Raw genomic sequence first — 71,002 nt, 5'->3', positions numbered from 1 at the left:
GGGAACCTAGGCCATTTCAGACAGCTGTCTAGCTTTTTCTTAAAGACCTACAGCGATGGAGCGCCCAAGATTTCTGGAAGCAAGGATTTCCACTGGTTAATTGTCCTCACTGTCAAGAAATTCCTCCTTAATTCCAGGTTGCTTCTCTCTTTGGTCAGTTTCCAACCATTGTTTCCTTAATTCCAGAAGTCCAACTGTTCATAAAGCTGGCAAAGTTTCCTACTTGACTGTTCATGCACCACTGTTTGTGCTTTGAGTTGTCCACATGGCAGGGTCTGATCAGCACATCTGCAACCATCTCTTTGGAAGGCCCATCCTGGGTCCCACCAATCTCTCCAATCCTCTCCCTTCTAGCACTGATTATTCCCTAGTTTGGGTAATGAAACGTCTGCAAGAAAACAACCAAACTCAGCACCAAGGACCCCACGGTCTTCCTCCTCCTTCTCCTCCTCCTCCTCCTCCTTCTCCTCCTCCTCCTCCTCCTCCTCCTCCTCCTCCCTTCCAAGCACTGATGATGTTACCTAATTTGGGTCATGAAATGTCTTCAAGAAAACCACCAAGCTCAGAGAGCACCAAGGACCCCACAATTCTCCTCCTCCTCCCTTCTAGCACTGATGATATTCCCCAGTTGGGTCATGAAACGTGTGCATTGGGAAGAATAAAGCGCATAGGTATTTCCAGAACCATGCTTTAAGAAATGCACCTCTCTTTGAATGAAAAAAAATAAAAGAAAAAATTTATATTAAGATACCTGAATGGCTTTCAACAATGGAAGCTTTTGCTTACCCAAACTTGATTAACTATGATAAACTTCTAACATATAAAGACTTACTGGACAGTGAAAGAAGATTGAAATATATTTATTTATTTTATTACATTTATATACCGCCCTTTCCCGAACGACTCCGGGCGGTTTACAGGGTGATTAAAAACAAAAATACAAAAGTTAAAAACAATTTTAAAAAATTATATCCGTCCCTGAACAAATAAAACCCCAGTTAAAATTAAAATTAAAATTCTCAGCCTGGGCCAGAGAGCTCGAAGAGCCAGGTCTTCAGGTCCCGGCGGAATGAACGGAGGTCGGGGGCAGTCCTCAGCTCCACGGGCAGCTGGTTCCAAAGGGCAGGCGCCCCCACTGAGAAGGCCCTATCCCTGGGTGTTACCCACTGGCAGTCTTTAACCGGTGGCACCCTGAGAAGACCCTCCCTGTGCGAGCGCACTGGACGAAGGGAGCTTGATGCCGGCAGCAGGTGTTCCCTCAGATATCCCGGACCCAAGCCATTTAGGGCTTTATAGGTCATCACCAGCACCTTGAATCTCACCTGGAGGGCAACCGGGAGCCAATGCAACTCACGGAGTAGAGGTGTTACATGGGAGTATCAGGAGACTCCCATCACAACTCGCGCGGCCGTATTCTGCACCAGCTGAAGCCTCCGAGTGGTCCTCAAGGGCAGCCCCATGTAGAGAGCGTTGCAGTAGTCTAAACGGGAGGTCATAAGCGCGTGAGTAACTGTGCATAGGGCATCTCGGTCCAGGTAGGGGCGCAACTGGCGCACCAGGCGAACCTGGGCAAAAGCCCCCCTGGTCACGGCCCCTATGTGGTCTTCAAAATTGAGCCGTGAATCCAGGAGGACGCCCAAGTTGCGAGCCCTATCAACAGGGGGTAACACCTCACCCCCTATTGTTAATGATGGAGAAGGCTGGTCAGCCCGAGATGCCGGTATGCACAGCCACTCAGTCTTGGCGGGATTGAGACGGAGCCTGTTTCTCCCCATCCAGACCCGGACCGCCTCCAGGCAACAGGACATCACGGCGAGGGCATCGCTGGGTTGGTTCGGGGTGGAAAGAAAAAGTTGGGTATCATCAGCGTACTGATGATACCCCACCCCGAAACCAACCAAATCTAGACAAGACTTACAACAACAAGGTATTGACCTAACATGGTGGCCATACCTGCAAATCCAATCAAGATATGAAATAGATGTGAAAACAACGGGGCTCTATAAGGAACAGACAGAACCTGATCTTATATCGTTAAAAACAGATGAAAAGCTGATTAAAAAAACTCTATAGATTTCTGCTTAACTTAAAGATGGAGGAGGAACAAGTTAAAGAAACAATGATAATATGGGCAAAAAATAGAGCTTGAAGAACGGGAAAAGTTATGGGACAGAAATATTAGATTAACCAAAGCTGTACCGTATAAAGAAAACTTGTATAAAATGTTTTATGGATGGCACGTGACATCAGTGAGACTTGCCAAAATGTTTAAAAATACTTCAAATGTGTATTGGAAATGTAACCAAAGACCAGGTACTTATTACCATATCTGGTGGCCATGTCCTAAAGCAAAAAGGCTTTGGCTTAAGATACACTTATGGTTGGAGAAGATGATTAAAAAACAAACAGAATTTAAACCAGAATTGTTTCTGTTAGGAATGATAGGCCCCAACTATGACAAGGAGAGCAGATACTTAACATTACATGTATTGACAGCAGCGAGAATCCTGTACGCCCAATACTGGAAAAATGAAAAGCTACCGACGGAAGAAGTAATAATTAAGAAAATATTGGATTGTGCAGAAATGGATGGATTAACTTTAGAGATTAAGGAGAAAGGGCGTTCGGTTTACTATAGAACTTGGAATAAATGGCTAGATAAGCGAGTTAGAGAGAAAGGGATGTGATATGCAATTTTGAATTTATTTGAGTAAGAAAAACACTATACGTTGAAAACTTAGTATTGTATGATAATCTATTATAGCTATCATTGTTATCAATTATTAGCCTTATTACTTTTATTTATATATATTTACCCAGACAATATGCTGTTTGCCAAATATTGAATGTTATTGGGGGTAACCCTCACCCCCAACCTTTCCTGTATCCTAACCCTAATTCCCATCCCCTTACCCCACTCCTTAACCCTATAAAATCTAATATATTTTTTTCAAAAAAAACCCCCAACCCATTCTCTGCTATTATGGCATTTCGTACTGCCCAGAGGGAGGTCCAGGGGTCTTCCCAAAGGGAACTCAGGAGCTCTGCTTCACCCCCTCTGATCCCAGTCAAGAACATTGGAAGCCAGCCTGCGAGTCCCGAGGAAGAGGTCATGCAAACGCTCAGAGTTCTCTGGAATTTCGGTTGCTTATTTGTGTGGTTTACCGAGCGCCTCAATCCAAACAGGACTTTGGAGTGTTGCGGATGCTGACGTTAACCCAAACCAGTTGGAGTACACAATGCAAAAATGGTCTTCTAGGGTCTCCTGCTTGAGGGAATAGAAGGGGAACTCGTCAAATTTGCAGATGACACCAAACTGGCAGGAGTAGCCAAGAGCCCAGAAGACAAACTCAGGATCCAAAAAGATCTTGACAGACTTGAATAATGGGCCCCGTCCAACAAAATGAGTTTCAATGTGGAGAAAAGCAAAGTTTTACATTTAGGCAGGAAAAATCAAAGATATAAGTACAGACTGGGTGAGACCCAGCTCAAAACCAGCGACTATGAGAGGGACCTTGGAGTCCTTGTGGACGATCACTTGACCATGAGCCAGCAGTGTGCAGCGGCAGCCAAAAGAGCTAATACAATCCTGGGTTGCGTAAACAGAGACAAAGAATCAAAATCACATTACGTTTGAGTACGGCTTTGTAAAGGCTTAGCAAGGCCACACCTGGAATCCTGCATCCAGTTTTGGTTACCACATTACAAAAAAAGATGCTGTGACTTTGGAAAAAGTGCAAAGAAGAGAAACTAGGATGATGAAAAGCCTGGAGACAAAAAAAAAACATATGAAGAACGGCTGCAGGATTTGGGAATGGCCAGTCTAGAGAAAAGGAGGACTGGGGGGGCATGATAGCAGTCTTCCAATATTTGAGGGGCTACCACAAAGAGGAGGGGGGGCTAACCTATTGTCCAAAGCGCCTGAAGGCAGGACAAGAAGGAACAGATGGACACTAACCAAGGAGAGAAGCAACCTGGAACTAAGGAGAAACTTCCTGACGGTGAGGACGATTAACCAGTGGAACAGCCTCCCCAACGTCAGATTTAAACAGTTCAAGCTTTGAATAATTCATTCTTCAGCGTCGTCCTCTCTCCCCACCAACGTCGTCCAGGTTGGGCAGGCTGAGGGAAGCAGAAGGAGAGCAAGTCACGATGAAGAAATGGGAGATGCCTACGCTGGCTGCAGCTCTGAGCTGAGGCTGGTTACCTCCAGAGGACTCTCCTCAGATGTTCGTCTTTGGTCTTCCTGAGACTTGCAGAAGCTTCTCAGCCCTCACCCCCCCTCCACCCCAGTTGAATTTTCAGCTTCTTCCCCCATGAAAGGCATATTCAGAGTTTGCTGTTTGGGTAGGGCAGGCTGACATGTCCCGTCCATAAAAAGCTCTCTGTTCTTCTCTTGCCCTCCGGTTCTTCCCTCCCACCCCTCCCCTCTGCGGTCCAGCATTTTTGCTTGGTGACTTGATGTCCAGAGACACAGCTGAAGACACAAGGGAGATCAGAAGGCTGGGCCAGGGTGACCTTGAAGAGAGAGAGAGAGAGAGAAAGAAAGAGAGAGAGAGAGAGAGAGAGAGAGAGAGAGAGAGAGAGAGAGAGAGAGAGACAGAAGAGAAAGAATGAGAGAGAAAGAAAAAGAGAGACAGAGAAAGAGAGAGATGAGAGAGACAGAAAAGAGAAAGAATGAGAGAGAGAAAGAAGAAGAGTGAAAGAAAAAGAAAGAGAGAGACAGAAAGAGAGAGAGAGAGAAAGAGAAAGAAAGAGAGAGAAAGAAAGAAAAAGAGAGAGAAAGAAAAAGTGAAAGAAAGAGACAGAAGAGAAAGAAGAGAGAAAGATAAAGAGAGACAGAGAAAGAGAGAGATGAGAGAGACAGAAAAGAGAAAGAATGAGAGAGAGAAAGAAAAAGACAGAGTGAAAGAAAAAGAGAAAAAGAAAGAGAGACAGAAAGAGGAGAAAGAAAAAGAGAAAGAGAGAGAAAGAAAAAAAAGATAGACTGAATGGAGGGGCTGTGACTTCTCGGAAAGCAGAGAAGCCAGAAATGGTTGGAGAGAGTATTTTGGGGGGGGGTGTTAGAGGAGGGGGGCGAAGTGGAAGAGAGGGTTATGTGAGAGAAAGACCTTCTCATTTCCGAGCTGGGCAGTCCATGAAGATAGTCTCTCTCTCTCTCTCTCTCTCTCTCTCTCTCTCTCTCTCTCTGTGTGTGTGTGTGTGTGTGTGTGTGTGTGTGTGTGTGTGTGTGTGTCTGTGTCTGTGTCTGTGTCTGTGTCTGTGTTGCTGTACCCCACATTTCTGCTTCAAGGGGGACGGCAAACTTGCATCCTTGACTGTTACCAAAAGGCCGTTGGGAACCTGTTGTAGCAACCTGGCCAAATCCTGCCAGGGGACACTGAGCAGGAGCGGTACAAATCCTGGGCGGGGGGAACGAGGCTCACCCAGGCAGGACCTATCCTGGGATCTCCATCTGAACTGGGAACTGCCAATCACCCCAAACTGAAGGCTTTCCAGATCTCAGGACAGGAGCCGAGTTAGAGGCACGGCTACCGGAGCCATCCACAGGCACACAGAGATCAAGCGCAGCTACACGCCATTCAAAAAGGGAAAAGACCCGGAACGGCCTCCTCACCAGCAGTCAGCACCCTGAGAAGCAGAGATTAACGCCAAGATTAACAATAGGCCAGCCATCAAGGATTAAACAATACCCCAATCAAGGAACTCAGACAAACAACAGTAAATAACAGCCTATTCATGGAACCACTAAGAACACTGGCATGGCAGGCCGTGTATGTAAACAGCAAAACCCCCCTCCCTTCTAGCCCTGATGATGTACCCTAGTTGGGTCATGAAACATCTGCAAGAAAACCACAAAAACTCAGAAAGCATCAAGGACCCCACAGTCCTCCTCCTCCTCCTCCTCCTCCTCACCCCTCCTCACCCCTCTCTTCTAGCACTGATGATGTCCCCTAGTTTGGGTCAGGAAGGGTCTGCAAGAAAACAAACCAGCACAGAAAGCAGTTGTTCTCCTCGTCGTCCTCCTCCTCCCTTCTAACACTCATGATGTCCCCTAGTTTCAGTCAGAAAGGGTCTGCAAGAAAACCACCCAGCTCAGAGAGCACCCAGGACCCCACAGTCCTCCTCCTCCTTCTCCTTCTCCTCCTCCTCCTCCTCCTCCTCCTCCTCCTCCTCCTCCTCCTCCTCCTCCTCCTCCTCCTCCTCCTCCTCCTCCTCCTCCTCCTCCCTTCTAGCCCTGATGATGTTCCCTAGTTGGGTCATGAAATGTCTGCAAGAAACCCACCCAGCTCAGAGAGCACCAAGGACCCCACAGTTATCATCCTTCTCCTCCTCCTCCTCCTCCTCCTCCTCCCTCCCTCCCTTTTTTGGAGTCCATCATATCTCCAAACAGTTGTTAAATGAACATTCATAAATCAAGGACTTCCTGTATTTCAGGAGAGCATTGAATTAGTAAACAGGCATCCCAATGAACGAATGCAGTTCCTGCCATTTCTGCGCGCTTGCAATCAATTCGTATCCAAGTGACGGTGCTTGCGGCATCGGGTCCAAAACAACCCGGCCACTGACCAAGTTTTTGGACCATTCTCTGAAGGCACCCTGCATCCAAGACCCAGCCAGACCGCAAAAACAGATTGCAGAAAGGGAAATTTATGGAGAGAAAAAGACAAAGGGGAAAAAAAAAACAATGGTTGGCAAACAGATTTTATTCGTTTCTGCACCGTTCAGCCAGAAGGCTTTGGCCAAAGGTTTCCAACGCATTTCCTGATAATCGTTTTATTGTACATTTTTCTGAAAGCATCATGAGACAGGGCGGCAAAAGAAATGAATCTAACTGTTGTTACTCATTGCCGGACAGACCCTTTGGAGAACTGCTTATTTGGCATTTTTCTCAGGATCACGGGCATTTAAAATGTGGGGATTTTAGCTCGGCTGAAGAATTAACCCAAGAAGCGAAGAATCCCACCAGTTGGGGGGATTTAATTAAAATCAGCTTCTCTTTTTTGGTTTCATACACAAAGTATTTCCTCTTACATTGGCCCAGACGCCTTGGTGGTGAGAAATTCTAAATATAGAGGTTTGAAGTGTTGCATCTGTCTTTCAAATTACACATTTATTCAATGTATACTTTCCAGGTGGGTGTTGTCCTTTGCTTTTCAGTAATTTTTTTTACCATATGTTTTGGGTTTCACTCCCTTCTGGTATTCTTAAATTTTAGAAAAATACAGGCCCATCCACACACAAAGTATGTTTAGATGGCCTTTTCCTCTCCTCCCCTCTTTGTACCCTTTCTAGAGTCTCAAGATCTTTTTTACATCGTGGTGACCAAAACTGGCCTTACCAAGGCATTGTAAAGTGGTATTAGTACTTCACTTGATCTTGATTCTATCCCTCTGTTGATGCAGCCTAGCACTGTGTTGGCTTTTTTGGCAGCTGCCGCACACGGCTGGCTCATATTGAAGTGAATGTCCACTGGGACTCCGAGATCCCTCTCACAGTTACTACTATTGAGCAAGGTACCCCCTATACTATACCTGTACATTTGGTTTTTCTTGCCAACATGTAGAGCCTTATTTTTTTTCACCATTGAATTTCATCTTGTTAGATAGCGCCCAGTGTTCGAGTCTGTCCAGATCCTCCTGTATCTTAAGCCTATCTTCTGGAGTATTGGCTTTTCCTGCCAGCTTGGTGTCGTCTGGAAATTTGATGAGTTCCCCATTTATCCCTTCATCCAAATCATTGATGAAGATGTTGAAGAGCATTGGGCCCAGAACAGAGCCCTGGGGCACCCCACTACACACTTCCCTCCATGTAGATGCGGTTCCATTGAGGACCACATGCTGAGTACGGCCGGTCAGCCAGCTACGAATCCATCTGGCGGTGATGCTGTCTAACCCACATTTTTCTATCTTATCAAGTAGTAGGTTGTGATCTACTTTATCAAATGCCTTACTGAAGTCCAAGTAAATTATATACACAGCATTCCTCTGCTCCATTAATTTTGTCACCTGGTCAAAGAATGCGATAAGATTTGTCTGGCGTGATCTGTTTTTGATAAACTCATGTTGGCTTTTGGTAATGAATAGAATAGAATAGAATAGAATAGAATAGAATAGAATAGAATAGAATAGAATAGAATAGAATAGAATAGAATAGAAGCTGGAAGGGACCTTGGAGGTCTTCTAGTCCAGCCCACTGCTCAAGCAGGAGGACCTATACCATTGTTTGCCTCTAGGTGTTTACTGATTCGTTGCTTGATTATCTTTTCCATCTGCCACCTATTAGCAATGAAGAGGAGATGGAGTCCACTCTTCCTCCTGATCCAAGGACACAAAGAGCAGAGAGGAGGCAGGCACAACGCCGGTCAGCAAGGCTACACACGAGCTGCATCGGCATCGCCTATCCCGCCACGAGGACCTGAGCATCACTTGAGCAACCTGCCCAGTTCCATGTCTTGTGTGCTGGTGCTGTTGTGTCCTGAGCCGTTTCAGACTGCTTTCCTGGACTTCGTGCGTGCCCATTGGACTTGGTTACCCAGCAACTCTTGCGGTGCTGTATTTGCAATCTGCACCTGTGCCGTGGGGATGCTTTCTGAGGACCTGTTTGGGGGAATAAACACCTGTAGAACTCTTGCTGTGTTTGTGTGTGTGTGTGAGGGGGGGGGGAGCAGGGCCCTCTGTTAGCCTTCTTTTGACTTTTTTTGACCACATCCTACAGACTCCCCAGATGCACCAAATCTTAATGTTCTTGCCTTTCTAAGTGAGACAAACTTCTCCAGCTGTTTCCACCGCTGAAGACTTCCTGTGGCTCTGGAGGTATTAATTTACCTGGCTCTTAGACGGAGCTTGTGTTTCCAGCAAGGACCACCGACATTTATCATGCAATCACAGCTAGGCACTTACCTGGAAGTGAGTCACCTGGATTGTGTTTTGAGCAGATACACATTGACTGGAGCTAATTGTATATATTTCGCCTTTCATGGCCATTTCGTCTCCGGCTTCTACAATTATCCTCTCCCTCCCTCCCCATCCCTCTCCCTTGTTCACTTATGTTAGATTAGGGTTAATTCAGTTGGAGATGCTTTTAATTATGGCTTGGGGGAATGATTACTTTTAGCGCCTTTTGGCTATATGAACAGACAAGGCAGCAGAGCAATCAAAGGAATGGCTTGCTTTTATCCCATCAATTAAACCACGGTTCCCCAGGACTAGACCAGGACTCTCCCCCCCCAAATGTCATGGTCATTGGGCTGACACACCTGATGGGCACCATGATGGTAAAAAGGTAAAAAGGTACTGCTTTATAAAGCCTTCGGATCCTGCATCCAATTTTGACCACCGTGTTAGAAAAAAGAGGTGGAGACTTTGGGAAAAGTGCAAAGAAGAGCAACGAAGAGGATTAAAGGCCCGGAGACTGAAACATATGAAGAACGGTTGCAGGAATTGGGTATGGCCAGTCTAGAGAAAAGAAGGATTGGTGGTGGTGGTGGGGACATGATAGCAGTCTTCCAGTATCTCAGGGGCTGCCCCGAAGAAGAGGGAGTCAAGCTCTTCTCCAAAGCACCTGAAGGCAGGACAAGAAGCAACGGAGGGAAACCGACCAAGGAGAGAAGCGAGCTAAAATTAAGGAGAGACTTCCTAACAGAGCAATCAACCAATGGGACAGAAGTTGCCTCCAGAAGTTGTGGGTGCTCCATTGCTGGAGGTTTTGAAGAAGGGACTGGACAGTCACTTGTCTGGAATGGTCTAGGGTCTCCTGCTTGAGCAGGGCGTTGAGCTAGAAGACCTCCAAGGTCCCTTCCAATCCTGTTACTCTGGTCTTCTGTAAAAGAAGGACCTCTCCGTGGTCATGTGGCCGGCCTGACTAGACGCCAAAGGCGCACGGAACGCTGTTACCTTCCCACCGTGGCGGTCCCTATTTTTCTACTTGCATTTTTTATGTGCTTTCGAACTGCTAGGTTGGCAGAAGCTGGGATGCGTAACAGGCGCTCACTCTGCTACGCGGCGCTCGGGATTCGACCCGCCAAACTGCTAGACCTTCTGATCGACAAGCTCAGCATCCCAACCCACTGAGCCACCGCGTCCCTATGAGTGGGGATAGAGAAGAACAAAATCTCTATCAAGTCTCTCTCTCTGTCTGTCTCTCCTGTCTCCCTCTTTTTGTCTCTCTCTGTTTGTCTCTCTCTCTCTCTGTGTCTCTCCTGTCTCCCTCTTTCTGTCTGTCTGTCTGTCTCTCTCATTTTCTTGCAGATGTTTCATGACCCAACCAGGTAGCGTCAGTGCTAGGAGGAGGAGGAGGAGCTGTGGGGTCCTTGGTGGTCTCTGCACTTGGTTGTTTTCTTGTAGTCATTTCACCACCCAACTAGGGAACGTCATCAGTGCTAGAAGGGAGGAGGAGGAGGAGGAAGAGGAGGAAGAGGAGGAAGAGGAGGGGGAGGGGAGGACTGTGGGGTCTTTGGTGGTCTCTGCGCTTGGTTGTTTTCTTGTAGACATTTCACTACCCAACTACATAACATCATCAGTGCTAGAAGGCTGTGGAGATTGCAGAGAGGAGGAGGAGGAGGACAGTGACTATGGAGTCCTTGCTTCTCTCTGAGCTTGATGGCTTTCTTGCAGACGTTTCATGACTCAACTAGGTAGCAGCATCAGTGCTACAATGGAGTGGGGGTTGTGGAGTGGAGGAGGACTCTCTGAGCTGGGTGGTTTTCTTGCAGATGTTTCATGACCCAACTAGGGACCATCATCAGTGCAAGAAGGGTTTGTGGAGTGGAGGAGGAGGAGGACTGTGGGTCCCACATTGAACAGCATTAATGATGTTCCCTACTTTGGTAATGTCTGCAAGAAAACAATCAAGCTCAGAGAGCACCAAGGATTTCCCAGTCCTCCTCCTCCTCCTCCACCTCCTCCTCCTCCTCCTGCCCCCAAGAGCTACAAATATTCTCTTCTATCTTAGAGTAGTAAAACATCTCCCCAAGGTTCCCATTGAGGAATGACCCAAAAGACAAGGCCCAGTCAACCCTGAGCTCAGGCTGAAGACCAAGAAAAGACACACACACACACACACACACACACACACCCTTGCAGGAGGATGCTGGGAAGTGCCTGGACCTCTCCGCTCCTGTCCCAATAAAACGTCTTCGCTGGCAGGCTTGGGACCCCACCGCCCCACTCTCTGCAAACGTGGCTCCTGCCCGATCCCCCTCCTGCTCCTCCTCGGCTCTGCACAGCACAGACTCGGGAAAAACTCAACCCTTCTCCTCCCCCCACCCCGGAAAAGCATTTTTCTCTTAGCAAGAAGGGTTTCCACTCCCCACTCTGGGGAAAAGACGTTCACAGCTTTGGATCTCCTGAGCCGGTTTCTTTGCAAAAAGCGGTCTCTTCAGCTGGCCACGGAAGCGCAGGCAGCCCTTGCTGAGATGCGCAGACAAGGTTTTAACCAGGATTGCCACAGGAGCCTCTGCCAAGCTACAGACAGAGTAGGAATGGCAATGCCAGTTTCCCCCCCCTCTGCCCTGCTGCAGCTGTGTCTGGCGCCACCTGCTGGAGACAGGAGGGGGTGAAGCACATTTCATTATTTTAATAATGATAACATAATAATAATAGTAATAATAACAAAACAACAAAACAACAATAATAACAATAACAATAACAACAATAACAACAACAACAACAACAACAACAACAACAACAACAACAACAACAACAACAATAATAATAATAATAATAATAATAATAATAATAATAATAATAATAATAATGTTGGAAGGGACCCTGGAGGTCATCCAGTCCAAACCCCCCCCCCGCTCAGGCAGGAAACCCTATACCATTTCAGACAAATGGCTGTCCAGTCTCTTCTTGAAAACTTCCAGAGTTGGAGCATTCACCACTTCAGGTGGCAGATTGTTCCACTGGTTAATAATTACGATTTATGTACAGGCAGTCCCCAACTTTATCACCACAAGTGAGCCCAAAATTTCTGCGGCTAAGCGAGGGGTGTGTGAAGTGAGTTTTGCCCCATGTTACGACCTTCCTTGCCCCAGTTGTTAAGTGAGTCACTGCAGACCTCAAGTGAGTCTGGCTTCCCCTCCCTCCGTTGACTTTGCTTGTCGGGAGGTAGCCAAGGGGGATCACGTGACCCCGGTGTTGAAAGAAAAATCTTCATCACGGTCCCGTCCAAGCCGGGAATAAACGACATGGCGACTGCTTTAGAAAGAAGGTTGCAGTTTATTGAAGAGCAGAGCCAGACAGGAAGGTGGCCCTGGAAGAAAGAGAGGGGGTGAGCACTTGTAGGGAGTGGGTTTTTATACCCTCTGGAGCCTTTTGTTTGGAGTTGTTTCCTGTTCCTGTTTGAGGCTTTGTATTTCCTGTGTCATGTATTCTGACCCGTGACCCTTTGGCATCTGTGGGTTAATCCTATTATTTATTTATTTATTTATTGATGGGATTTATATCCCGCCCTATCTCCCGAAGGACTCAGGGCGGCTAACAATAAAACATATAATAAGTACATAAATCAAGATAAAATGAAATTGAGAACATCAGTGCAATAAAAAATTAGGTCCTGTCTTAGAATTTGGGTGGGGTATGTGGATTTTAGGGGTCTTCTAAATCTTCTAGCTGGGGCCTCCAACCTTCCTGAATGGATGATCACATCTGCATTTCTACAGAGCTGGTTTCCGCTTGGGTGGAAGGGAGACCTGTGGCTATTAAGAAAAAAACTGGGGATGCTTTTCTGCCTCTTTAAGATCCTTTGAGGAAATATATTTTTTCTGCCCTTTTAATATTTCCTTCTCTGGGGGGGGGGCTGACTTCCCACAGTGCCCCTTTGGCATTGGTGGGTTAATCCTATTATGTCCTGTCTTAGACTTTGCGTGGGGTATGTAGATTTTAGGGGTCTTCGTCTTCCTAAGCTTCTAGCTGGAAGCCTCCAACCTTCCTGAATGGATGATCACATCTGCATTTCTACAGAGCTGGTTTCTGCTGAGTTGTCTGGCTGGGGGGTGAGGGGAGAAGTTTCTGCCTTGAAGATCCTTTGGGGAAATATAATATTCTGCCTTTTAATATTCCCCAAAATATATTTTTTCCCCAGGGGGTGGGGGGTGGGGCTGACTTCCCACACCGGGACACTGCGACTGTCATAAATAGGAGTCCATTGCCAAGCATTCAAATTGTGATCCCAGGACACGGGGATGCCGCAACGATCGTCGGTGTAAATGTCGGCCGTGAGTCACTATTTTCAGCACCCTTGTAACTTTGAACAGTCACTAAGCGAGTCGGCGGGCTCGGAAACGGGTGCGAAAAGAGAGACATTCTACCAGTCATATTGTTTTGGGTTCTGCTCTGTGGAATTGGGGGACGGGGGACGGATCTGTAGAGAAGATAAAGGAATATTTTTCTCAAACAGGGCTCTTCAAACTGGGCCCTTTGATGACTTGTGGACTTCAACTCCCAGCATTCCTCAGCCAGCATTCCTGTGTTATTTTACCCTGCAGTTTTTCCAAAGCTTTCTTCTCCAGCAAAAGAGGCTTCTGTTTCCTATCTTATTGTCTTCTCTCTCTCTCTCTCTCTCTCTCTCTCTCTCTCTCTCTCTCTCTCTCTCTCTGTGTGTGTGTGTGTGTGTGTGTTTGTGTGTGTGTGTGTGTGTGTGTGTGTTCATTCCTTTGCAGCCGAACTTCAACGCTGGACAAACATTGCTCCAGGCAGGATCTTCCCTTCTATCCTTTTGCAGCCTTGGAAAATCTTTCCGCTCTTCTTCCCCTCCCAATCTGCCAGAGCCCCACTGTTTCACACACACACACACACACACACACACTGCCTTCCCTTGGGGTGGATTGGAGGCCTGGGAAGCGGGGAGGCTGCAGGACCCTGGAGACATGACAGTGTAGCAGGAGGCAGAACCTCCCAGCCCAGAGCCCTGGGTCGACCCAAGAGGAGATTCCTGCAAGGGTCACACTTCCTTGTCCTGCTCTCTGGAAAAGAGACACTGTGCAAGGACACTCGGGAAGGGCAGACAAACCCACCCTGGGCTGCTCTTTGGCCTGAGGGGAAAGGAGAGCGGGTTCCCTCACTGACACCCCCACTTTGACATGCAGCCCCCTTGCACAAGTGAGTTTTCTCCAGCCCTCGTCCCTCTGCTGGCTGATTGTGGGTGGTGTTGTACATGGTGGGTGTTGTAGTCCAGCCGGACTCTAGAGGGTACCTGGCTGGGGGAAGGAAACGAGCAGGCAATGCTGGACAACCTGTGAACTGTGGGGTCCTTGGTGCTCTCTGAGCCTGGCTGTTTTCTGGCAGTTTTCCCATTAGGGAGCATCCTCAGTGCTTGAAGGAAATGGATTTGGCATGGAGGAGGAGGAGGAGGAAGAGGAGGAGGAGGAAGAGATCTGTGGGGTCCTTGTTGCTCTCTGAGCTGGGTGGTTTTCTTGGAGATGTTTCATGACCCAACTAGGCAACATCATCAGTGCTGGAAGGGAGGAGGGTTTGGGAGAGGAGGAGGAGGAGGAGGAGGAGGAGGAGGAGGAGGAGGAGGAGGAAGCCTGTGGGATCCTTGGTTCTCTCTGAGCTTGGGTGTTTCCTTCCAGTCCTTTCATGATCCAACTAGATAACATTATCAATGCTAGAAGGGAGGGGGGTTTGCAGGGAGGAGGGAGGAGGAGGAGGAGGACTGTGGGGTCCTTGGTGCTCTCTGAGTTTGGTGGTTTTCTTGGAGACGTTTCATGACCCAACTAGGCAACATCATCAGTGCTAGAAGACAGTGGGAGGAGGAGGAGGAGGAAGAAGAAGAGGAGGAGGAGGGAGAGAGGAAGAGGAGAAGAAGAAGTGGAGGGGGAGGAGGACAACTGTGGGGTCCTTGTTGCTCTCTGAGCTGGGTGGTTTTCTTGGAGACGTTTCATGACCAAACTAGGCAACATCATCAGTGCTGGAAGGGAGGAGGGTTTGCAGAGAGAACAAGGAAAAGGAGAGGAGGAGGAGGAGGAGGAGGAGGAGGGGAAGGACTATGTGGCCCTTGGTGCTTTCTAAGCTTGCTGTTATCCTGCAGACATTTCATGACCCTTCAGTGCTAACAGGAGTGGGGTTTGCTCTCTGTTTATATACCAGTGGCTTGCACCGTCAGTTTTGGTGAGAGCGCTGGTTTTTTCCTTGATAATTCCTTGATTAGATTATTATTTATAAACGGAGAGCAAACCCCAGTCCCTTTTAGTATTCAAGATGTTGTCTAGTTAGGTCACGAAAGATCTGCAAGAAAACTACCAAGCTCAGAGAACATCGAGGACCGCAGACTAACAGAACAACAGAGTTTGTTGGAAGGGACATTGGGGGTCATCTAGTCCAACCCCCTGCTCAGGCAGGAAACCCTACACCCATTTCGGGCAAATGGCTGTCCAGTCTCTTCTTAAAAACTTCCAGTGTGGGAGCATTCACAGCTTCTGGAGGCAAGGAGTTCCACTGGTTAATTGTTCTCACTGTCAGGAAGTTTCTTCTTAATTCCAGGTTGCTTCTCTCCTTGATGAGTTTCCATCCGTTGTTGCTTCTTGTCCTTGTCTTCTGGTGCTTTTGGAGAAGAGCTTGACTCCCTCTTCTTTGGGGCAGCCCCTGAGATACTGGAAGGCTGCTATCATGTCACTCCTAGTCTGAACTTCCTGGATAGGTTGGTCCTCTGCTCCTCTTCTGCTCTTTGCCAGCTTTGCCAGTTGGAGTCCCCATGAATGGTCCACCTTCTCCTCTTCCCTCTCCAGAACTTTTCAGAGTTCCTCCAGAGTGGAAGTTTTTCCCTCTGCTTTGTCTCACAAACTTTGGCCATTAATAATGGATTTGCTGAGAGCGTTTTTCCCTCCGGCTGTAAACAAACCATCTATTTCTTTTCTGCCGCCCATTAAAAGGCCAAAAGCTTCGCTGGTTATTTATTGTTTAGTCCAAAAGCAGATTAACTATGCCCCAGACAGCTTCCAGACTTTATTTTTATACGGTTTGATCACAGATGGAGATTGGTGGGGGCCAGAAGAGGGAAGCCGCTCAATCAATTTCTCATATTAAACTTTGGAAGCTCTTTGTGGAGGGAGCCTGTTAAGCCACCTGGCCTTTACGCTACGGGGATTTTATTTTATTATTTTATTTTATTTTATTTTATTTTATTTTATTTTATTTTATTTTATTTTATTATTTTATTTTATTATTTTATTATTTTATTTTATTTTATTATTTTATTTTATTATTTTATTATTTTATTTTATTTTATTTTATTTTATTTTATTTTATTTTATTTATTTTTTATTTTATTATTTTATTTTATTTACAAAACTAAGATGTAGTAGGACATCAAATCATCTAAATTATGGATCCATTCTCCATATTCCAGGCACAGCAGCAGTCATGGGAATACATGAGGCTTATTCAGAAGCAAAATAGGAGGGAAGCAGGCTCAATTTTTGACATTGAAATGGCTGAATGGGGATGGATACTTTTTCCTTCCTTCCTCCCTCCCTCCTCTTATTTCTTTCCTTCCTTCCTTCTTCCTCCTTCCTCCTTCTCTTATCCCTACCCTTCCTTCTTCCTTCTTTCCTTCCTTCCACCTCACTCCTCTTATTTCCTTCCTCCCTCCTCCCTCCTTCTCTCATTTCCTTTCTCCCTTCCTTCTTTCTTATTTCCTTCCTCCCTCCTCCCTCCTTCTCTCATTTCCTTCTTCCTCTGTGAAGATCTGACCTGGAAAGTTAACACAACCCAGGTGGACAGAAAGGCCCAACAGAGGCTTCACTTCCTCAGGGTCTTGCGGAAGAACAGGGTAGAACAACAGCTAATTACCAGCTTTTACCAACAGCTTTTACCAGTCTACCATAGAGAGTGTCCTCTCGTATGGTATCGTGGTTTGGTATGCTGGTCTGACAACCGCGGATAGGAAAGCATTACAGAGGGTAGTGAGCACAGCACAAGACATTGTGGGCTGTTCCCTGACACCACTGGATGACCTCGCCAGGCCCCGCTGCCTTGGAAGAGTGAGGAAAATTCTCAGGGATGACTCACGCCCTGGACGGTATCTCTTTACTCTCCCACCATCCGGTAGGAGATATAGGAACGTAGCCAGCCGTACCAACAGGCTGAAAAATAGCTTTTATCCGTGGGCTGTTAGGCTTTTGAATGGGACATCATCTTATGCAGAATTGACTTGGGAGGCCGGTGTGTGGTGTAGTGGGTTCACATAGTGTGGTGGGATGGAGGGTTTGTTGTCACTGTGTGTTGGGGGGAGAGAGCACGGGGGGGGGAGGAGGCTCAGCTAATCTCAGTGTACACATGTTGTACTTTGACAATAAAGGTTTATTATTATTCCTTCCTTCTGTCCTTCCTTCCTCCCTCCTCCCTCCTTATTTCCTTCCTTCCTCCCTTCCTCCTCCTTCCTTAGTTCCTTCCTTCCTCCTCCCTTCTTCTCATTTCCTTCTTCCTTCCTCCCTCCCTCCTCCCTCCTTCTCTTATTTCCTTCCTCCCTTCCTCCTCCTTCCTTATTTCCTTCCTTCCTCCTCCTTTCTTCTTGTTTCACTTCCTTCCTCCTTCCTTCCTTCCTCCTTCCTCCTACTTATTTCCTTCCTTCCTTCCTCCTCCTTGTCTTATTTCCTTCCTTCCTTTTCCTCTTTCCCCTCCTCTTCTCCTCCTTCCCTCCCTAGATGTAGGTGATCCAGATCTACAATTCTGTGATAAATATAATTTCCTTAAATCAAACAATCTCAACAACAAAAGAAACCCCAAAATGTCTACCGCCCATTGTTCCTTCTCTTTAGTTCACCCCGAGAAACCAAATAGGGGACTGGGAGCTCAGAAGCTTCGCTGCAAATATTCTTCTGCCTCACGCAGGATCCAAAAGTAGAGTCATCTCTGGATTTTTAACATGCCCATGATGCAAATACTGGGCCCAGGACGCACAAGACCTTTTCCAGATGACCCTGAACCAAGGCATAATATTCAGCCTTCTTCTGCGTCTGTTCAGGGCAGCTGTGTTTGTCTTCTGAAGACCATGAGTCAGGGTGGGCAACCTTGGCTCTTTTATGACTGGTGGACTTCAACTCCCAGAATTCCTGAGCCAGCTTGGGGGAACTATGGCCCCCTCATGACTCGTGGACTTCAACTCCCAGAATTCCTCAGCCAGCATGGGGGAACTGTGGCCCCTTCATGACTTGCAGACTTCAACTCCCAGAATTCCTGAGCCAGCATGGGGGAACTATGGCCTCCTCAGGACTTGTGCACTTCAACTCCCAGAATTCCTGAGCATGCATTGGGGAACTGTGGCCCCTTCGTGACTCGTGGACTTCAACTCCCAGAATTCCTGAGCCAGCATGGGGGAACTATGGCCCCTTCGTGACTCATGGACTTCAACTCCCAGAATTCCTCAGCCAGCATGGGGGAACTATGGCCCCTTCATGACTGGTGGACTTCAACTCCCAGAATTCCTCAGCCAGCATGGAGGAAACCTTGGCCCCTTCATGATTGGTGGACTTCAACTCCCAGAATTCCTGAGCCAGCATGGGGGAACTATGGCCCCTTCATGGCTTGTGGACTTCAACTCCCAGAATTCCTGCGCCAGTGTGGGGGAACTATGGCCCCATTTATGACTTGTGGACTTCAACTCCCAGAATTCCTGAGCCAGCATGGCTCAGCTTGGAAACTCCCTTTCCCCTCAGCATGGCTGGCTCCAGGAATTCTGGGAGTTGAAGTCCACAAGTCATAAAAGAGCTAAGGTTGCCTATCCCTGCCCTGGGCGAATGTTCTTTCCTGCCATCCAGCTCCAGCTGCCTCATTCCTCTCCCATGGCAATGGGGAAAAGGATGTTGCTCCAACTTCCATGGTCCATAATGATGGATGCTCAGAAGGGCAGCCTTCTCATCCATGCCTGCCGTGACCTGCTCAATGTTCTGATTGTGATTCCGTGAACCTGGAACAGCGCATCGAGTTTTGGTCACCACATTACAAAAAAAATAAAGATGTTGAGACTTTAGAAAAAATGCAGACAGGTGCAACTCATGACAATTAAAGGCCTGGAGACAAAAACACAAAGAATGGTGTTGGCCAGTCTAGAGAAATGGACGAGGGGGGACAGGATAGCAGTCTTCCAGTATCTCAGGGGCTGCCCCAAAGAAGAGGGAGTCAAGCTGTCCTCCAAAGCGCCTGAAGACAGGACAAGAAGCAACGGATGGAAACTCACCAAGGAGAGAAGCAACCTGGAACTAAGGAGAAATTTCCTGACAGTGATGACAATTAACCAGTGGAACAACCTGCCTCCAGAAGCTGTGAATGCTACAACAATGGAAGCTTTTAAGAAGAGACTGGACAGCCATTTGCCTGAAATGAGTATAGGGCTTCCTCCTTGAGTAGGGGGCTGGACTAGAAGATCTTTGAGGTCCCTTCCAGCTCAATTCTGATTGATTGATTGATACCATCTCTTCTTCCAGTGAAGCTGGAAGACCTTCCCAGCCTTAGCCACCCTCTCTGATGGGCTTTGCTCCTTCCTGCATCTCCTGGGTCCTTGCGTGTACCAAGAATTCCTCTGTGTTTGAGGAATGTGTTGAATAGGACGCCAAACGCCTCTGGCAGGTTCACGACATGCCACAAGGCTTGGTTTCCAATCAGTCCTTCATCCATCTGGAGGCAACCCTGATCAGTGTTTAACATGCTGCTGGAATATCCTTCCCAAAACGACAGGTGTAACCGGGTGACTTATCTGGAGGAATAACGCCGCCAACTGCAGAAATACATCTTTTTAGGAAGTTAGACACGATTCGAGCTTTGGTTTGAAAGCCGTCCAGCAGAGAGCTTACAAATTACAGGTTCTGTGCAAGCCAGCAGCGTTTGTTGTTGCTGTTGTTCTGGTCCCTGAAGTCCAAATGCCTGGCGGCCATCACAGTGACGGGATGCTCAACCTCGAGCGAGCAGAAATGAGGAGCTTGACGTTAAAAGGGATGCCTAGATGAAAAGAGGGAAGCAGGAGCCCTTTAACAAATGAAACAAAATCAGCCCAGTCCTTGGCAGGGACTCCAGACTGTGCAGGAAACACCCATCTGTTAATGTTTGGCAAGTAGATTCAATTAGTCTGAAGAGAATGGCTGGCTGAGAGACGCACTGACTAATTGGCACAACGCTCAAGGAAGCAATAAAAGAGAATCAGGGCTGAACCGGGAGACCCTCTGTGGGCTTGGCAGTTTTCCTGCAGACATTTCATTATTCAATTATTTTATTTATTTTTATTTTATTTTAATTCCATTTATATTCCGCCCTTCTCCGAAGACTCAGGGCGGCTTACAAGCTTAGCAGTAGCCTTCATTCTATGTATATGCCTGCTTATTAGGGCTTTCACACACCCACCCCAAGCGGCATTATTACAAAGTCAGCTTAATTTTTATTTTATTTATTTTATTTTTAATTCCATTTATATCCCGCCCTTCTCTGAAGACTCAAGGCGGCTTACAAGCTTACAAGCCTTCATTCTATGTATATGCCTGCTTATTAGGGCTTTCACACACCCACCCCAAGCGGCATTATTACAAAGTCAGCTTAATTGCCCCCAACAATCTGGGTCCTCGTTTTACCTACCTCGGAAGGATGGAAGGCTGAGTCAACCTTGAGCCTGGTGGGATGAGAACCTGCACTCATTGCAGGCAGCTGGTGTTACTTAAGGAGGCATTAGGGTTAGGGTTAGGGTTAGGGAACATCATCAATGTTTGAAGGGAGTATGGCTTGTGAGGAGGAGGAGGAGGAGGAGGAGGAGTGTGGAGTCGTTGGCGTTCTCTGAACTGGGTTGTTTTCTAGGAAACGTTTCATGACCCAAACTAGGTAACATCATCAGTGAATTTATGGAGAGGAGGAGGGAGAGGAGGAATAGCAGCATGACAGAGTTGGAAGGGACCTTGGACATCTTCCAGCCCAACCCCCTGCTCAACCCGGAGACCCTATGCCATTTCAGACAAGCAGCTATGCAGCCTCTTCTTAAAAACCTCCAGTGACGAAGCACCCACAACTTCTGGAGGCAAGCCATTCCACCAAATTTTTCTCTCAGGAAATTCCTCCTTAGTTCTAGGTTGCTTCTCTTTTTGATTAGTTTCCATCCATTACTCTGCCTTCAGATGCTTTGGAGAATAGCTTGACTCCCTCTTCTTTGGGGAAGCCCCTGAGATATTGGAAGACTGCTATCATGTCCCCCCTCGTCCTTCTCTTCATTAAACGAGACATGCCCAATTCCAGCAGCCGTTCCTTATATGGTTTAGCCTCCGGTCCCCTGATCATCTTGGTTGCTCTTCTCTGCCCTCTTTCTAGAGTCTCAACATCTTTTTTACATCGTGGTGACCAAAGCTGGATGCTGTATTCCACGTGTGGCCTTACCAAGGCCTTGTAAAGTGGTATTAAGTGATCTTGATTCTGTCCCTCTGTTAATGCAGCCTAATAGTGTGTTGGCCTTTTTTGGCAGGTGCCGCACACGGCTGGCTCCTATTTAAGTGATTGTCCACTAGGACTCCCAGGTCCCTCTCACAGTTGCTACTATTGGGCCAGATGCCATGATTGTAACTGTGGGTGAAACTATGGTCATAAGTTAAGGACTGTTTTGTTCTGCATCATATCTAAGAAATTAAAACTATCTAATTAATCCTCCAGAAAATGTACTCGACCTGGTTACAGAGTCAACCTGTTTTCTAGATTCGTAAAATCCAGCAACCCCCAATTGGGGTGGATCCCTTCTGCCCTGATTCAGTACTACCCTAGGGGCACTTCAAATAAATAAATGCACTGTGCGACACACTCTGTTTGTTCTGTATCAATCCTGGTTTGTCCTTTCTAGTTTTGCAAACCAGTCTCTTTGGTTGCAAAGATGCTGCACTAGGAGTAAGACCCCACTTGGAATACTGCACCCAGTTTTGATCACCACGATAAAAAAAAGATGTTGAGTCTCTGGAAAGAGTAGAGAAAAGAGCAACAAAGATGATCGGGGGACTGGAGGCTGAACCATATGAAGAATGGTTGCTGGAATTGGGTATGTATAGTTTAATGAAGAGAAGAGTGAGGGGTGACATGATAGCAGTGTTCCAATATCTCAGGGGCTGCCACAAAGAAGAGGGAGTCAAGCTATTCTCCAAAGCACCTGAAAGCAGGACAAGAAGCAACGGATGGAAACTCATCAAGGAGAGAAGGCAAAATTTCCTGATACTGAGAACAATTAATCAGTGGAACAGCTTGCCTCCGGAAGTTGTGGGTGCTTCATCACTGGAGGTTTTTGAGAAGACAGTGGACCAACGTTTGTCTGAAATGGCATATGGCTTCCTGTGTGAACAGCGGCTTGGACTGGAAGACCTGAAGGTCGCTTCCAACTCTGTGATTCTGTTATTATTCAATTATAAATGTGCTTCCCTGCACTGCACCATCGCAGAAGAGGAGCTATCACACAGGTTAAGCTAGTGAAAATGGCAGGCAGCCTCTCCTGGCAGACACCTGACCTGGTTACTTTATTTGTCTTGGGACAAATGAATGGCATCGAATGGCCCCAGGTAGTATTCCTTGGTAAATGAGCATTCACCCCCATTCACCTGGACCTTTTAATGTGGTTTAAAGCCACTGTATGAACACAGAACTTGGTGCAGAAAGAAAAATCTTCATCAGGGTCCAGTCCCAAGCTGGGAATAAACAAAATGGAGACTGCTTTAGAAAAAAGGTGGTAGTTTATTGAAGAGCAGAGCCAGACAAAAATGAGGCACTGGCAAAGCTGACCACATGTTGCAGGGAGTGGTGAGTTTTTATATCTTCTTGGCCTCTTTGTGTTTGGAGTTGTTCTTGTGGCATGAACTTTGACCTGAGTCTGAGCGTGCCTTTCTGGTATTCTAATGGTGGTGGGTTAATCCTATTACCAAAGGTCATCTCTTTAGAGTTTGGGGGGCAGGTGGTATGTAGATTTTAGCGGTCTTTGTCTTTCTAATCTCATCAGCTTCTGGCTTCCTGCCTCCAACCTTTCTGAATAGGGTTATCACATCTGCATTTCTACAGAGCTGGTTTCTGCTTGGGGCAGAGAGACCTGGAAGCAGGTGTGTGTGTGTGTGTGTGTGTGTGTGTTTCTGCCTTTTAAGATATTCTCCATTATTCCTTTAGGGAAATATAATATTCTGCCTTTCAATATTCCCAAAATATTTCTTTCTCAAGTGTGCTGTCCTCCCACACTGGGTTAATCCAGCATCCAGGTTAATGATATTGTGTAGTGCGTGTGTGTGTGTACAACCGGACAGTGTTTTCAAGCTCAGCCCCTTTTAAGATGGCTGGACTTCAACTCCCAGAATCTGAAGCTGGGGAAAATACTGGATCTACCTCCCCCGGCTTACCGACTGAGGAATTCTGGGAGTTGAAGTCCATGCGTCCATCCCAAAGAGGCTGAGCGTGAAAATCACTTCTCCAGTCCTCCTGCTTTCTGACTGGGGTCTTCTGGGGGTTGAAGCCCACCCCTCTTAAAGCTTCCAAGGTTGAGAAAGAGTGAAAGAAAGGGAAGCAGGGCGGAACGTTAGAGCCCGGAACGTCGCGCCGCGGAAAACGTTTCCGGTGGGGAACGTTTTGGGCGGAGCACCCGCCGCCCTAGAGGCGCCCACGTGATCAGAGGCTGAGCCGCGCTGCTGTATGCGGAGTCGGCTCCCCCCTCCACCGGAAGTCCCTCTTCACTTCCTGTGTCCGTCACTGAAAAGGCGCCTCCGAGCGTCCCCGGCCGTCCCGGGGGTCGTGGGTTGGGGCGGGGGTCTCTCCGGCCTCTGGTGTGGGGCGCTGCTCTCTCGGAGGTGGGGCGGTAAGAGCCGCCCGTCTTCCGCCCCTTGGAGGGCTACCGGGGAGAGTGGGGGAGGGGCCGTCAGCGGTCTTCTGGGCCTGAAAAGGTGGGATAAAATGAATAATAGCAGTAACAATAGTGAAGGAAGGAAGGAAGAACAGGAAGCTGGGTGGGGGTCCATGCCAGTACCTTTCAGGCAGCCTACCTCACAAGGTTGTTGTGGGGAAAAGAGCCAAGAGGATTAGATAGATGATAGTGTATATATTTAACTATATATATCTTCTTGGTCTATATCATATATCATCTGTCTATACTATTCATCTATGTCAGTCTATTATCTGTCTGTATCCATCCATCATCTATCTCTCTCCCCCATCTGTCTGTATCTCCATCCATCCATTATCTCATCTATCTATCTATCTATCTATCTATCTATCTATCTATCTATCTATCTCTTTTATATCTGTACGTCTTATCTATCATCTATGTCTATATCGTATCGGTCTGTCTATCCTATCTTTTATATCTGTCTAATCTGTATGTATCTATCTTTCATATGTCTGTCCATCTAATTTATCATCTATCTATCTATCTATCTATCTATCTATCTACGTACCTACCTACCTACCTACCTTATTTCTCTGTATATATCTATCCATCCATTCCTATCTATCTATCTATCTATCTATCTATCTATCTATACTATATCTGTCTATCGATCTATCTCTGTTATCTATTTGCCTGTCTGCCAACCTAGCTAACTTTATTTCAACCTTTTAGGTAAAGAACATGGGATAAAGCATTTATTCCGTATTTTAGGTACAAAACATCCTCTTTTCCCCACAACAACCCTGAGAGGTGGGTTAGGTTGAGAGACAGACTGGCTCATCCGTTCATAACGCTTTTTGAAATGATTTGTCGTCCCCCCCCCATTTTGTTTGAAGGGCACCTAGCAAGAGTTGACTGATACTTCTAATCTGTTGCTTGCTTTAGGGAACAGAAGGGCCTCGTGCCAAGATGCTGGCTTTGCGCAGCGCCCTGGTCTGCCCGAGGCCTCTGTGTTGGTCCGTGCGCTCGGGATGCCAAGCCTGGCTTTCGACCTGCAGTCCGGATCCAAAGCCCCACCTCAAAAAACAAAGAGATGAAGGAAGCCTCCAAGATTTCCGCTCCAAACTGGTTGGGGGTCCGTCTCTGCAGCACTTCCTACAGTCGGCTGCTCCTACACAAGATGCCCACCGCTTGCCAGCGGAAGTCCCGGAAGACCCTGCCCCTTACCTTGGACCCCTCACCCTGGCAGATTCCCCAAAGAAAGGTGAGTATGGCCGCTCCACCATACCTTTCCGGCTACACAAGGGCTGATATGATTTTCTTTAGAGACATTTGGGGGGGGGGAGAGACTCCATGTGTCCTGCTGGGCAACCAAAGTGAGTTTGCCCACTTACGGCGTCAAAATAGTTCCCTCACGATGAAGGAGCAGTCTGGCTCCTAGCAGGGTTGAACCTGTATTTGTATTTGGATGGATGGGAGACCACCAGGAAATCCTGAGCTTTCCAGATTAGGCTGGGGAGTCTCAAAAGGAGTGTGTCAAATCACTTCCATGTGGCTGCTAAAAAACCTATCCTGACAGTTACGAAGAATCGAGTTGGATTTGAACTTTCATCCTAGGTGGGCTTAGTTGCAGATGAGGGGGAGGGTTCTCTTTGTGGGAAATGGCCATTTGTCCAGGGGTATTGAGGGGCTGCTTGGCCCAGAGGGGCTGCTTACAATTCTACAGGTAGCCCTCAACTGACCACCACAACTGAGCCCAAAATTTCCATCACTAAGGGAGACCGTTGTTAAGTGGGTTTTGACCCATGTTACAACCTTTCTTGCCACGGATGTTCAGGGAATCAATGCAGCTGATAAGTTAGTTGCACGGTTCTGAAGTGAATCCGGCTTCCCCATTGACTTGGCGTGTCAGAAGGTCACAAAAAGCGATCACATGACCCTCCGGGACGCTGCAACCGTCGTAAGTATGAGTCAGTTGCCAAGTGTCTGAATTTTGATCATGTGACCCTGGGGAATGCTGCGACGGAATGCTGTAGGTGTGAAAAATGGCCGTCGCTTTCTTCAATGCTGTTGTCGCTTTGAACAACGTTCAGTGAGAATGCAGCCACCTCCAAAATGAAGGGCACAACTACTCAGCGACCCCTCCCTTAAGGAATCTCTCCTCCTCTTCCCCTCCTCCTTTCTTTGCCTCGTAGTCTATCTGGAGACCTTCGGCTGCCAGATGAACGTCAGCGACACGGAGACAGCCTGGGCCATCCTCCAGCGCAGTGGCTACCAGAGGACTAGAAACCTGGCAGAGGTATTTGAGGTCCAGGCCGGCCGCTTCTTGGCAGGAGCCTCCTTATTCAGCGGCTGGGTTAATGGGAGTGCCAGTTCATTCATTCGTTCGTTCGTTCGTTGCCCTGTCCCAGACAGACCCAATACACAATCTAGGGGGGGGGGTTTGAGGGGTCCTTGGCGTTCTCTGTGCTAGTTTTTGTTTGTTTTTTCCTTGCAGACATTTCATGACCCGACTAGGTGACGTCATTGGGGCTAGAAGGGCTTTTTTTTCTGTTTAGATACCAGTGGCTCGTCAGCATTGGTGGGAATGTTCTTGATTCGATTATTGTTTACTCTTAGCTTGTTTGCCTGTTAGTAGAGTCCTTACCCGCCATGGTTCCACCAATGATAAATGATGGTCAACAAGGTAGCTGGCTAGGCAGGAACGTTCTGACCAGTGTTTATTGATGGCCATTAATAACAGCAATTAACAGCAAATAAAGTCAGCACTGGGAGTGGCTTGCTCCCGGTGCCTTATATATAGGCAATCCCCTTAGCTCCACCCCCCATCCAACCAGCCAGCATCCGGCCTCCATCCCTAAAACCGGCATAGCTGGCCTCCACCTCCCCCCCCCCTCCAGCCTTGTCTCCAGCAGTCCAGCATGCAGCCAGGAGCCTCAGCTGCCCAGAGGTCAGGCAGAGGGATTCCTCGGGCAAAGGGGAATTCCCCTCCCTTTCCCTTCCCTGAAATGGCGAGCCCACAGGGCTTGACAGGCGGCCTCTCCACCAGGGCTCCAACTGGAAAATAAGGAGACACATATGGTTAATCACCCGCTGTGGCAGATAGTTAAGCTAATGCCCCCCCCTACCCCCGGCTTCCTGGGATGCTGTCGCTGGAACCTCCTCACCAGTCGAGCTTGAACATCTGCTACCCCCACCCATGAGGCCTCTGTGACAGGGTATCCCTTCCACCGCACCAGCTACTGCAACCGGCCTTGCCGGAGCCGGGAGTCCAGTATCTCCTGCACCTCATAATGGTCCCCGTAACGGGCCCCGGGGGCTTTTGTTACAGGCCTCAAGGGGGTCCCCTCTGCCGAATTCAGCAGGCTGGAACGGAAGACCGGATGTATCTTCCCCAGGAACCGGGGTAGCTGTAGCCGAACGGCTACCGGGAACGGCTACCGGGTTGATGATCTTTGTGATCCGGAATGGCCCTAGGTATTTCGGTCCCAGCTTTTTGCATGGCACCCTCAAGCGGAGGTACTTGGTTGATAAATATACCATGTCCCCCACCCAAAAGGGTTTTTGGGCTGTCCTTTTCTTGTCTTCCTGCACCTTTGCGGCCTCCTTTGCTCGTACTAAGGCCGTCTTCACGTCCCCCCAAACCCCCCTAATGTGGGCTATCCAGTCCTGGGGTTGACGGGGAAGGGTCCCGCTGCGAACAATCGGGGATCGGGACGAAGTCCAGACCATGTACCACCCAGAAGGGGGTAAAACCGGTACTGCTATGCACTGCATTATTGTATGCCACTTCTGCGAATGGTAAAATGTCAGCCCAGTCGTTCTGCTGATAGGAGACGTAGCACCGTAGATATCGCTCCACCATCGCGTTGGCCCGTTCTGCTGCCCTGTTGGTACTGGGGTGGTATGCTGAGCTGAGTCCCTGAGATGACCCGATGGAACGGATGAACTCACGCCAGAAGCGGGCTGTAAATTGCACCCCCCGATCCGAGATTATCCGCCGGGGCACCCCGTGCAGGTGGTATACCTGCGTGATGAACATCTTAGCGAGTTTCCGCGCAGACGGTAACCCCTTACATGGTACAAAATGGGCCTGCTTGGAGAAAAGGTTGACTACCGTCCAGATCACCATGTAACCATGTCTCTCCGGCAGTTCCACGACAAAGTCCATTGCTATCTCCTCCCATGGTCCTGTTGGATCCGTCACTTTCTGCAGCAGCCCTGGTGGCCTCCCGGTACAAGGCTTTGCAGTGGCACACACAGGGCAGCCCCGTACGTAGGCTTCAATATCCATCTTCATCTGGGGCCACCAGAATTGGCATCTCGCTAGGTGCAGGGTCTTGAGGAATCTGAAGTGTCCTGCCTGCTTTACATCATGGCATTTTTGCAATGCCCTTATCCTCACCGCCTGTGGGACATATAACTTATCGCCCTTCCACGCCAGTCCATCCCTTTTCGTTAGCAGGGCCTGGTCGTCCCACAGCCAGGGATCGTCCTGGGTGGCCTTCTGCAGTTCCTGGACCAGGTCGCTGGCCGGATGGTGTGCAACCACTTGCGCCACCGCTTGCCTGAAGGGAGGCATAATGGCATGTACTACCTCCTCCCACTCGCTCTTATATTGGGGCATGTGTGACAGTGCATCTGCCAGAAAGTTTTTGCCCCCTGGTACATACAGTAACCGAAAGCGGAAGCACTGAAAGTATTGCGCCCACCGTATGTGTTTTGGGGACAGGCGCCGTGGTGTCTGCAAAGCCTCCAGATTTTTGTGATCCGTCCACACCTCGAACGGTTCCTTTGCGCCCTCCAGGAAATGTCGCCATGTCGTCAGTGCCCAGTGTACGGCGAATGCCTCCTTCTCCCATATTGCCCATGCTCGTTCTGTATCTGTTAGTTTACAGGAGGTGTAGGCACAGGGCTGTAACGTTCCTTGGCTGTTCCTCTGGAGTAACTGCTCCCACCGCGACGTCGCTCCCACCGCGACGTCGCGACGTCGGCTTGGACAATGAACGGCAAGTCAGGATTCGGATGCAGTAGAACTGGCTCCTTAGCAAAGAGGGCCTTCAGGTCCTCAAAGGACTTTTGGCAGGCCAACGACCACGCCAGAGGTTGACTGGGGCGTGGCTTGGCCACTGCTTGTCGGTTACAGAGCAGGTCCGTTAGGGGTAAGGCGATGGCAGCAAAGGAGGGGATGAACTGCCGGTAAAAATTGGCAAACCCCAAGAAGCTTTGCAACTGACGGCGGGTTCTTGGGGCCTGCCAATCCAACACAGCCCTGACTTTACCTGGGTCCATCTCTACCCCCTCCCCCGATATTCAGTACCCTAGGTAATCCAACTGGGTTTGGTGGAACTCACATTTGGACAGCTTCACATATAGTTGGGCCCTCAGCAGTTTTTCCAACACCTGTCTTACGAGTCGGAGGTGGTCTGCCATTTTGGAGGAGTAGATCAGGATGTCGGCCAAATACACAAGCACCCCGCGGTACAGGTGTTCATGCAAAACCTCATCAGTGAGACGCATGAACACCGCAGGGGCTCCCTACAAATGGCATGACTCGAAACTGGTAGCTGTCTAACGGACAGTTGAACGCCGTCTTCCACTCGTCTCCTTTTTTGATCCGGACCCTGTAATACGCTTCCCTAAGGTCGAGGTTTGTAAACGCCTTTCCCTTGGCCAAGTAGGCTTTTGATTTGGAGAAAAACTCACCACCAGCAATCAACAACCAGATGAGCAGAGGTTAACACCAAGATTAGCACTAGGCCAACTATCAAGAAATAACATCAAGGAACTTGCAACCTTGTTGATATTACCTAGTTGGGTCATGAAACGTCTGCAGAGAAACAACCAAACTCAGCACCAATGACCTCACAATCCTCCTCCTCCTCCTCCTCCTCGCAAACTCGTCTCCCTTCTAGCACTGACTATTCCCTAGTTTGGGTAATGAAATGTCTGCAAGAAAGCAGCCAAACCCAGCACCAAGGACCCCGCTATTCTGCCCGACATCCTGACATAGTCAAATTGTGTCTTGTGACAATAATCCTGGCTGCTCCATGCTGTCATAAGGTTCTGTTATTATTATTATGGATCATCACGCAGTCAGCCAGATGTTCAGACGATTTGGCATTTTTGTCTACCTATCGAGTCCTTCCCAAGGACCTGGGATAGGCAGATGTGGATGTTTGATGGTATTACAGATCTCGTCGCAAGATGGAAGCAGTTCCTAGTAAGGCCGCCTTTTGCAATTGACTAATGGTGAATTTGTTATTTATTTTATTTATTTATTTATTTATTTTATTTATTTATTTATTTATTTATTTATTTATTTATTTATTTTATTTATTTATTAATTATGTCGTAAGGTTGGGACTTTTGGAGAAACAGATTCTGGTTACCGTTTTCCGAGCCCCACGTTATCACCCGTGTTCTTTCTCGCTTGAATGCTGGAGGCTGCTTTTTCCTGCTTAAATGGAGCTTTTTAAAGGCTTCTATTAGGCAAGAGGCCCATTTTGTGCAGATGTGGCAGGTTTGACCCCACAGAAGGCAAAATGTTTCTTCCTACCCCTGTTTATGTTTAATAATGCCAGCTCTCTCTCTCTCCCCCCACTCTCTCTTTTAGGCTGACGTGGTTCTGCTTGTCACATGTTCCATCAGGTAAGACGAGAGAGATTAATAGTTTGCTTGGATTTAGAAATAACTGTAACGTGCAGCACCATTTACCCCCTCTAAACTTGATGCCTTGCTTACCAACAACTTTCAAATTGCTAGCTGGTGTGGTAGCTGATGCAGTCCAACAGCATCTAGTTGAAAACTGCCCCAATAGCAGAGGAACAAAAGATCAACTCCTAATAGACAAGATGCCCTACGTGCAGTCACTCATGGGCTCATGACCTCTCGAATAGACTACTGCAATGCTCTCTACATGGGGCTGCCCTTGAGGACCACTCGGAGGCTTCAGCTGGTGCAGAATGCAGCCGCGTGAGTTGCGATGGGAGTTTCCCGATACTCCCGTGTAACACCTCTTCTCTGTGAGCTGCATTGGCTCCCAGTTGCCCTCCGGGTGAGATTCAAGGTGCTGGTGATGACCTATAAAGCCCTACATGGCATGGGTCCGGATTATCTGAGGGAGCACCTGCTGCCAGCGTCAATTTCCCATCGTCCCTTGCACTCCCACAGAGAGGGTCTCCTCAGGGTGCCGTCGGTCAGGGAGTGCCGGCTGGCTGCCCCCAGGGGGAGAACATTCTCTGTGGGCGCGCCTGCCCTGTGGAATCAGCTGCCTGTGGAGCTCCGGATGGCTCCCGACCTTCGCTCTTTTTGCCGTGAGCTGAAAACCTGGTTATTCGAGCTTGCCGGCCTGGACTGAGGGATTGGGGTTTTAAATTTCATAATTTAATTTATTTTGTTTGGGGCTAAATTTAATTTTAATCTATTTTTAACTTTTGTATGTCATATTTTAATTGCCCTGTACACCGCCCTGAGTCCCTCGGGAGAAGGGCGGTATATCAATCTAATAAATAAATAAATAAATAAAATGATCTTGGAAAACTGCAAGAGAAGGAAGACCAACCTGAAAAAGTCCAACCTGACTACCAAAAGGCATTGGACTCTCTGCCACATGACTGGATAATCAAAGTGCCCAGAAATAACAGGAGTCAGTAGAAACATCAGAATCTTTGTGCAAAGATCGATGGCGCAATGGAAGACACAGTTGCAGGTCAATGGTGAAAGACTGGGATAGTTTACTATCAAGAGAGGAATATTTCAAGGAGATTCACTATCGCCACTATTTGTCATTGCGCTGTTTCCTCTGTCAACAATACTGAATAACTCAGGGCCTGGTTGTCAAACATCAAAAATATCTGCCAGGTTGTTCCACCTCCTTTACATGGATGATCTGAAGCTGTATGAAAAAACTCCGTCTGATATACAATCACTGCTCAACGCTATCTGTATATACAGCCAAGATATTGCACTGGAGTTTGGACTGGACAAATGCATTTATTTTATTTATTTTATTTTAATCCCATTTATATCCCGCCCTTCTCCAAAGACTCAGGGCGGCTTACAATCTAAAGCACAATGTGCTTAGCAGTAGCCTTCATTCTATGTATATACCTGCTTATTAGGGCTCCCCCCCCCCCAAGCGGCATTATTACAAAGTCAGCTTATTGCCCCCAACAATCTGAGTCAACCTTGAGCCTGGTGGGACTTGAACCTGCACTAATTGCAGGCAGCTGGTGTTACTTAAGGAGGCATTAGCCCACTGCTCCACCAAGGCTCTAAACATGCATCATGTTTACCATCATCAGGGAAAATAACATTAAGAGTCTGGATGAAGATGATTACCAGAAATACCTGGGCATCCTTCAAGCTGGCAACATCAAGCACACTGAGGTCAAGAAATTGCTCAGAAGTAAATATATCAAGAGAATGAAGAAACTCTTAAAAAGTCCAAACTCGGCACAGGTAAATACCATCCAGGCAATTAATACGTAGGAATTTCCAGTCATTAGATACTCAGCTGGAATAGTGGCCTGGACTCAAGCAGGACTAAAAGCAATGGATAGGAAGAGCACAAAAATAATGACAATGAATCAATCATCCTTCATCCTTAGTAGCGACGCTGACAGACTCTACTTACCAAGGCAAATAGGTGGGCGTGAAACGTTGCAAGTACATCAGATGGTTGAAGAAAGAAAAAAAAGGCTTTGGAAGAATATTTGAAGGACAACGAAGAAGATGCACTGAACTTAACAACCGTGGCAAAAACAGTCATGAAATTGGGCACAATTCAGCTAACTGCGCGGCGTAGCAATGGAAATTCTGGTCCCAGTTTTGTTGTAAGGCAGGGGTTTTCAAACTCAGCAACTTTAAGACTTGTGGACTTCAATTCCTAGAACTCCTCAGCCAGACCTGCGCTGGTTGAGGAATTCTGGGAGTTGAAGTCCACAAGTCTTAAAGTTGCCAAGTTTGAAGACCCCTGTTGTAAGGCGAGGACTACCTCTATTTCAAACTGTTAGGCAGAAGGAAGCCAAACCCCCATCCCATTGCTTTCTAGCCATCTGGGAAGGAATTGTGCTTGGCGTGGCACCCTAGTAGGTGTCGGCATCCAGCTCAAAAATCCAGATAAAAATCCAGGTTCATTCCATTTCTGAAAATCTCACTGTTTATTGAAGACACAGCATGGTAATGTTGAAGCAAAACTTAACTCCGAGGTTCCCAGATGCCAGTTCATAGAATTAAACCATAATTTCTCCAGCCAACCCCCCACCCTCTCACGTAGTCCTTGTAAACAATTTCACTTTGTTATAGGAACCGTCTGCTTCCTCTCAGCACCTGCTGTGGTATCCTTGGAAGGGTTTCAGGCTCTCACAGTCTTCAGCGGAATCGTAGCGGTTTCGCTTCTCCATCTAACCCATTGTAAAGCAACATCCCTCTTTCCCCTTTTACTCTAATGGCAAGTTAGAATGTTAAAATAGAATAGAGCTGGAAGGGACCTTGGAGGTCTTCTAGTCCAGCCCCCTGCTCAAGCAGGACCACCTATGCCATCGCAGACAAGTGACTGTCTAGCCTCTTCATAAAAACCTCCAGTCATGGAGCACCCACGATTTCTGAAGGCAACTTCTGTTCCACTGGCTAATTGTCCTCACTGTCAGGAAGTTTCTCCTTAATTCCAGGTTGAAAGGAAGAGGCATGCAGCTGCCAAAGTTTCATTCTTGACAAACTGTCATTCTTATAAAAGAAGATCCATTTGCTGTCACCCAAACCCAAGTTAGTGGGCACTTCCAGATGTTATTGAACTGTTCTTCCCACCAGCACCAGAGATGGTGAGACGTGCAATCTAGCTATATCTGGCTATAGCTTGGGGTGACACGATAGCAGCTTTCCAGTATTTGAGGGGCTGCCACAAAGAAGAGGAAGGGGTCATGTTATTCTCCAAAGGACCTGAAGGCAGAAGAAAAAGGAATAGAGGAAAACTAATCAAGGAGACAATTGAGGAGTTAAGGAGAAATTTCCTGACAGTTAGAACAATTAATCAGTGGAACAGCTTGGCTCCAGAAGTTGTGAATGCTCCAACACTGGAAGTATTTCAGAAGAGGCTGGACAGCCATTTGTCTGAGATGGTATAAGAGTGTTCAAACTTGGGAACTTCAGACTTGTGGACTTCAACTCCCCAAATTCTGGGAGTTGAAGTCCACAAGTCTTAAAACTCCAAGGTTGGACACACCTGGCATATAGTCTCCTGCTTGAGCATGGGGTTGGACTAGAAGACCTCCAAGGTCCCTTCCAGCTCTGTGATTCTGTTCTGGATTCCCCACTTCCCAGAAGGGGTAGGGAAGGACTGGGGAGCAGACTTTCTAGTGACTCCTCAGGCCAAAGGCCAAAGGTTCATCCACGGTTGATGGTTTCACAGGGAGAAAGCCGAGCAGACGGTCTGGAATCGCCTGGCTGTGTTCAAAACGCTCAAGACCAAACGGCAACGCTCCCGGGGGTCTCTGCGGATTGGGATCTTAGGTAATGTAAACCCTCAGAGCAGATGGTCTTGAAGGACGGGAGGCCACCTGCAGCTGGACTGGGACTATCGGAAGAACCTGGGGCTGGGATAAACGGTTAGGCAAGGTTTTTCAAAAGCTGGGGCTTCCCATAGTTAGTCGCCCCAATATCCCAGTTTAGTGGTGGAAGCAGCAGGCTCGGAACCGGGAGACGGTGAGTTCTAGTCCCGCCTTAGGCACGAAAGCTGGCTGGGTGATTTTGGGCCAATCACCAGGAGACGGTGAGTTCTAGTCCCGCCTTAGGCACGAAAGCTGATTGGGTGACTGGTGCCCATCATCAGGAGACTGGGAGTTCTAGTCCCACCTTAGGCATGAAAGCTGGCTGGGTGATTTTGGGCCAATCACCAGGAGATGGTGAGTTCTAGTCCCACCTTAGGCACGAAAGCCAATTGGGTGACTGGTGCCCATCATCAGGAGACTGGGAGTTCTAGTCCCACCTTAGGCATGAAAGCTGGCTGGGTGATTTTGGGCCAATCACCAGGAGATGGTGAGTTCTAGTCCCACCTTAGGCACGAAAGCCAATTGGGTGACTGGTGCCCATCATCAGGAGACTGGGAGTTCTAGTCTCACCTTAGGCACGAAAGCTGATTGGGTGACTGGCGCCCATCATCAGGAGACTGGGAGTTCTAGTCCCACCTTAGGGACGAACACCAAATAGATGGCTTTAGGCCAATCACCAGGAGACGGTGAATTCTAGCCCCACCTTGGGCACGAAAGCTGCTGGGGTACTTTGGGCCAGTCACACTCTCAGCCCAACCCACCTCACTGGGTTGTTGTGGGCAAAATACGAGGGAAAAGGAGGATTAGGCATGCTCAGCCCCTCGAGTCTTTTATCATAAACCTGGGATAAAATCTGAATAATCCAGCTACGTTTCCAAGGAGGCAAGCGTGCGGCTGCAAAGGCATCAGAAACGGACGAATAAAAGTCTAGCTGATGATAATAAAAAAAAACAAAATTAAGTCAACACTTCTTGAAAAGAGGGTCGCAATGTTTTGAATCCGCCCCCCTCTCCGTAAATAGGAAATTTTCCAGCTGTGGGTGCTTCCTTGCTTGTTACTTTTCCTCTGTGGGGGCATTAAAAAGTGATTCTCCCCCCCCCCACCCCCTTGCTAGATCAAAAGGGGTTCCTGTCTCTCCTGCAGCTCATAATTTTGAATCTGTAAATCTGGTTCGAAGCAAGATGGAATCTCCCGATTCAGATCCCCTGCGTTTTTTGTTTGCTTCTCTTCGGCTCACGCTTCCGCCTCTTCTCGCAGGCTGCATGGCCGAGAGGCTGAAGGAGAAAATTTTGGATGAGGAGAAGCTGGTCGATATTGTGGCCGGGCCAGATGCTTACCGGGACCTGCCCCGGCTCTTGGCGGTGGCTGAATCCGGCCAGCAGGCAGCCAACGTCCTGCTCTCTCTGGACGAGACCTACGCAGACATTCTGCCCGTCCACCTCAGCCCCGGCGCAACCACAGCCTTTGTGTAAGGGGAAACCCGGTTTCTTCGCTGCTTTGATCCGGCCTGGGAGCCTGGAAGATAGAAAATGCCCAAGATTGATTGATTAATTTATATATAGAGAGAGTTCGTGTTTCTTAACCGCCCATCTCCCTTGGGGAGGGGCTCTGGGTGGTGAAGATTGATTGACTGATACGTAATTCATATTTCTAAACTCTCCCTTGGAGAATCAGACAGACAGACAGGCAGCTAGACGGGCTAACTAGGTTCATTATAACTAGATAGCTAGCTATGATAGACATAAGTGCGTTAGGGATTAGATTAGAATGGAATGGAATTTAGAATAGAATAGAAATAGAATTAGAATAGAATAGAAAATATGGAACGGAATAGAATAGAAATAGGAATAGAATAGAAAATATGGAATGGAATGGAATAGAATAGAAAATATGGAATAGAATTAATAGAAATAGAATAGAATAGAATAGAATAGAATAGAATAGAATAGAATAGAATAGAATAGAATAGAATAAGATGATAGCTAGATGATAACCAGATAGTTGGCCTGCTAGATAATGATAGATCTAGATAGTTAGATTGATGTAGATAGAAAGAGATGAGAGAGAGAGAGAGGAAGACATTTCACTTCTCATCCAAGAAGCTTCTTCAGGTCTGACTGGTGGGGGATGGAAAGATTTATATTCCTTAGCAGTCATCTGGTCATTAGTACTCTTTCTGAGAGTCAAGGAGGCCACTTGGGGGTTCGTCTGTGCCCTCGGAGTCACCTGGATAGTGCAAATGGGTGCGGACTATTGCACACTATTGCACAAATGGATATGGACTATTGCGCTACCCAGGAGACTCTGAGGGCCCAGATAAACCTCCAAGTGGCCTCAATGACTCTTAGAGAGAGGATGCTAACACCCCGCTGTCTACAAGGAGTATAAGTCCTTCTACACCATTCACTTAGAACTGAAGAAGCTTCTTGGATGAGAAGCGAAACGTCTTCAAGGAAAACCCCCCAAGAAAGTCCAGTTGTCCTTTGGGCGGGGCGGGGCGGAGGGGGAGGGAAACACCTTTGGGGCAGTTCTGCATCTTCTTACCCACTTCCAAAGCATCCCATGTGCTCAGCGTTGTGTTAGCAGCAGACCCCGATTTTGACCAGCGTAGGGTGTGAAGACAGGGCCATCTGTTGTTCGTGGGTGAAGAGGAGGGGAGGGAAGCAAGATCCCAGTTTGACACCCTCTCCCACCAGTTGTCTCCATAACGTTCTCCGGGGAACGACTTTCTCCCTCCCAGGTCCATCATGCGCGGCTGTGACAACATGTGCAGCTACTGCATCGTCCCCTTCACTCGGGGGCGCGAACGCAGCCGGCCCGTGGCGTCCATTCTCCAGGAAGTGCAGATGCTGTCGGAGCAGGTAGGTGGCCTTTGAACCTGAACCTCTGACCAAGCCTGGAGGGTCACTAAAAACTCTGCTCAAGGTGGAGATACATCCTGTGCTCTTCCCAGCCCCTTTTGGGAAGCGGGGAATCCAGAATAGAAGAACAGAAGAGCTGGAAGGGACCTTGGAGGTCATCTAGTCCAACCCCATGCTCGAACAGGAGATCCTATTCCAGGGGTGTCCAACCTTGGACTTTTTTATATATATAAAATATGTTTTATTGATTTTTAACGTATACCTTAATATTTGGTAAACATGGTGATGTCTGGGTTAGTGTTTAAAAAAAGAATAACAATTAATTTCTATAATTCTATAGTCCATATAATGACTTGACTTGATTTCCTCTTCTTCCGACAATATTCTCTTTAGCCAACCTTAAATTAATACAGTTCTTATTTAAATAATTGACAATTAAACGTAAAGATTTTTCTCACATTTCTGCAAATAATAGCCACATCAGTATAAAGTTTCTTTTCGTCGATCATCTTGATTGCCTCATCGTAAATCCTGTTTACATTCTTATTTACATTTGTTTTCCCCCACAGTATTCAAAACATTCTTACTGGTTAAGATTTTCTCAAAATTTGTTACACTTAAGTATTTAAATCCTTTTTTTTCATACAAGCTGTCACATTTTTTACATTTCTCATATCTTAAGGAAAAAAAGAAAAAAAGAAAACATTTAAGACTTGAGGACCTCTGGAGGTCTTCTAGTCGAACCCCATGCTCGAACAGGGGACCCTCTGCTAGGGGTTTCCAACCTTGGAACTTGAAGACTTGAAGACCTTGGAGGTCATCTAGTCCAACCCCCTGCTCAGGCAGGAAACCCTATCCCATTTCAGACAGTAGTTCAATCAGAATAGAGCTGGGAGGGACCTTGGAGGTCATCTAGTCCAACCCCCTGCTCAGGCAGGAAACCCTATCCCATTTCAGACAGTAGTTCAATCAGAATAGAGCTGGGAGGGACCTTGGAGGTCTTCTAGTCCAACCCCCCCACTCAGGCAGGAAACCCTATCCCATTTCAGACAAATGGCTGGCCAGTCTCTTCTTAAAGACTTCCAGTGTTGGAGTATTCACAGCTTCTGGAGGGAGGTTGTTCCACTGGTTAATTGTTCTCACTGTCAGGAAGTTTCTCCTTAGTTCCAGGTTGCTTCTCTCCTTGACTAGTTTCCATCCGTTGCTTCTTGTCCTGCCTTCGGGCGCTTTGGAGAAGAGGTCGACCCCCCTCTTCTTTGTGACCCCCTAGACCTCCTTACTGATTCATTATAGGATTTAGCTTCTTGCCCCCTAATCACCTTTGTTGCTCTTCTCTGCACTTTGGATGGGTGTGGCGAGAACTCTTCCTTCTGGTAAACCTGATCCCCGGCACCTTTCCTTCCGTGGCTGTTGCCCCTGGGCCGTTCACTTCCTCCAAAAAGAGAAGTGGGGAGTCCTGGGTGCCCTCTGAGCTTGGCGGTTTTCTTGCAGACGTTTCATGACCCAAACTAGGTAGCATCATCGTTGCTAGATGCCGTTACTGATGGAGTGAGGATGTTACCTAGTTGGGTATTAAAACATCTGCAAGAAAACCACCAAGCTCAGTGCACCCAGGACCCCCTCATTTCAACATATTTTCTTTTATTGGGAAAAAGAGAGGTTTCTGGTGCAGGAGTTCCAACACAAGAAGGTTCAGAGTGGTCTCTCGAACATCGTCTGTCTCAGTTGCATCCTTCTTCACCAGGACTGTCTGTCCCTCTCCTCTCCTCCTTTCTTCTCCTCCTCCTCCTCCTCTCTCCTGCTTTCCTCTCCTGCTCTCCTTTCCTCTTCTTCCGTCCCCTCCGCTCCTTCTCCTCCCTCCTCCTCTCCTCTCCTCTCTCCTCTCCTCCCCTCTCCCCTCTCCTCTCCTCTCCTCTCTCCTCTCTCCTCTCTTCCCCTCTCTCCTCCCCTCTCCTCCCATCTCCCCTCTCTCCTCTCCCCTCTCTCCTCTCCTCCCCTCTCTCCTCTCCTCTCCTCTCCCCTCTCCTCTCCTCCCCTCTCCTCCTCTCCTCCCATCTCCCCTCTCTCCTCTCCCCTCTCTCCTCTCCTCCCCTCTCTCCTCTCCTCTCCTCTCCCCTCTCCTCTCCTCCCCTCTCCTCCTCTCCTCCCATCTCCCCTCTCTCCTCTCCTCTCCTCCCCTCTCTCCTCTCCTCTCCTCTCCTCTCCCCTCTCCCCTCTCTCCTCTCCTCCCCTCCCCCTCCCCTCTCTCCCCCTCTCTCCTCCCCTCCTCCCATCTCCCCTCTCTCCTCTCCCCTCTCCTCCCCTCTCTCCTCTCCTCTCCTCCCCTCTTCTCTCCTCTCCCCCTCTCCTCTCCTCCCCTCTCTCCTCTCCTCTCCTCTCCTCTCCTCTCCTCCCCTCTCCCCTCTCCCCTCTCTCCTCTCCTTGTAGGGTGTGAAGGAAGTGACCCTTTTGGGCCAGAATGTCAACAGTTACCGGGACACCTCTGAGGTCCAGTTCCTCTCCCTGGCGTCACCTGAGCTCAGACCAGGATTCCGGACCGTCTACAAAGCCAAAAAGGGCGGGTTGCGTTTTGCGGAGCTGCTGGACCGAGTGGCTGCCGTGGACCCAGAGATGAGGATCCGCTTCACTTCTCCCCACCCCAAAGACTTCCCGGACGAGGTGGGTCGCGCCCCACTGAGCTCTTCCGGTCCTAAAGCTGGCAGCCGTGCGCCAATAACAACCTCTCTGCGCTCCGCAGGTCTTCCAAGTCATGCGGGAAAGACACAATATCTGCAAACAGGTGCACCTTCCCGCCCAAAGCGGCAGCTCCCGTGTCCTGGAGGCCATGAGGAGGGGGTAAGGTGTGTGCTTGTGTGTATGTGAGTGTCTGTAGCGGTTGTTACGCCCCGGTCTAGCCAGCTGGCATCCCCTTTCAGCAGCCCATTGGGGAAGTCCGCTTAGATCAGGGGTGTCAAATTGCTGGCCTACGGGCCAGATGCATCATGCCAAAACTGCACCTGCCCCAGCTCCGGCAGTGGGGGAAAAAGTCACCATACGTCACCACACATCACGTGATGTTGCGAGTTTGACACCGCTGGCTTAGATTCTAGTTTGCAACACAAAGCAGAACACGTGTCCCATTTCGGCACATGTACCTGTTGTGTGTTTGAAGGGGATTTGAGGCTGCCTGATTTTGCCATCTGGACGGAATCTGGTGAGGAACTGGATCCCCCAGGAGGGAGAAGTGGCTTTCCAGAGGCGCAAGAGGCAACTCAGCCCAGATATTATGTGTCAGAGAAAGAGAGTGAAGACAGCCTCTCCCTAATAGATCCCAGAGTCTTATAGAGCAGGACCTGGAAAGCTTTAAGACTCGTAGACTTCAACTCCCAGAATTCCCCAGCATGGTAGAGTCTTCAAGTTGCCAAGTTTGGAGAGCCTTGTTGTAGACGCAGAGTGTAGAGTCCTCAGTTTGGCAAGATTCTGTCTGTAGGTGTAGAACAATAAAGAATTCAGCTTGGAAGAATCACCGTATGTCAAGATCCCGGAGTCTTGTAGAGCAGGGGTCTCCGGCATGGCTGGGGAATTCTGTGAGTTGAAGTCTACGATGCAGAGCTTTATTGTAGATGGAGAAAATAGAGTCCTCAGTTTGGCAAGATTCTGTCTATAGATGTGGAACAATAAAGAATTCAGCTTGGAAGAATCGCCATATGTCATTCTTAGTTTGGGGCCTCACATGTGGCGGCTGAGGGATTCTGGGAGTTGAAGTCCACATACGATGTGATGGGATGTGGTGAGGAAGTGGGTCCCCGGGAGGGAGGGAGGCATCCCAGAGGAGTAAGAGACAACTCAAACCTGATATGTGTGAGAGAAAGAGGGTGAAGACAGCCCCTCCTCAATAATTTCCAGAGAATATTGTAGATTCAGAGAATCGAATCCTTGAGTCTGGCAAGATTCGGTCTCTAGGTGTGGAACAATAAAGACCTCAGCATGGAAGAATTTCCACCTGTCGTTCTTGGATTTTGGCCTGACACTGAAGGATTCTGGGAGTTGAAGTCCACACCTGGTAGCTGAGGGATACCAGGAGTTGAAGTCCATGCCTGATGTGATGGACTGTAGTGAGGAGGGGGATCCCAAGAGGAGGGGGACATTGCGGAGGAGTAAGAGACAACCCAGCCTGAAAATCCCAAGTGAGAGAAAGAGGGTGAAGACAGCCTCTCCCCAGTAGATCCCAGAATCTATTCTAGATGCAGAGTCAAGTCTTCACTCTGGCAAAATTCTGTCTATAGGTGTTGAACAACATAGAACTCAGCTTGGACGAATCACCATATGTCATTCTTAGTAAGGGGCCTCACACACACTGGCTGAGGGATTCTGGGAGTTGTGGTCCACACAGGATGTGATGGAATGTGGTGAGAAAGTGGACCCCCAGGAGATAAACCTGATATCATATGTGAGAGAAAGAGGGTGAAGACAGCCTCTCCCTAATAATTCCCAGAGTATATTACGGATTCCCTTTAGTCTGGCAAGGTTCTGTCTGTAGGTGTGAAACAATACTCAGCTTAGGGCAATCACCACGTGCCATTCTTGGTTTGGGGCCTGAGACAGGGTGACTGAGGAATTCTGGGAGCTGAAGTCCACAGGTGGTGGCTGAGGGATTCTGGAGTCTACACATGATGTGATGGAATATAGTTAGGAGGGGGGATCACAATAGGGAGGGGTGCATTGCAGAGTGTTACGGTATAACAGATATGCTGTGTGAGGGAAAGAGGGTGAAGACAGCCTCTCCTCAATAGTTCCCAGAGAATATTATGGATTCAGATCGTAGAGTCCTTAGAATGGCAAGATTTTATCTATAGGTGGGAAACAATAGTCAGCTTGGAAGAATCACCGTGTGGTCATTCTTGGTTTGGGGCCTGACGTCCACATTCTTATTCTTCCAGATACACGCGGGAATCATACCTGGAGCTTGTACACCAACTCCGTGATTATTTACCAGGTGGGTCCCTCAGTTACGCTTCACGTTGACCGCCAGAATCAAATGACTTATTTATGGACTTCGAAGATAACATACAGGTGATTTGGGGGTGGGGGGGTGGGGGGCGGAGCCATGTGGCAGCTCTTATGACATCATTGCCTTAATTGCATGATTACATATCACCCTTCTGCTAGCACGTTGAATGTCATGGCGTGGCCTCTATCGCTGGCCTTTTTTAAAAATTAGGAGCCGTGAAGATGGGGGCATTCCATCTTGGAGATGGTGAGTGAACTAGGACAGGAGTAGGCAACCTTGGCTCTTTGATGACTTGTGGACTTCAACTCCCAGAATTCCTGAGCCAGCATGGCTCAGCTTGGAAACCTCTCCCTTTGCCCTCAGTGTGGCTGGCTGAGGAATTCTGGGAGTTGAAGTCCACGAGTCATAAAGCGGCCTAAGCCAGGGGCAGGCAACCTTGGCTCTTTTATGACTTGTGGACTTCCTCCCATAATTCCTGATCCAGCATGGGGGAACTATGGCCCCTTCATGACTTGTGGACTTCAACTCCCAGAATTCCTGATCCAGCATGGGGGAACTATGGCCCCTTCATGACTTGTGGACTTCAACTCCCAGAATTCCTGATCCAGCATGGGGGAACTATGGCCCCTTCATGACTGGTGGACTTCAACTCCCAGAATTCCTCAGCCAGCATGGGGGAACTGTGGCCCCTTCATGACTGGTGGACTTCAACTCCCAGAATTCCTGAGCCAGCATGGGGGAACTATGGCCCTTTCACAGCTCGTGGACTTCAACTCCCAGAATTCCTGAGCCGGCATGGGGGAACTATGGCTCCTTCATGACTCGTGGACTTCAACTCCCAGAATTCCTGAGCCAGCATGGGGGAACTATGGCCCCCTCATGACTGGTGGACTTCAACTCCCAGAATTCCTGAGCCAGCATGGTTCAGCTTGGAAACCTCTCCCTTTCCCCTCAGCAGGGCTGGCTCGGGAATTCTGGGAGTTGAAGTCCACAAGTCATAAAAGAGCCAAGGTTGCCTAGCCCTGGACTAGGAGGAAGATCCCACCTCTCCCCCTAGTATTCTGGCTTTTTCAACTTACTTCTTACGTTGTAGTGCTCTACTTAACAACTGTTCATTTAGTAACTCTACAAAGTTAAAACAAGTGGCTTAGAACCATTTTTTCACACTTAACGCCCTCTACAGCATCTCCATGGTCACATGATTAAAATTCGGACGCTTGGCAAGAAATAGAGCGAAAATTCACTGAGCAATTGTCTCACTTAGCCACATAAATTTTGGGTTCCATTTTGGTCACAGGCCGAGGACTGCCTGCAATATGTTTTTTACAATTGGTACCTTGGTTTTTATGAGGTTTTTAGGATGTGTCCTCCCACTTGGCGGTGAGCTTGGGCAGCATATAAATTGAATAATAAAAAGAATGGAATGTACCTTTAGCATCCGGATTAAAAATTAAATACCCCAGAAAGAAATTTTGGGACAGAAGACATTAAGGCAGAAATAAACAAATTAATATTTATATTGATCTATATCATTGTTTAGAGATTTCCTGTCAGCTTTTCAGGAATCTTGCTCAAAGGGTGGCTACTTATGATTTATTGATTTAGATCGGCATTTTACAAAGTGGGCAACTTTCAAGGTGGGTGGACTTCAACTCCCAGAATCCCCCAGCCAACTTTGCCCAATGTATTGATCCATTGGCAGTAGCTGTTAAGCAAACACTGCATCTCTCAAGCAAAAATGACAGTAAACAAGTTATTAAGCAAACAACAGGGACTTTAAGAAAATCCGTATTATGTGGGGGGGTTTTCCCCCAGAAATGGTGGAAACTGGCAAAAAAAAATTATTGAAAAGTTTCCAAAATACGACCGTGTGATCATTTTGAGTGGCGGGGGGGATGTGGCTGAGTGATCTTGGAAATTGGGTCGTAAGTACCTTTGGGGGACTGGTCGTAACTTCCAACGGTCGCTAAACGAGGACTCTCTGTAAATGACATTCCTGCGGCAGGCGCAACCCTCACCAGTGACTTCATCGCTGGGTTTTCTGGGGAGACGGAGGCCGATCACTTGCAGACGCTGTCGCTCCTCCATGAGGTCGGCTACGACTTCGCCTATATCTTTGCCTACAGCCAGCGGCAGGTGAGGCCTGGCTGGGACTGGGTGGCACCTCGGGGGTGTGGGGTGTGGTGTGGCTGATTCACATCTGTGGCAGATGTGCCCCAATATTTCAAGGCGGGGGATATATCCCCTTTCTTAGTCTGGCCTACCCTGCAGGGCTGTCCAGCGCAGGGGCCATCCTGGGCTGGTCAGGATCGGTATGGTCAGCTGCTAGGTCAGCCCTCGGCTGGACGCTCCTGGCCTGGCCCCGCTTCCTGACCACCCTCTCTCGGTTGCTCTGCGCCCCCCCCCAGAAAACCCAGGCCTTTCACCGCCTGCCGGATGACGTCCCCCGCGAAGTGAAGCATCGTCGGCTGGAGGAGCTCAACGCGGCCTTTCGGGAGGGGGCTTCCCGCCTGCACGCGGCTGCCCTGGGCCAGACCCAAGTGGTCCTGGTGGAAGGGGTGAGCAGGCCACAGGGCGGGCTCTGGTCGGTCCAGGAAGGCTTCCTGGGGTCCTCGGGTGTCGGGCGGGCGAGAGGGCAACGCTGGGAATCCCACGACCCTGAGTCCCTGGGGAGAGGGGAATGAATGGATGGCACGGGAATTGGGGGGGAGGAGAGAGAGAGGTGATAAGGATAAGGATAGGGTTGGAGGGGGACTAACCTGATGCCCAAGGCAGGAAACCTTATACCGTCCTGACAAATGCTTGGCCAATGTTTTCCTTTGATAGTAGGTAGATAGGTAGGTAGGTGGGTGGGTGGGTGGATAGATACATAGGGATGGATAGATAGGGATGAATGAATGGATAGATAGGGATGGATAGATGGATAGATAGGGATGGATAGATGGATAGATAGGGATGGATGGATGGATAGATAGGGATAGATAGATAGCATGATAGAATGATAGTGTGATAGCTGATAGTTGATAGTGGTAGATAAATAGATGATACATATAGAGTGATAGTGTGATAGATGATAGAATGAATAGCTAGCTAGCTAGATAACAGGGATAGTGATAGTGTGATAGATATAGTTGATAGAGCGATAGTGATGGATGATAGAGCGATAGATAGAGAGTTGAGGAGACAGACAGACTGACAGACAGATCTCCAGGTAGGACTCGGCCACACGAGGCTTCCACTTGTACAATCTGACTCGGACTTTGCCAGGAAGGTTTGGCACTGCCCAGTTTCGGATTTATCCTTCCAAAAAGAAAAGTGCGCCAGGTCCAACTTGTTCATTGCCTTCCGCCCGTCCCTAGGGGCGCCCTGGGAGCGGCGGGGCAGGAGGCGCTGAGTGCCCCAGAGCAGGCAATGCCCCCCCAGCCTCCTGACCTCCCTTCCCCCCACCCCCCTTGGCCCTTCCAGCCCAGCAAGCGCTCCCCTCTGGATCTGTGGGGCAGGAACGACGGCGGAGCCAAAGTCATCTTCCCGGACGTGGAGATGAGCGACGGGACCGAGGCGGCATCGGCCGTCCGAGCGCAGCCGGGAGATTACGTCCTGGTCGAGGTAAGCCCCGTGGTGGCCGCTTCTCCGCAACGGCCCTCCAAAGATTCGTCTGATCCCAGGAAGGAGGTTTCATCTGCGTTGTGGACTTCTCTCGCTTGTAGAGCAGAGCTCCCCAACTTTGCCAGCTTGGTGGCCCGGAGGGAGAGGGAGGAGCAGGGAAAAGGACATGCGTGCGTGCACGTGTGCAGCACATGTACGTGTGCAAGATGGGCATGCGCACGGCAGGCTGCACACACGGTGCTGGCGCCCGCACGCATACACAAACAGGCCACTAGCACCCACGCGCCTGCGCAAAGGGACTGCTAGTGCCTGCGTGACACTGGCGGCGGCGTTAGTGGCCTCCACACATGCGCAAACAGGGCCACTAGCGCCAGTGCGGCAGCACTGGTGCGATTAGGGAGGGTGTGTGCACACATGTGCACACTCGCCAGCCATTCCTACGGCCTGGTAGCCAATAGGCCACGGACCGGTACAGGTTGGGGACCCTGTTGTTGAGTAAAGGTGCAACTGGCCTCTGCTGCCAGGAGGTATGCTTTCACTTTGTTGGGTGTGGTTTTTTCCTACACCCTCCTTTTTGCAGAACCGGGGAGGCTGGTTTGCACAGCCTGGCTGTCACTGTACGGAGAAGGGGAAGTCAGGAGAGTTTTATTTATGTATTCAGATTTTTAATCCTGCCCTTAACTGGTTTACAAGTAATTCAAGGGGGCGAACATACCTAATAATCCTTCCTCCGCCTATTTTCCCTACGACACCCTTGTGAGGTGGGCTCAGCTGAGAGACAGGGACTGGCCCAAAGTCACTCAGTAGTCTCCTGCCTAAGGCGGCACTAGAACTCACTGTCTCCTGGTGATTGGCTCAAAGTCACCCAGCCAGCTTTCATGCCTAAGGTGGGACTAGAACTCACCGTCTCTTGGTGATTGGCCCAAAGTCACCCAGTCGGGTTTTGCCTTTCATGCCTAAGGCGGGACTAGAACTCACCATCTCCTGGTGATTCGCCCAAAGTCACCCAGCTGGCTTTCCTGTTAAGGCGGGACTAGAACTCACCGTCTCCTGGTGATTGGCCCAAAGTCACCCAGTCAGGTTTTGCCTTTCATGCCTAAGGCAGGACTAGAACTCACCGTCTCCTGGTGATTGGCTCAAAGTCACCCAGCTGGCTTTCCTGTTAAGGCGGGACTAGAACTCACCATCTCCTGGTGATTGGCCCAAAGTCACCCAGTCAGGTTTTGCCTTTCATGCCTAAGGCAGGACTAGAACTCACTATCTCCCAGTGATTGGCCCAAAGTCACCCAGCTGGCTTTCCTGTTAAGGCGGGACTAGAACTCACCGTCTCCTGGTGATTGGCCCAAAGTCACCCAGCCCACTATCATCTTTAAGGTGGGACTAGAACTCCCCGCCTCCTAGTGATTGACCTCTTGCACCTTCCTTCTCCCCCGTCCCAGATCTCCTCGGCCTCCTCCCTGACGCTGAAGGGCGTCCCCCTTGGCCGAACCACGCTCAGAGGCAGCTCCTCATCCCCGCCCTTGGCGGGGGCCGCCTGCAGAGCAGCCCAGGGTGCCGGGGGAGGATTCTCCGCAGCCTCAAGGCCCCGAGGAGCAGCTCAGGACTGAAGGGCGACCGGCGAGCACCTAGGATCCCAGCTGCTGCCACCTAGCCCGGGCTGTCGCTCGGCCGGAGGCTGTTCCCCGACGCAACGCCAGCCAAGGTTTCTGCAGCAGAGGCCCGTAGGGAGGTGGAAGACGAGCGACGTGGCTGGACACGCAGCCTTGGGAACCAGGAGGCCGTGCTTCGTCCATGCATTCAGAAGTGCAGAAGTTGTCTCTTTGCTTCCAACCCAAGGGGCCGCTTCCGCGCTTCTCCTCCTTCTCTGACGCTTCCCGCTTGGTCTCGGACATGGCGTCCGTCGGCTTGGGGGCCAGCGGACTCTCCAGGATGAAAGCTGCTGGGCTAGAGAAGCCTCGCCAGCAGCCCTCCACGCTCGCTCCTTTTGCAAGATTTGTGAGGTTGTGTACCTTGTGAAGGACCTGTGGGACGGGGGGGCGGGGGGGAGCCTCTCGTCTCAGAGCAGGTTCCCTCCAGCTTGGCTGGGCAGCCCGGCTTTCGGCTTCCTTAGAGATGATGGGATTTGTGGTTGCGGAGGCTGCTGGGATTCATAAATGGGGTGGGATGGGAAGCCCCGGAATAAATATATTAATATTCGCAAAAAGTACGTTTTAAGGGTTTCCGTGTTTGATTTGGTGCCTTTTAAGGCAGGGGTCCTCGAGCAACTTTTAAGACTTGTGGACTTCAACTCCCAGAATTCCTCAGCCAGCTTTGTCTGTATTTTTCCTCCCACCCTGTAGAGCAGAGAGATTGCAGAGGAAGGGATTGCAAGGCAGGAAGCAAGCAGAGTGGGGCTACACACGCAAAGGCGTGCCAGGGAATTCTGGGAGTTGAATTCTGAGGACTCCTGATTTAACGCAACCCCTCCTGTCTGCTGGGCGCCGGAAGAATCAACGCAGCTAGTCCTGGGACATACGACCATAACGGAGCCTGGAATCATTACATAACTCATAAATCATTTTGTTTGTAAGTTAAGGCATCATGTAACCAGGCCGGACTGTTTTGTTTTGTGACGGTCATTAAGCAAACACTTCCGTCTTTAAGAAATCTGTTTCGCCCAACGTGGGCACTTCTTAAAATTGGAAATGAGAAATAAACCCATCTCTCTCTCTCTCTCTCTCTCTCTCTAATCTCTCTCTAATCTCTCTCTCTCTCCCCCCCCCATATATAGGACTAACTAGGGGTTGTTTTTTTTTTTAGCAAAATTGCCCACCAGCAAGAAGGAAAGCAAGATTTTTAGCTTAACATTCTCTCGTGAGCTGGCTTGTTTTCTTGCAGACGTTTCATGACCCAACTAGGGAACATCATCAGGGCTGGAATGTGGGATCCTTCGTGCTCTCTTTGCTTGAAAGGCATCGGGGGGGGGGGGAGTTGTGGGAAGGAGAAGGGGGAAGAGGAGGACTGTGGGGTCCTTGGTGGTCTCTGAGCTGGGTGGCTTCCTTGCAGACGTTTCATGACCCAACTAGGGAACATCATCAGAGCTAGAAAGGAGGGGGGATTTGGGAGGAAGAGAAGGAGTGTGGGGTCCTAGATGCTCTCTCTCTCTGAGCTTGGTTGTTTTCAGGCATCGGGAAAAGGGCGGTATATAAATCGAAACAAACAAATAAATAAAATAAACTAGATAACAACATCAGTGTTAGAAGGGGAGTGGGGTTCGTGGGGAAGAGGAGGACTGGGGGGTCCTGGGTGTTCCCTGAGCTGAGTTGTTTTCTTGCAGACGTTTCATGACCCAACTAGGTAACGTCATCAGTGTAGGAAGGAGGAGGGTTGGAGAGAGGAGGAGGGGAAAGGATGACAACTCTGGGGTCCTTGGTGCTCTCTGAGTTTGGCTGCTTCCTTGCAGTCATTTCATGACCCAAACTAGGTAGCATCATCGGTGCTAGATGGCGTTACTGATGGGGACCATTGCCAGTGCCAAAAGAGAGTGGGGTTGCGGAGTTGGAAGAGGAGGGAGAGGAAGAGGAGGACTGTGGGGCCCTTGGTGCTCTCTGAGTTTGGCTGCTTCCTTGCAGACATTTCACTACCACACTAGCTAACGTCATCAGGGCTGGAAGGCTGGTCCTTTATTCTCCTTACTTTTCTCCAGCACACAGCTTGTGGCCTGTCTCCCTCCTGCTGGAGAATTGCCAGCACTTTCTGAAAAATGAGACACGCTTTTCCTCCTGGGGAAGGAGTGTGTGTGTGGGGGGGAGGTTGTGGATGGAATCCTCTCCTTTTGGCTAATCTTCCTCTTTTCTCAAGGAAGATCCTGTTCGAGACAAGAGGATGGAGAGGAACCAGTTGTCCGCTTTCGGGATGCCGGGTGGCATCACCACACAGTGGAATTTGGAGCTCCAGAATTCTTTCTTAGAATTCTTTATTGTAGAATTCTTTATAGGCCAAGTGTTTATTGGACACACAGGCATTTCATGGGCATCAATGGAGAATAGAATAGAATTGGAACGGAGAATAGAATAGAATAGAATTAAAAATAAGAATACAATAGAATAGAATTAGAAATAAGAATAGAATAAGAAATTAGAATAGAATAGAACAGAGCCGGAAGGGACCTTGGAGGTCACCTAGTCCAACCCCCTGCTCAGGCAGGAAGCCCTGTTCCATTTCAGACCAATGGCTGTCCAGTCTCTTCTTAAAAACCTCCAGTGTTGGAGCATTCACCACTTCTGGAGGCAGGTTGTTCCACCGGTTAATCTTTCTAACTGTCAGGAAGTTTCTCCTTAGTTCTAGGTTGCTTCTCTCCTTGATGAGTTTCCATCCGTTGCTTCTTCTCCTTGTCTTCTGGTGCTTTGGAGAAGAGCTTGACTCCCTCTTCTTTGGGGCAGCCCCTGAGCAACTGGAAGGCTGCTATCCTGTCCCCCCCTCGTCCTTCTCTTCGCTAAATTAGACATACCCAATTCCAGCAACTGTTCCCTATATGTTTTAGCTTCCATCATCTTTGTGGCTTTTCTCTGTACTCTTTCTAGAGTCTCGACATCTTTTTTACAGCGTGGTGACCAAAACTGGATCCAGGATTCCAAGTGTGGCCTCACCAAGGCCTTGTAAAGACCAAGAAAACTACCTGAGGTCTTTTTTGCCCAAACAGTTTCTTCTTTGGGGACGATCTTTACCTGATGTTCCAAAAATGAAACACATCATACAACACAAGGGGTCCATGAATGTATCTGTTGGCTCTTTTATTACTCGTGGACTTCAACTCCCAGAATTCCTGAGCCAGCCATGCTGAGGGGAAAGAGGTTTACAAGCTGAGCCATGCTGGCTCAGGAATTCTGGGAGTTGAAGTCCACGAGTCGTGAAGGAGCCATAGTTCCCCCATGCTGGCTCAGGAATTCTGGGAGTTGAAGTCCACGAGCTGTGAAGGGGCCATAGTTCCCCCATGCTGGCTCAGGAATTCTGGGAGTTGAAGTCCATGAGTCACGAAGGGGCCATAGTTCCCCCATGCTGGCTCAGGAATTCTGGGAGTTGAAGTCCTCAAGTCATGAAGGGGCCATAGTTCCCCCATGCTGGCTGAGGAATTCTGGGAGTTGAAGTCCACGAGTCATGAGCGGGCCATAGTTCCCCCACGCTGGCTCAGGAATTCTGGGAGTTGAAGTCTATGAGTCATAAAAGAGCCAAGGTTGCCTACCCCTGGAGGGTGTAACCAGCATTTGACTGCATTAAAATAGACCTCGAGTTAGGACTATCATTGAGCTTGGACTTATAAGTTGTAAGTTGTGGCAGCCACTAAGCAGGTCACCATGTCTGGTTCTACAACCTTGTTTTCAGCAGTCGTTAAGCGAACCCCACACTCATTAAGCAACAGATTAATGAAGCAGGTTTACAGGTAGTCTCCACCTTACCACTACAGCTTTGACCAAAATTTCCTTTGCTAGACAAGACGTTTTCTCAGGGAGTCTCGCCCAGTTTTACGATCTTTGTAGTCCCTGTCATTAAGCAAATCACAGTAGTTGTTAAGCGAATCTAGCTTCCCCCACTGACTTTGTTTGCCAGAAGCTGATGGGAAGGTCACAAATGGAGATTATGCGCCCTCAGGATGCTGCAACTGTTGTAAATACATGCCAAGCGCCCAAATTGTGATCACGTGACTGGAGTTGCTGCAGCAGTCATAAGTGTGAGGACCAGTCATAAGTCACTGTTTTTTCAGTGCTGTTACAGCCATCCTATATAATTATGCAATCCTAGAAATTCCAGCACATCTGAAGACTGAAAACCCTTGGTTGAATAACTGCAGGCTATGAGACCAAGTAGAGCCTCCATGAGCAAGCAGGGCATATCTGAATACCCAAAATAGGAATTTAGGCTCCTTAAAGCATCTAGAGGCCAGCTGGCAGATTTACAACACGTCGAACAACCGGGGCAAAGAGGTGGTAAATTCGTTCTCGGTTCTCTTAAAAACCAACTTGCTTAGCGATGGAAATTTCTAGTCCCAATTGTGAACGTAAGTCGAGGATTGCTGTGCGTTGCAGGGCTCAAAACACAAAACATGCCCATTCTGTTGGGGGGGAGGGAGGAGGAGGCTCTGGGAGAGCGTTCTTTGCATGCCTTCGCTTTTGCTATAACCGCTTGGGAATTAGGGAGGTGGATGGTCTTCGGAGATGAGATGGACGGTTCCAGCCTGACTCCAAGGTCGCTGCCTCTTGAGGATGACCTGTTACCTGCCTGGCACCTCAGCATTCTCAAAACAACCTTGCGGCAATGCATTAGATGGGATGGGGAAAATGGCTTTTGGCTTTGCATGGAACCATTAAGATTCCACCTGACTTTCCCACAACCACTTTCTCTTAGTAAAAGTTATTTCGATTAACCCTACGGAGTTAGCGCTGTCCTGAGAGAGAAGGCCAGCTGGGACACTTCCTTCCAACCACTAGGCTTTTTCCCCCTCTTTCTTAAATGCAGCAGATCTGCCGAGTAACAGACGGAAACCTTGCGCCAACTTTTCTGTTCTCATTCCAAAGACAGGCGGGTCATAAATTGGCATTTTGCAAACCGATCGGGGGCCCTGCGCCCATTTAAGCAATTTATTTATTTATTTTATACATTTATTTTGCCTTTATGTGCGTTTCGACGATCGCCTCCCAGGTCAGTTTAGAAAGAGGACAAGTAACCGCCGGGACAGGAACGCCTTCCAGATGTTTGCAGCGTGAGGCTTCCACATACAGGCCAGGTCCCCCCTCGGGTCCCCTCCCTAGACAATGTCGTCAGTTGTACAATGCTCAGGAGTTCAGCATCCCAGGTGGGCGACCCCTGTGGCAGAGAAAAGCAATGTGGGGGAGGGGAGATGAGAGAGACCCAGCGCACGGGACCCCCGTGTAGCGCATGGGCTACAGGAAGGACTGCGAATTTCAAGCGCAAAGGGAGTATGGAATCAACAGGTTAGCACAATTTTTGTCTTTTTTTTTTTTACCCCGCAGGTGCCTCGCTGGACCGTCTCAAGCAATCATCGGGATGATCTTTGAATTGACACCTGCAGAGAAGGAAGACAGTTAGTTGTTCCTGCCCTGTTCATCTCTCGGTTGGACTACCGCAGCGTGTTCTACCTGGGGCTGCCCTTGAAGGCGATTCAGAAGCGACTGAATGCAGAATGCAGGGTCAGCCACAATTCTGTAGCTCCACGGTTGTGCACTGGCGTGGCTCCGGTGGGATTGGCCCGCCCTGTCCACACCAGCAGAGGGGGCTGCTGATGACCCCATCTCTTCAGGGATTCCAACCGGGGTGTGTGTGTCCCGGAGAGGACCCTTTTCTGCCATTGCTCCCACCCTCTGGAACATCATATCCTCGAGTTGACATCTGCGCCCACTTCCTTGACTTTACCTAGTTCCTAGAATATCAGAGTTGGAAGGGCTGGCTGAGGAATTCTGGAAGTCCACAAGTCTTAAAAGTTGCCAAGTTTGAAGATCCCTGGTCTAGGGTCTCCTGCATGAACGGGGTTGGACTAGAAGACCTCCCAGGTCCCTTCCAACTCTGTTATTCTATTCTATTCTATTCTATTCTATTCTATTCTATTCTATTCTATTCTATTCTATTCTATTCTATTCTATTCTCTTTTCAATTCAATTCTATTCTGTTCTGTTCTATTCTGTTCTGTTCTATCCAGTGTTGAATGCTCCAACACTGGAAGTTTTTAAGAAGAGACTGGACAGCCATTTGTCTGAAATAGTATAGGGTTGGAGTAGAAGACCTCCAAGGTCCCTTCCAACTTTATTATTATTATTATATAACTTTTATTCATAAAACATGAAACTCAGTCAACTGAACACTCAAATTGACTGGCGCTAATGGTTGACACAGGTTGCTGCCAGCATGCCAGGCATCAACCAGGTATCTCCTTAAAATGTAAGATGTTCCGAGTAGCACAGTTTTTTGTAGCTTTGCTGGAGTTATTGCAGGAAGCTGCATCATCATCATCATCATGATATTATTATTATTATTATTATTATTATTATTATTATTATTATTATTATTATTATTATTATTCTGTTCTATTCTTTTTGCTTGTTGGGATTATGGGAGTTGTAGTTCTTTGGGAGGTCTGGTTGTGGAAGGAAGATGAGACAACCAAGAACTTACTATTGAGAAGCCAGTTGAGGAAGAAACCCGGAAACGGTTTGTCCTAGAGAGATGCAGGAGACAGAAAGTCAGAGATTAATAATTGGGATTTAATTGACCCATGGCAAATATCTTTTCTGCATATTTTGTAGATAGCCCTCAGTCCAGTCCCATAATTTCCATTCATAAGCAAGGTGCTTGTTAAGTAACTCGCATTTTATGATTTTAACGGCCCTTTTGGCCAGGGTTGTTAAGCGAATCAACTGTGGTCATTAAGTGAATCCAGCTTCCCATTGAGCTTGCTTGTCAGCAGGTCACAAATGACTACCTTGTGACCCCAGGATGCTGCAACCATCATAAATACATGCTGCTTGCCAAGCGTGCCCAAATATTGGTCCTGCAACTGTGACAGTTGTAAATATGAGGACCCATCATAAATCAGGATTTTTGCTGTGTTTTTTTTCCAATGGTCACTAAACAAACAGTTGTAAGCCTGCCTGGAACCATGATGGCATTCTCCTTGCTAGGTTTTTTTTTTCCCCAATGGCGGGTTCAACTAAATGACCTTGTGATATATTTGGGGAATCTCTGAACGGTTGCTGGAATTGGTATGTCCAGTTGAATGAAGAGAAGGACCATGGGGGACATGATAGCAGTGTTCAAATGTTTCAGGGGCTGCCCCAAAGAAGAGGCAGTCAAGCTCTTCTCCAAAGCCCCTGAAGGCAGGACAAGAAGCAACGGATGGAAACTCATCAAGGAGAGAAGCAACCTAGAACTAAGGAGGAATTTCCTGACAGTTAGAACAATTAACCAGTGGAACTACCTGCCTCCAGAAGCGGTGAAGGCTCCAACACTGGGAGTTTTTAAGAAGAGACTGGACAGCCATTTGTCTGAAATGGAATAGGCCAGGGTTTCCTGCCTGAGCAGGGGGTTGGACTAGATGACCTTCCAACTTTATTATTTATTATTATCCTTATAAACATTTTATTTTACTGCAAAGAGAAAAGATCAAAAGCTGCCCATTCCCAGCGGAAATATGATGATGAGGATGATGGTCACATGGCCCCAGGAAACTGCCACTCCTCTTAAATAAACAGTAGTCCTCGATTTAACGACCACAATTGAGGACAGAATTTCCGTTGCTAAGCAAGATGGTCGTTAAGGGAGTTTTGTCCCATTTTACGACCCTTGTCGCAATTCTTAAGCGAGTCGCTGCAGTTGTTAAATTGGGAAGGCAGTTGTGAAACGAGTCATTGATTTTGCTGGTCAGCAGGTTGCAAAAGGGGGAAATCACAGGAGCTCGGGACAGTGTGACCGTCATAAATATGAGTCAATTGCCAAGCGTCTGAATTTTAACCAGGTGACTATGCCGATGCTGCAAAGGTGTGGAAAACGGTCCTAAGGCACTTTTTGCAGTTGTAACTTGGAACGGTCACTTAAAGGAACAGTTGCGAGTTGAGGACCCAAATTTTGATCGTGTGCCCGCAAGGATGCGACCGTCATTATGCCCGAGGACTAGCTCTCTTTCTGCTGAGAACGGGTAGCTGTGGCTCACCAGGCCTACCATGAGGTCATTTAGTCCAACCCCCCTCCTCGGCACAGGATTCCCCTCGCTTGGGGTCTTCCAAGAAGAATTTGTGGAGTAGAAGTCGGATTCCAAGCCGGGGGGTGGGGGTGCGGGGGCACCAGACAGCCGGGGGGAGGGGGGAAAGATCCCACCCAGTTGTGACCCACCTTCAAATCCAGCTCAGAAAAATGTCCGGTGGAAAACGGCATGCTGGAGAGAGCGGTGTGGATTTTGCTGAGGAGCCCAAAGAAAACGTAATCTGGGGAAAAAAGCAGGAGAGTGTGTATGTGGGGGGGTCACTCACGGCAAAGGAGTTTACATTTTGCCCTCCATTCCTTCCCTTCGTCCGTTCTCCCCTTCCCCCCTGGTTCATTTCCCCCCCCCCCCGCCACACCTTGCCCTACAACCTGGTGGGAGGTCCAACTACCTCTTGAACTATGAAGACCCCCAGGGTCCCTTCCACCTCTGTTCTTCTGATGTTTCTGCCTTCCCTTTCCATTGGGTGCCATTGCCCGGCTGGACCAAGGAGCCCATGGTGCCCCCCCTCCTCCTCCTCCTCCTCCTCCCCACACTCCCTTCCAACACTCATGAAGTTCCCTAGTCTGCTAATGAAAAGTCTGCAAGAACATCCATGCTCAGAGAGCACCAAAGACCTTGTTGTTGTTAGCTGCGAAGTCGTGTCTGACCCATCGTGACCCTATGGACAACGTTCCTCCAGGCCTTCCTGTCCTCTACCATCTTCTGGAGTCCATCTAAGCTCACACCTCCTGCTTCAGTGACTCCATCCAGCCACCTCCTTCTCTGTCGTCCCCTTCTTCTCTTGCCCTCCACCTTTCCCAGCATGAGGCTCTTCTCCAGTGAGTCCTTCCTTCTTCTCATGAGGTGGCCAAAGTACTTGAGTTTCAACTCCTTTCTCCTTTCTTACGCTCCTCTTTCTCCTTCTTTCTTCTCCTCCTTTCTCCTCATTCTCTTTCTCCTTCTCCTCCTTCTCCTTTCTACTTCTCTTCCTCCTGCTTCTCTTTCTCCTTCTTTCTCCTTCTCCTCCTTTTCTTTCTCCTCCTCCTCCTTTTTCTCCTTCTCTTTCTTCTTCTCCTTCTCCTCCCCCCCAACCCCCTTCCTTCTGGCACTAATGACATTCCCTAGTTGGGTCATAAAATGTCTGCAAGGAAACAACCATGCTCAGAGAGTACCAAGGACTCCACAGTCATTCTCCTCCTCCTCCTCCTCCTCCTCCTCCTCCTCCTCCTCCTCCTCCTCCTCCTCCTCCTCCTCCTCCTCCTCTCCATAAACCCCTCCCTCCACTCTCTTCTAGCACTACTGAAGTTCCCTAGCTGGGTCACAAAACGTCTGCAAGAGACCCCCCCCCCCAGCTTAGAGGGCACCCAGGGCCCCTCAGAGTCCAGTTTATCCACGGAGCTAGAGGTCCACCTATGCACACAAAGAAAACTTACTGTTGAGGAACCTGAGTTGTGCATTGATGACGTTGATCCAGACTTGAAATATGGGACACAACTAGAAGAAAGCAGAAATTTGGAAGCTCAGAAAGATAGAAAAAACCGCCAGCAGACCTTGGTCTGGGAGCTGGTGGAATCAAAGAAGCACCTTCTGGACAATTCCCAGCTCATGGGTCTTCTTGGGCCTGCCCTTGAAGATTGTCTGGAACCTTCAGTTGGTGTCTACATATTGGTGGGTGAGTGCCAGTTCAGCAGCATAGTATCCCCACTGTAGATATTGCGTTGGCTTCCAATAGATTTCCAAAGATCATTTAAGGTGCCAAGATTAACCTATGAAGTTCTAGAGACCTTAAGGCCTCCAGTCTTGGAGATTGTCTTCTCCAAACCATTGATTCTTCTGCTTGGGAGAAGGCGTCCACCTGAGAGCTGAAGACATAGCAGCCCTGAAGTAGAATTTCTTCCAAAATTTGGAAGAACTCCTGGCCCTTTGGAGTTAGTCCCTTTGCCACATTTTCCCTAATCCTCACCAAAGGCATGCTGAGTACTATTGGGCAGGAGCTGTCTTCACCCTCTTTCTCACACACAAGCCAAACTCTGTGGCTTCTTCCTTTTCTGAAATGTAGCCCCTCCTTCCTGGGAATCCAAACTACATTAGACCACACCACCAGCCCTACCAACTTTAGAAGAATAACAGAGTTAGAAGGGATCTTGGAGGTCTTCTAGTCCAAACCTACTGCTCAGGCAGGAAGCCCTAAACCATTCCAGGCAAATGACTGGCCAGTCTCTTCTTAAAGACTTCCTGTGTTGGAGCATTCACCGCTTCTGGAGGCAGGTTGTTCCACTGGTTAGTTGTTCTAACTGTCAGGAAGTTTCTCCTTAGTTCTAGGTTGTTTCTCTCTTTGATTAGTTTCCACCTGTTGCTTCTTGTCCTGCCTTCAGGGGCTTTGGTGAAAAACATGACCCCCTCCTCTTCTATATGGCAGCCCCTCAAATACTGGAACTCTGCTATCATGTCTCCCCTGTTTCTTCTTTTCTTTAGACCGACTAAACCCAGGTCCCATAGCCGTTCTTCGTATATCTTAGTCTATTCTATTCTATTCTGTTCTGTTCTGTTCTGTTCTGTTCTGTTCTGTTCTGTTCCGTTCCGTTCCGTTCTGTTCCGTTCCGTTCCGTTCTGTTCTGTTCTGCTGTTCTGTTCTATTCCTTATTCCCTATTCTGTTCTGTTCCATTCCATATTCTATTCTATTCTGTTCTGTTCTGTTCCATTCCGTTCTGTTCCATTCCATATTCTATTCTATTCTATTCTATTCTATTCTATTCTATTCTATTCTATTCTATTCTATTCTATTCTATTCTATTCTGTCTGTTCTGTTCTGTTCTATTCTATTCTATTCTGTTCTGTTCTGTTCTGCTGTTCTGTTCTATTCCTTATTCCCTATTCTGTTCTGTTCTGTTCCATTCCATATTCTATTCTATTCTGTTCTGTTCTGTTCTATTCCTTATTCCCTATTCTGTTCTGTTCTGTTCCATTCCGTTCTGTTCCATTCCATATTCTATTCTATTCTATTCTGTTCTGTTCTGTTCTGTTCTGTTCTATTCTATTCTATTCTATTCTATTCATTATTCTATTCTATTCTATTCTATTCTATTCTGTTCTGTTCTGTTCTGTTCTGCTGTTCTGTTCTATTCCTTATTCCCTATTCTGTTCTGTTCTGTTCCATTCCATATTCTATTCTATTCTGTTCTGTTCTGTTCTATTCCTTATTCCCTATTCTGTTCTGTTCTGTTCCATTCCGTTCTGTTCCATTCCATATTCTATTCTATTCTATTCTATTCTATTCTATTCTATTCTATTCTATTCTATTCTATTCTATTCTATTCTATTCTATTCTATTTGTATTCTAGCGGTCACATGATCAAAGTTCAGGCACTTGGCCACTGACTCAGATTTATGACAGTTGCAACGTCCCGGGCTCACGTGATCCCCTTTTACAACCTTGTGACAAGCAAAGTCAATGTGGGAAGCCTGTTTCACTTAATAACCACATGACTAACTTAACAACTGCGGTGGATCATATGACAAGTTTGGCCAGAAAAGGTCTTAAGGCTGGGCAAAATCCACTCAACAACTCTCTCTCTTAGCAACAGAAATTTTGGGCTTCATTGTGGTCGTATGTTGAGGACTGCCTGTATTCTGATATTCCCTTCACCATGGACCCCCTCCCCTTTAAATAACATTTGTGGCCACAGACCCCAAGGCTTAACTCAAGACGTGAATCATAACATTTCTTCAAGCCTTCACGAACCTCCTGTGACTGCACAGCCCCTTGCCTGAAACGGTTCAGGATCTGCTGCTTGAGCAGGGGGCTGGACTAGAAGACCTCCGAGGTCCCTTCCAGCTCTATTCTGACTCTGATTCTGATGACACCGCAGCCCCTCCCCCCCAGGGCTCCGTGGACCGCAGGTGGAGAACCACTGGTGTAGGGTTTCCTGGTCAAGTAGGGGGCTGGATTAGATGACCTTCAAAGTCCCTTCCAGCCCTAGGGTTCTCTGTTCCACGACTCTTCCAGATCTCTAGGCTGGATGTGGGGCGCTGAGGAGCAGGCGAGCGGGAAGACGTGTCGGCAGGTGTGCTATTTTGCCAGTTTTCCCACCCTGGCCGGTCTCCGGCCACTCACCGTGCCAGGCAGGCTGTTCTGAACGGCCAGGTTCACGACGTTGCTGAGCAGCGTGGCAATCAGGCTGCGGGGAGAAGGAGCAAGAGACTCACTCTGAGCAGCCGGGTGGGGTGTCAGCTCCGTGAGGAGGGTGTGGGGGAGGTGTCACCCCAGGCTCGCAAAGGGCTGCAGCCCCCGGCAGCGAGACTCAAAGATTAAAGTGTGTGTGGCCGGGAGAATAATAAAAATAAAGAAAGCCCCACTTTCCTTTGAAGCATTTACTATTACACATTTTTTGCCCTGTCGGTCTGTCTATGCAGTATCTCTCTACAGCCTCTTTCTCTGTCTTCTGTGTAACTCTATCCTATCTACCTCTCTCTCTCTCTCTCTCTCTCTCTCTCTCTCTCTCTCTCTCTCTCTCTCTCACACACACACACACACACACACACACACACACACACACACATCTATCTATCTATCATTTATCTTTCATCTCTGTCTATACATTATCTATGTTTATCTTTCTCTCATCTATCTATCTTTCTCTCATCTCTATCATTTATCTTTCATCTCTGTCTATATATTATCTATGTTTATCTTTCTGTCATCTATCTATCTATCTATCTATCTATCTATCTATCTATCTATCTATCTATCTATCTATCTATCATCTCTTATCATTTATTTTTCATCTCTATATTATCTATATCTTTCTTTCACTCATCTGTCTATCTATCTATCTATCTTCTCTATATTATCTATATCTTTCTTTTCTTTCTCATCTGTCTATCTAATCAATATCTATTTATGATTAATATCTATTTATCTATCTTATCTATCTAATCAATATATAGCTTATCTATATATATATATATCCATCCATCTATCATCTGTCTAATCTGTTTATCATTTCCATATGGCTATCCTCTCTCTCTCTCTCTCTCTCTCTCTCTCTCTCTCTCTCTCTCTCTCTCTCTCTCTCTCTCTCTCTCTCTCTCTCTCTCTCTCTCTCTCTCTCTCTCTCTCCATCTACAGTCTCTCTTCTCTCGGTCTCTCTGTCATAAATGACCGTGGTTTGGGCTCACCCAACTAAGCTACAAAAACTGGATGGGCCCTCCTTTCTGCCAGCCTACCTTGGGGGCAGCTTGATCATAAAACCAGCCGCAAGGTTTCGGCAGTTCTTAAGGACCAGCTTGAGGTCACCCGGTTTGTCCTGGATGATGGCCAGGTCTGTAGTGATGTTCACATCCAGAGTGACAGTCCGAAACAGCAGTCTGTTGAAGAAAAATAGGAAAGGGAAGTGATGTTGGAAAGCCAGACCCAGGCTGCCTGGTCCTTTCCTGGCCCACCATTTCTGGAAATAACGAAGGGACCTTGGAGGTCTTCTAGTCCAGCCCCCTGCTCAAACAGGAAACCCTATATACCGTTCTAGACAAATCATTGTCCAGTCTCTTCTTAAAAACTTCCAGTGTTGGAGCATTGACCACTTCTGGAGACAAGTTGTTCCACTGATATAATCTTCTCCACGGCTTCTGAAGAGGCCTGAAGAGGCCAATGAAGCTTCTGTGTTTTTTCTTTTGGATCTCCAAAATCCCTTTCAATCCCGAACCTCCGGCATATTTCCCAGATGGCATCACCGACGTTGCTTGGGAACATCAAGATACCTCAGGCGGGACCCATGTTACATTGGAAGTTCCCCCTGCTGATATCCCAGCCTCCCTCCCTTATCGCCCCCTCCCAAACAGAGGGGATCATAGTACGGTTGTTGCATTCCAGTATTTAAGGAGCTTCCACAAAGAAGAGGGGAGATCAATCTATCCTCCAAAGCTCCAGAAGGCAGGACAAGAAACGGCTGATGGTCAAGTAGTGTTCCAGAGGCTCCAGGCCACCAAGGATGGCAAAGCTTCTGACGTGGAATGTTAATGGCCTGAATTCACCGCAGAAAACAAAGAAAGTATTTCACTACTTGAAACAACATAAAAATGACATTGTTTGCTTGCAGGAGACTCATATTGCTGCGAAAGATCAAAAGTACTTGATTAGTTCTCAGTTGGGATCACATTTTATAGCTTCTGCCCCAGATAAAAAGGGGGGGAGTGGTTATTTATGTAAGAAGAGATTTATCGACTAGATTAATTAGATCTGATATACAAGGAAGATATGTTATTATTGAACTAGTGCTACAAGGCAAGAAAGTTCTTATTATTGGATTATATGCCCCTAATCAACAGCAAAAGAAGTTTTATAAGTTTTTACATCACAAACTAACTCAATTGGATTATAAATCTGTTATCATGATGGGTGATTGGAATGGTGTTTTGGACTCAAGTAAAGACAAGATGGAAGGGACGCGGTGGCTCAGTGGGTTAGGACGCTGAGCTTGTCGATCAGAAGGTCGGCAGTTTGGTGGGTCGAATCCCGAGTGCCACGGAACAGAGTGAGCGCCTGTTACTCGTCCCAGCTTCTGCCAACCTAGCAGTTCGAACGCATGTAAAAATGCAAGTAGAAAAATAGGGACCACTACGGTGGGAAGGCAACAGCGTTCCGTGCGCCTTTGGTGTCTAGTCATGCTGGCCACATGACCACGGAGACGTCCTCGGACAAGCGCTGGCTCTTCGGCTTTGAAACGGAGATGAGCACCGGCCCCTAGAGTCGGAAACGACTAGCACGCATGTGCGGGGGAACCTTTACCTTTACCTTAAAGACAAGACGGGGTCTTTCAAAAATTCTCCTAATCATTCTAAATTACCTAAGGCTTTTTTTGATTTGAAAGATGATTTGGAATTTAGAGATATTTGGCGAGAACGGAATGTGGAAGATAGAGACTTTACTTTTTTTTTTCCGGATAGACATCAATCATTCTCCAGAACTGATTTTTTTTTAATTACTACTTATCTTTTCTCCAGGGTCAAGAATGCTAAGATCTTTCCTAGAACATGGTCGGATCATAGCCCTGTACGGTTGGAGTTATTTGCTGAAGATGGGAACAGAAGATCTTGGAGATTGAACGAAAAATTATTTAGATATGAGGTGCTTTCGCAGAAATGTAGAGAACATTTGAAAGAATTTTTCGCTTCGAATATGCATAAAGGCACTTCGATGGCAATGGTTTGGGATGCTAGTAAAGCTTATATGAGAGGGGTTTTGATTCATATGAATAATGGATATAGGCGTAAGCAGATGCAAAAACGTAAAGAGCTGGAAGAAGAGATTAAATCGAAGGAGAAAGCTTTGATTTTGAACCCATCAGATAATAGATTAAAGGTTTCTATAAATATGTTGAAAGAGCAATTTAATATGTTAATGGCTGGTCAGATTGCAACTAATTTGCGTTACGCGAAACATAATACGTTTTGTAATGCAAACAAGCCTGGTAGGTGGTTGGCTTATCAATTACGGAAGGAACAGAAATCACGTATTACAGAGAAAATAGGATATAAAGGTAAAGAGGTATGTCAACAAAAGTTTCTCCAGAAACTCATTGTAATAAACATAGTTTTCCTTCCTGCTACTTTTCCTCACAACAACCTTGTACGGGAGGCTGGGCTGAGAGAGGGTGACCAGCCCCAAGTTCTCTCTCGAACTTTGATTGCTAAGAGAGGGCTAGCACTTCCAGGGATGGGAAGAGGACTAAACCTACAAGAGAATTAGGTCTCCTTTCTCCTACTCCAGCACTCTCCACACTCCTCAGTGAGAGGGAGCCAAAATCTCCTAGGAATCTTCTCTGGCTAAAAATGTGGTTGCCACAAAGAAGAGGGAGTCAAGCTATCCTCCAAAGCCCCTGAAGGCAGGACAAGAAGCAACAGATGGAAACTCATCAAAGAGAGAAGCAACCTGGAATTAAGGAGGAATTTCCTGAGAGTGAGAACAATTTTTTATTTTATTTATTTTATTTTAATCCCATTTATATCCCGCCCTTCTCCGAAGACTCAGGGCGGCTTACAATCTAAGCACAAATCAAATGTGCTTAGCAATAGCCTTCATTCTATGTATATGCCTGCTTATTAGGGCTTTCGCCCCACCCAAGCGGCATTTTTACAAAGTCAGCTTAATTGCCCCCAACAATTCTGGGTCCTCATTTTACCTACCTGGGAAGGATGGAAGGCTGAGTCAACCTTGAGCCTGGTGGGACTCGAACCTGCACTAATTGCAGGCAGCTGGTGTTACTTAAGGAGGCATTAGCCCACTGCTCCACCAAGGCTCTTCAGTGGAACCACCTGCCTCCAGAAGTGGTGAATGCTCCAACACTGGAGGTTTTTAAGAAGAGACTGGACAGCCATTTGTCTGAAATGGTGTAGAGTTTCCTGCCTGAGCAGGCGGTTGGACTAGATCAGGGCTTTTCAACCTTTTCACTCATTGTACCACTTTTAGGATATGGCAATATCAAAGTACCACCAGCCACCTAGCAAGGTGTCAAAAACTTGATGACCAAAAAAAGGGGGGGGGAAGTGATGAAGTACAGGTAGTCCTCGACTTACAACAGTTCGCTTAGTGACTGTTTGAAGTTACCATGGCATTGAAAAAAGTGCCCCCCAAGCCACAGCCGAGCAAGACGCCTGCCTGTCCGCCCGGTGGCGCTCTTCCTCCTGTCTGAGGTTTTCATGGTTGTGAGCATTTCTGTTGAGGATTGGCAGCGGGGGTGAGGGTGGGGTGCTTGGTTTTTATTTCCCCCCCATCTGCTGGATGGTTGCAGCAGGTTTTGGTCACTTCACATGACCTTGGGACACTGTGACCGTCATAAATATGAATCAGTTGCCAAGCATCTGAATGTACAGTAGATCACAAGACCCTGGAGATGCTGTAACATTCCAACTGATTGGTGCTTCTTCAGGGCTCAGCAAAAGCACTGGGATCAGCTGGATCCTGGTGCTGATCCCGGCGCTTCTGCTGAGCCCATCTCTCGCTCAGGCTTGTGCGGTGCTGCCACCGGTTCAGCTCATTCCCCTCCCCTGCTACCACTTTTCTAGGATGGTCACGTACCACCTGCCAGGTGCCAATGTACCACAGGTGGTACCCGTACCACTGGTTGAAAAGCCCTGGAGTAGATGACCTCCAAGGTCCCTTCCAACTCTATTCTATTCTATATGTCTCTCCTCAGTTGGTCTCTAGTATCTTCTTCACCCCTCCTTCTTGAGTCTTGAGTAGAGGTGGACAGAAGGCCTTTACCTAGTCCCCAAGGAGATTCCATATCTATGGAGGGTGGGACAAAATCTGGGTCTCTCCCCCTTCAGATCCGGACCCTAACCCTCTCTACCCGTCTCTAACAAGTTCACCCAACGACTTACATTGGCAATTTCATGACCATCGTTGCTTGCAAATTGAGGATCAGCTCTGTTCCGCCTACGATCTTCCAAGAGCCTCTGATAAACTGGAGGTTCAAAATGTTACCCCTGGGAGGTGAAAAAAATAAAGAGGGTAAAAGGAAAGGGGTCACCACCACCCCCAAATTGCCACTGGCTTTTCAAGCTGCCTTCACCGGTTCCTCCTCTTTTTATAAGGGATCCATTTTGCTTGATAAGGGAAGGGATCCATCAAGCACATCTTTCAGTAAGAATCTCCCTGATCTGCTGGACAGGTCTTCCCATGTACAGGCGCAACCAAGCTCAACATTTCTCTTGCTAAGCGAGACAATAATTACTTAATGACCTCAGCGTTTCCTTAATGATGGCCATAAACTGAGAACCTTTTGCGATGTTCCAGCCTGCCTTATTTCACAGTGGCCTGAACATCATCCAAGCCCCTGCTTCTGTGGACAGGTAGTCCTGGACTCACGACCACTTAACTTATAACATAGGGACACCGAGGGATGTCCCCGGAGCTACATTTTGGGGGGCCAGGTGAGGCCCTGGCCTCTTGCTTCTTCTCAACTCACCACTGGAATGGCTCCTTCATTCCTCCACTTCCCAGACCGAGTAAGTTTCCATCGAGGGAGCCGAGGAGTTGGCGAAGTTGGTTCGGATTCAGGAGACCTCCAGCGAGCAACGAATTGTTTGTGTTGTTGAGAAGGCCTCCAACGTTACCAAGGACACCGTTGAGAAGTCCTCCTTTTCCTCCACCCCCATCAAGGACACCACCAAGGACATCTCCAGCTACAGGTAAACCTCCACCAGCAAGCACCGAATTGGTTGCATTGTTGAGAAGGCCTCCCACACCACCGAGGACACCACCAAGCGTGCCTTTGTCTCCACCTCCAAGGACGCCACCAAGGACACCTCCTCCACCACCTTTGTCTCCACCTCCAAGGACGCCACCAAGGACACCTCCTCCACCACCTTTGTCTCCACCTCCAAGGACACCATCAAGGACACCTCCTCCACCACCTTTGTCTCCACCTCCAAGGACGCCACCAAGGACACCTCCTCCACCACCTTTGTCTCCACCTCCAAGGACGCCATCAAGGACACCTCCTCCACCACTTTTGTCTCCACCTCCAAGGACGCCACCGAGGACACCTCCTCCATCACCTTTGTCTCCACCTTCAAGGACGCCCCCACTGACATCTCCTCCTTCACCTCCCCCTTTCCCTCCATCTTTGCCTCCACCACCAAGGATCCCACCAAGGAGATCACCGAACAAGCCTGTGTAGAGAAGAGAAAGGTCCACATCAGGCTTTCCCCATCAACAATACTTTCCTCCATCAGACCTTCTGTCTCAAAATCTTGCTGATGTTCCTCCTTGCAAGGAAACTTTCACTTTTCTCTCTGGTTCTGTTCTCAGCAGCTGGAACTCAGATTTCGTGGTGTACCAGGTGGTACTTCACAATCTGCTTTGCTGCTACAGCCTAGCACTGATGCTATTACCTAGTTGAGTATGTATGTATTATTATTCTATTTTCCATTCTATTCTGTGTTCTGTGTTCCCTGTTCCCTGTTCTGTGTTTTGTGTTCTGTGTTCTGTTCCATTCTATTCCATATTTTCTGATCTGTTCGGTTCTCTGTGTTCTGTGCTCTGTGCTCTGTGCTCTGCATTCTGCATTCTGCATTCTGCATTCCGCCTTCTGTTTCATTCTATTCCATATTTTCTATTCTGTTCTGTTTTCTATGTTTTGTGTTCTGCGTTCTGCCTTCTGCCTTCTGTTCTATTCTATTCCATATTTTCTATTCTGTTTTGTTTTCTGTGTTTTGTGTTCTGCGTTCTGCCTTCTGCGTTCTGCCTTCTGTTCCATTCTATTCCATATTTTCTATTCTGTTCTGTTTTCTATGTTTTGTGTTCTGCGTTCTGCCTTCTGTTCTATTCTATTCCATATTTTCTATTCTGTTCTGTTTTCTGTGTTTTGTGTTCTGCGTTCTGCCTTCTGCGTTCTGCCTTCTGTTCCATTCTATTCCATATTTTCTATTCTATTCTGTTCTGTGTTCTGCATTCTGCATTCTGCATTCTGCATTCCGCCTTCTGTTTCATTCTATTCCATATTTTCTATTCTGTTCTGTTTTCTATGTTTTGTGTTCTGCGTTCTGCCTTCTGTTCTATTCTATTCCATATTTTCTATTCTGTTCTGTTTTCTGTGTTTTGTGTTCTGCGTTCTGCCTTCTGCCTTCTGTTCCATTCTATTCCATATTTTCTATTCTATTCTGTTCTGTTCTGTGTTCTGTGTTCTGCCTTCTGTTCCATTCTATTCCATATTTTCTATTCTATTCTGTTCTGTGTTTTGTGTTCTGCCTTCTGCCTTCTGCCTTCTGTTCCATTCTGTTCCATATTTTCTATTCTATTCTGTTCTGTGTTCTGCCTTCTGCCTTCTGTTTCATTCTATTCCATATTTTCTATTCTGTTCTGTTTTCTGTGTTTTGTGTTCTGCGTTCTGCCTTCTGCCTTCTGTTCCATTCTATTCCATATTTTCTATTCTATTCTGTTCTGTTCTGTGTTCTGTGTTCTGCCTTCTGTTCCATTCTATTCCATATTTTCTATTCTATTCTGTTCTGTGTTCTGCATTCTGCATTCTGCATTCTGTTCCATTCTATTCCATATTTTCTATTCTGTCCTGTTCTGTTCCATTCTAATGTATTCCACCTTATTATTTTTTACAAGCAACTCAAGATGAGAAACAGTATACAACATGCCTCTGATATTCCCCAGAACAACAATCCTGCATAGTGGGCTAAGCTGAGAGAGATTGACTGGGCCCAACTCACCCAGATGGCTGCGGTGGGAACTAGAACTCACCATCTCCTGGTGATTGGCCCAAAGTCACCCAGCTGGCTTTCATGCCCACGGCAGGACTTGAACTCACAACCTGCACTTTCTAGTCTGGTGTCTTAACCACAAGATCAAGGGTCTCCACACTTGGCAACTTTCCGATTTGTGGACTTCAAGTCCCAGCATGGTTGGCCTGGGGAATTCTGGGAGTTGAAGTCCAAAAGTCTTAAAGTTGCTGAGGTTAAGAAACCTATCCAGATTGTAACTTTAATTTTAGATAGGTACTGTATCTTTATAATATATTCGGTATTTACTAGCCCTTATGCAATTTTGAACGTATGCTTTCATTTTTTGGAAGAAATTGTTTCTTGCTTCACTATAGTTAGCTCCGGGGTAGACAACCTTGGCTCTTTTATGACTTGTGGACTTCAACTCCCAGAATTCCTGAGCCAGCCAAGCTGGCTCAGGAATTCTGGGAGTTGAAGTCCACGAGTCATAAAAGAGCCAAGGTTGCCTACCCCTGAGTTAGCTATAACCTTTAGTTTCTGCATTAACTTTTTGCTTAAGACACCCAGGTGAGAGATACCTAGATTTGATGTCCCTATCCAGAGACACACATGGATGCAAACACCCACTAGGTAGCATTCCTGCCAGGATGAACCATTGTTCAGTCATGGTTTTACTTTGATGGAATCTACCCAAAGGAGCAAAACGCCATTTCAGGAGATTCCCTCAAAGTTGAACTTACCCCTTCGAGTTCTTCCAGAGTTTAAACCATGGAGGCTGCTGAGGCCAAGACTTGGTCCCAGCAAACTGCAGAAGAGGGCCATGCAGATGACCTCAGACATGGTCAAGGTGGTCATCCTGAAAGAGAAGGAAGAAAAAAAAGGCGTGGAGATCATCTGCATTAACAGAGGAACAGAATCAAGATCACGTGAAGTGTTGATACCACTTTACAAGGCCTTGGTGAGGCCACACTTGGAATCCTGCATCCAGTTTTGGTCACCTTGATGTAAAAAAAGATGTCGAGACTCTGGAAAGGGTACGGAGAAGAGCAACAAAGATGATCAGGGGACTGGAGGCTAAAACATATAAAGAATAGCTGCTGGAATTGGGAGTGTCTAGTTTAATGAAGAGAAGGACGAGGGGTGACATGATAGCCCTGTTCCAGTATCTCAGGGGCTGCCCCAAAGAAGAGGGAGTCAAGCTATTCTCCAAAGCCCCAGAAGGCAAGACAAAAAACAACGGATGGAAACTAGTCAAGGAGAGAAGCAACCTGGAACTAAGGAGAAACTTCCTGACAGTGAGGAACAATTAACCAGTGGAACCACCTGCCTCCAGAAGCTGTGAATGCTCCAACGCTGGAAGTTTTTAAGAAGAGACTGGACAGCCATTTGTCTGAAATGGTATAGGGTTTCCTGCCTGAGCAGGGGGTTGGACTAGATGACCTCCAAGGTCCCTTCCAACTCTGTTATTCTATTCTATTCTCTCTGAATGAGTTCTCAACATTTGAAATCCTTGGAACATTTCTTCCCAGATCTGGGTGAAATTGTTACTTTGGAAAATGGTAAGATCTTGGCTCATGGTTTCATTTATCGCAAGCATTTATATATTCCTTTTGAGGGAATGGGCTTAGATTGCATGAGATGGCCACCATATTGACTCTTTCCAGAGTAGCTTACCAGTCAGTTGGGTCCTTGGTTCTCTCTGAGCTTGTGTCAGGTCCCCAAACCCTCGTTGTTTCCCCTGCATATATGTTCTACTTTGGGGGGGCTGCCATTCCGCTGGGGGAAGGGGAACGTGCTTTCGATTGGGATAACTTTCATTTTCTACTTTCCCTCCCCTGCCTCTATCATCTTGAGAAAGAAGCGCCCTGGAAATCTTAATCCATTGATCTGAGCCACCCAATGATTTGAAGCCCCTGGCTATTGTGAAAAGCAGTAACATTGAAAATGAGCCTATCGATTTACAAAGAGAGCTTGCTAAAAATAATAGTCCGAGTGAAGATAAGGGGATAAAATTAATTACACCTATCTGACAAAACTAAACCTCAAGGAAGCCAGTATTTTAGACCCATTGACAGGATTAAAACTCAAGGAAGCCAGCATTGACAGGATTAAACCTCAAGGAAGCCAGCATTTTAAACCCATCGACGGGATTAAACCTCAAGGAAGCCAGCATTGACAGGATTAAACCTCAAGGAAGCCAGCATTTTAAACCCATCGATGGGATTAAACCTCAAGGAAGCCAGCATTGACAGGATTAAACCTCAAGGAAGCCAGCATTTTAGATCCATCGACGGGATTAAACCTCAAGGAAGCCAGCACTGACAGGATTAAACCTCAAGGAAGCCAGCATTTTAGATCCATTGACAGGATTAAACCTCAAGGAAGCCAGCATTTTAGATCCATTGCTGGCCTTTGTGAAACAAGCTAAACAAAAGTAATAACAAAAGCACACAAAGGAAGTCTCCAAATTATGAAATGTCGCAAAACTATATAAAAATCCTTATGCTCATCAAATTAATTTGTCAGCTGTTCCAGTACTGCCTGCTGTTGCTGGTTTTGCTCATCAATAAACCAAAACCTTCTTCCCAAGGCAGCCTCCATTTTATTCCCGACTTGGAAGTGAACCTGATTTTTCTTTCAACAAAGTGCTATAGCGAAAGATGATGTATCGCTGCTATTTAGAACCAGACAAGTTATCCGGAATGTATAAAGGTACTTCAAATGAATGTTGGACATGTTAAAAAGGGACCTTTTACCATTTATGGTGGGCATGCCACACAGCAAAGAAATACTGGAATAGGATTCATATTCTAATGCAGAAAATTCTTAAAGGGACTATAAAGAGAAAACCAGAAACTTTTCTTTTGGGTTTAATGGAAAAGGACTTGGGGGGAAAAAATACTGGAACTCTGATCTTACATACGTTGACGGCAGCAAAACTGTTCTATGCACAAAAATGGAAGGACGTTTTGATTCCTGCCGTGGATGAATGGCTGCAAAAGTTGACGGAGTTAGCAGAGATGGCTAAATCGACCGTTTCGATCAAAGAAAAGAATATAAATACTCTTGTTTCTACTTGGAGGCCACTTCTGGACTTTGTGCTTGAGATGGAAAAAATAATGAAACTTTGATTTTGGGTTTTACTGATTTGATTGATTTTCTGTTGTAGAAATGGCTATTATATATAGAATAGAGCTGGAAGGGACCTTGGAGGTCTTCTAGTCC

General features: G+C 47.7%; 1 protein-coding gene across 2 annotated transcripts; it reads left to right on the top strand.

The window, feature by feature from the left end:
• The first annotated feature begins 23,732 nt into the window (after window positions 1–23,732).
• CDK5RAP1 (CDK5RAP1 mitochondrial tRNA methylthiotransferase) lies at window positions 23,733–48,017 on the top strand. 2 transcript variants are annotated; one of them, XM_083360855.1, is made up of 14 exons: window positions 23,733–23,869; window positions 24,757–25,075; window positions 26,007–26,110; window positions 30,428–30,462; window positions 34,223–34,323; window positions 35,619–35,829; window positions 37,102–37,222; window positions 39,650–39,880; window positions 39,960–40,057; window positions 42,142–42,197; window positions 44,218–44,348; window positions 44,621–44,770; window positions 45,678–45,818; window positions 47,258–48,017. In XM_083360855.1, exons 2-14 carry the CDS (start codon window positions 24,781–24,783, stop codon window positions 47,423–47,425), a joined length of 1,842 nt encoding a protein of 613 aa, XP_083216981.1. In that variant the 5' UTR covers window positions 23,733–23,869; window positions 24,757–24,780; the 3' UTR covers window positions 47,426–48,017. The 2 variants fall into 2 exon arrangements, with proteins under 2 accessions (XP_083216981.1, XP_083216982.1); XM_083360856.1 differs by having other exon boundaries at window positions 23,750–23,784.
• The last annotated feature ends 22,985 nt before the right edge of the window (window positions 48,018–71,002 follow it).

This window comes from Vipera ursinii (assembly GCF_947247035.1).
Source record: "Vipera ursinii genome assembly, chromosome: 3".
NCBI lineage: Eukaryota > Metazoa > Chordata > Lepidosauria > Squamata > Viperidae > Vipera > Vipera ursinii.
Note: the sequence above shows the minus strand (reverse complement) of the source record. Positions and strands in the feature narration are given on the sequence as shown.

Excerpts from the sequence above, each read along its gene's own strand:
- CDK5RAP1 (XM_083360855.1), top strand. The coding sequence starts at position 24,781 with ATGCTGGCTTTGCGCAGCGCCCTGGTCTGCCCGAGGCCTCTGTGTTGG. Across the intron at positions 35,830-37,101 it reads GGCGCAACCACAGCCTTTGT|GTCCATCATGCGCGGCTGTG; the intron begins GTAAGGGGAAAC and ends TCTCCCTCCCAG. Across the intron at positions 40,058-42,141 it reads CTGGAGGCCATGAGGAGGGG|ATACACGCGGGAATCATACC; the intron begins GTAAGGTGTGTG and ends TTATTCTTCCAG.